Source organism: Cajanus cajan, chromosome 5 (genome assembly GCF_000230855.2).
Source record: "Cajanus cajan strain Asha chromosome 5, NIPB_CcT2T_4, whole genome shotgun sequence".
NCBI lineage: Eukaryota > Viridiplantae > Streptophyta > Magnoliopsida > Fabales > Fabaceae > Cajanus > Cajanus cajan.
This window is the reverse complement of record NC_138521.1, coordinates 4370662-4432257: the sequence shown is the minus strand read 5'-3', so window position 1 is coordinate 4432257 and position 61596 is coordinate 4370662. Positions and strand designations below refer to the sequence as shown.

Sequence of the window (61596 nt, the reverse complement as noted above, 5' to 3'; positions counted from 1 at the left end):
CACCACCAACCTTCAATATAAGATTCGCTAGTGGAACTTATGAAGTAGTTATGTATCCACTTTTACTATTATTTGGTTTAATATTATTGTGAAATATATATATATATATATTTTGAAGGTTTAGGGTTTAGGATTTCTGCTTATATATATAAGCAGAAATTCATTTATTTTTAAAAAAAATTAATTAAACTAATTTTATTTAATAATTTATATTTTATGTTAGATTGAATTATTAAATTAAATTAATATATAAATTAAATTTATAAAAATTTAAAAATTATTTAATATTTTATTTTATTAATTTAAATCAATATATAAAAATATTTTTATAATTATTTATAAATTTAAATTAATGAAATAAAATATTATTTATTTTTAATATTTTAAAAGAAAATAACATAATTAATTTACATACTAATTTTTTTTAATTTCATTATTGAATGATTGAAATTTGATTTCAACCGTTATTATTTACATTCATCTTTTATATATATATAAATTCCACCATGGACATGGTGTTGGTGAATCATTGCCAGTATAAACTGAAAAGAAGGACAAGCATTAAGGTATTAAATATTTAATGATCAGTCTTTTACTTTATAGCCAATATTTATGGCTCTCTCTCTCTCAATCAAGCACACACATTCACACATGTTCAACCCCACAAACTCTTACGGAATAGTGACTGTGCTTTTCCTGCTTAAAGTGTAGTGGGGTTGTGCTTTTTGGTTCCATCTGCTGTTAGATTTTTCTGAACAACAATGAAAACAGTTGCATCACAACTCTCATGTCTGCAAGCCATAGAGCTTTAGTTCTGAAAAATAGATAAAAGGTGGAAACACGAGTGTCTTCCACCAAGATCATTCATTCTTGCGCCATTTCATAGCTGTCTTAATGCTTCGGTTGACATTATTGAGGCTATGCTTTAATTGCAGAGTTTATCATGCTTGTCCTTGGATGTGACAAGCAAGTTCTGCTTCCACCAAATTCTCTTCAATTTTGCTCTCCATCATGGGTTGTTGGTGAAAGCTGAAAATCTTCAGAGTTGATCTAGTTTTCCTAGAGGAGAAAATGGGGCTAAAGCTGATTTTTCTGCTGTTTAAGCTGCATTTAGTTGTCAGCACTCAGCAGTTGCATGAACATGCAGGTATGAGCATAATTCAGGTTTTCTAAGATGGTTTTTGAATGTTGGATCAAATTGGGCAGATGATAAATTAATCCTAAACTTAATGTTTGAGTGTTGTATTTGCTTATGCGTGTGGTTTAAAAGCAGTTACAATTGGTATATTCTATGTATTCGGATGTCTATAATCTTTGCTGATATGGGTTTCTTTGATGATTCTCCCCTTAAGATTGTTGATCATAAAAATAAGCTTAATGTAAGTTCCTAGTTGTGCAGTTCATGTGTCAAAGTTTGGCCTACCAGTACCTATCCCGTATGCTAGATTCTCCTTAGTTCAGGTTCACTGTTCACTACTCGCAATGGAAAAATGTTTTTTTTTTTTTTTAAATCATGATCAAACCTCTAATTTTACTGCAGTCCAATTCTCTTCAAAAGAAACTCAGATACCATTCTTTTCACATGGGATCAAGATCGGTATAGCTAAAAAAACTTTGTGGTAATAGCCTTAGATTTCAGTATTTACATTTTAGGCATGGCAATCGTTTTGGTTAGTGTATTTGATAGTGATTGTGCAACCATTGGTTGGACAGCAAGCTTTGGATTTTATGAGCACCAAGCAGGTTGCTCACTTTTTGTGGGGGACAGTGGCAATAATTTAGTAACTTGATAATCAGTGCAAGTAATACGCTGAAAAATCAGCAACGAAATTTGTTTTTGCTATTGCTATGAATGTTTTAGCTTCGCATAGATCTGTGATATCACCGTATGAGTGGCATTGGTTGCCATTACTTGCTGCATGAACAATTTACTTCTACATCAAATTTTGTGTCTAGTCATCTCATTGGTATTTCTTTAGGATAATCCAGATACTAATTCAAATTTCATGTATTTGATAAATATTATGAATAACATGAAACACCAATAATAAAACAAATGTTCTTACTGCTTTGATCTTGAATGCTTACTGACATGGAGGGCAAGCGTGCAACCAGAGTCAAACACTGGAGAACTCAGTGATAATATCAATTTTCAAATCAATGTTTTGTTATGTGTTTCAGTATTAAACTTTTTCCTGGTTACTCTGTAACAAGGTTGATATGAAATCCCAACAGGCCATGGCTGTAGTATAAAATCAATGAGGATATGTAAAGTTCCGGTTAATTAAACAAAGCAGTTACTCTGAGGAATTTAGCTTTCTAAGGAACTAGCTATACCCTCAGAACATGTTGAAGATCATGAAAAAGGTATAGACAATTAATGAAATAGATTTTATGGATCTTTTAGAACAAGGAGCACAAGCCATCTCTCCACCATAATTTCTTTCTACATAGGCCCTCACCTCCCCAAACTATCCATAAATCTATTTACAATTGGATCCAGTAAGGAAATTTTACATTAATTTATTTTATAGCTGATAACCGCCTCTATAGGAAGTTTCATGCCCATAATTATCCTAAATTAAAACTTATCTTTCCATCTGTAGCCACCAAGCTACTACATTCCAGTGACAGAAGCCATTTTAAAATTGCAATCCCACCATCAAAGTCATCTTCTGAAGTTCATTCAAGTATTGCACAACCACCATCTGAGTCATCTTCTGGTGTACCTGCAAGTATTGCATTTTCACCTTCCAAATCAATTCACAAAGCTCCTACAGTTATATGGACACATGGTTCTGTGGATTCTCCTGTATCACATCATAAGCATCACCATTCCAAAAGAAAGTTCCGCAATCCAACTCCAGCACCAACCTACCCAGTTCAGGCTCCTACATACAGTCATCAAGGTTAGATTCTCTGATTGGAAGATCTTGAATAATTTTTTAACACATTTTTGCATTTATTGACACTAGAGTGTTAAAATTAATTTCATTCTTCTGTAAACTTCTATTGAATAGGTCCTTCAAACTTATCACAGCCTCCTTTCTCTTCATCAAATATAAAGGATATTCGTGCCCCTGCACCTGCACCATCACCAACAGATCTGCCCGACCACGTGGATGGTATAAAATCATATTTATGTCATTCCTTTTACAATTCACTTTTGTTCTTAACTTCTTATATTTTGTTAAATAGAACCTGACTGTTTTTTATATCTTTTTTGGATCAGTACCCTCTTCTTCACCTAGAATTTCTCCTCTAGGTTCATCATTGAAGAAGGAAAAGGCTCCACCTCCAGCATATGCATTGGTTCTGCCACCTCCACCTCCTAATAAAGGTATTCAGTATTCTTATATTAATCCTGTAACTCTATTAACTTAGAGTCTTGTTAAAATTACACCAGTTCTTCGATTCTTCCTTTTCAATCATCTCAAGAAAGCTATCTGATGTTCATCCTACATGTAGATTGCTTGTCGCTGACTTGCTCAGAGCCCTTAACATATACACCTCCTGGATCACCTTGTGGTTGTGTATGGCCACTTCAAGTTAAACTCCATATCAACATTGCAATATACAAGTTTTTTCCTTTGGTTTCACAGCTAGCCAAGGAAATTGCAGCAAGTGTTCTGCTGAACCATACCCAGGTTCGCATTGTGGGAGCTGATGCAGCTAGTCAGCAACTAGAGAAAACCACTGTTCTGATAGACTTAGTACCCAAAGGAGTAAAATTTGATGATACCACCGCATTTTTAATATATAAGAAATTCTGGCACAGGGAGATTCTGATAGATGCTTCAGTCTTTGGTGCTTATGAAGTACTCTATGTTCATTACCCAGGTTATACATTGATGACTTTGTTAGGACTTCTCTTTTTTATAAAGTATATTATACGTTATGTTTGGTTTCATTAGTTGATATCTCCCTCTACATTCATACTTTTGGATAACAAATGCAGGTCTTCCACCATCTCCACCTTCAACACCCTCAGATGCCTCTAGTATAGATGATGGGCCAAATCCTGGACATGACAACAATGGAATGATGTTGAAACCTTTAGGAGTAGATGTCTCAAAGAAGAAAAAAGAAGGGAGCAATGGAAGAATAATTCTTATAATTGTGTTGTCATCCATTACTGCTTTAGTTTTATTCATTGGTCTTGCTTGGCTTTGTCTGCTGAAATGTCGTGCCTATGTTCATGAACATGAATCAGCTCCGGATGGTTTAATTTCCTCCTCTTCAAAACAATCAAGTAAGTGCTATTAATGACTCTGTCAAAACTTTGTTGCCAGTTTAGAGACTGTACAACAACGAAAGTTCTTTTCTATAATGATTAGTGTCATAAAACATTTCTTTGACTGTATTTGGAATTCACTGTAAATATCTACAACTAAATTTACTATTAGCAGGGCCTGCTGGGTCATTGGCTCATGGGACCAGGCCAAGTTCTGGATCACGGTCCTTCAACTTTGGAACAATAACATATACAGGGTCTGCTAAGATTTTTACTTTGAATGACTTAGAGAAGGCAACAAATAACTTTGATTCTTCAAGAATATTAGGAGAAGGTGGCTTTGGAGTTGTTTACAAAGGCATTCTAAATGATGGGAGGGATGTAGCTGTGAAGATCCTCAAAAGAGATGATCATCGCGGTGGCCGTGAATTCTTGGCAGAAGTTGAGATGCTTAGCCGCCTACACCATAGAAATTTAGTTAAATTGATAGGTATATGCATTGAGAAACAGACTCGCTGCTTAGTTTATGAGCTTGTCCCTAATGGAAGTGTGGAATCCCACTTACATGGTAAACATGAACACCGTTCAAGAATTTCATCAATACTTTTGGAAGTAAAAAATCATCATTCTTTTTTCGGAAACTGACTTTAAGTACCCTCTATTTCCCAGGAGCTGACAAGGAAACTGATCCACTGGATTGGAATTCCCGGATGAAGATTGCTCTTGGTGCAGCTCGGGGATTGGCCTATTTGCATGAAGATTCAAATCCATGTGTCATACATCGAGACTTCAAGGCCAGCAACATCTTGTTGGAGTGTGATTTTACACCCAAAGTCTCAGATTTTGGATTGGCTAGAACAGCACTGGATGAGAAAAACAAGCACATCTCCACACATGTTATGGGAACATTTGGGTAATAATCCCTTGCTAGCCATATCATGTTGATGCTTTGATGAATGTGATAGTTAAACATGCATGCAATGTACTCCTTTTATAGAGTTCTTTTATGTTTAGCATACCACTGAATTTTTATTGTATAGGTACTTTACCTTATCTATGCATTCCTATCATAAACCAACTCTCCAAAAAACTTAAGCTACTTGATGAAGGAACATGGTCTTATTATAACCTATTTAGCAGACCCCATGGGACTTGAAGCACGAACAATGTGCAAGCCCACCTTATCTACTCTTGAAATTCAACTTTTTGGTCATAATTTCATAAACTATATCATGAACCAACTTTTCCCAAAACTTAAGTGGTTAGGTGATGGCATGTAATAAATTTTATTTCAGATCTTAAACCATTCCTTAATATGGAAACTGAATTCATCTCATTGACATGTTTTGCAGCTACTTAGCTCCTGAATATGCAATGACTGGCCATCTTCTGGTCAAGAGTGATGTTTACAGTTATGGAGTTGTACTCCTTGAGCTCCTAACCGGAAGAAAGCCTGTGGATTTGTCACAACCACCAGGTCAAGAAAATCTTGTTACTTGGGCTCGTCCACTTCTCACAAGTAAGGAGGGTTTGCAGATGATAATAGACCCATTTGTAAAGCCTAACATTTCTGTTGATACTGTGGTAAAAGTTGCTGCAATTGCATCCATGTGTGTGCAACCAGAAGTCTCTCAACGTCCTTTCATGGGAGAAGTTGTTCAGGCCTTGAAGCTAGTATGCAGTGAGTTTGAAGAAACAGACTATATAAGATCAAAGAGTTTTCAAGAAGAGGGTCTTCTAACTGATGTGGAAGGAAGGTTTTCTGAAGCTTCAGGTGAAAGAGTGGAATTTTCGGAGTATCAAAAAACTCTCTCTGGCTATCAATCTGGTGAAGAAAAGGTAACATTATCTGCATCAGAGTTGCTTGGTACTTCAGGTCAGGAATTTGAGTCATTCAGGAGGTATTCTCGTTCGGGACCTCTAACTATTGGGAAGAAAAGACAGTTCTGGCAGAAGTTGAGAAGTTTGTCTCGAGGTAGCTCCAGTGAACATGGATTTTCAACTAAACTATGGCCTGGATCCCATTAAGCTTTCAATATTTTTGTGTTTTGCATACCGAAATCATCGTTCCACGAATCACATGTTAGATTCGCTTGAAAGAAAATGTTGTGATAATAATGTAAAAAGACAATCTACAACTACTTATCAATGTATAAACTACGTAATCATGTTTTTTTTTCTAGGTAACTATGTCTGAACAATTGGTACTATAGAGAATAGTAACAAGTGGTACATGTCCATAATAACAGTTGTCTGACCTTCTTTAAAATGAACTAATTGGTTGAAAGGAGTTAAGTGACACATGCAGATATGTTATATATATAAAATAGGGAGGGAAAGCAACAACTTTTGCTTTAACACAGATTGCGTTAATAGGACACTACCATTTTCTTTTTTTCCCTCTATCCAATATTTTCCTCAAGTTTCTAAAAATCCAGAATAACATCTTTTTGCCTGGAAATAGAAAAACTTAAAACAAATCATCACAGTAACTTTTTCGTCCCAAAAAAGCCATGACTTTCTTGACTAATAATAAATTAACCTTTACTAGAAATTACAACAGATTACATTCATTTCCAGTCCTACTACTAACTTTTTTTTTCTTGATGTGCAACAGTGCTTCTCTTATCTTCATTCTACACACCTTTTCAAGATTTGATATGAATATGGACTTCACACAAGATGAATCCTTATTATATACCAGCTAATTTCCCCAACCTATCTCTCAAAATCTTCAGTCCCATGTACCTGTCACAAACATAGATAGATTATTGACATGCTAATGCAAGTGTTAACTTTGGTAATAAAATTTTATTCAGTTTCATGATCCCAGAGTGCATACCTGCCCATCATCATGACAGTGGCTTGAGGATTTGTTCCTGGTGATTCATTAAATGTTGAGCCATCTACCACACGGAGTCTGTCAACACCGAGAACCTTATAGTCAGGGCTGACAACCTTCCCCACGTGGCAACCTCCATGGTAGTGCCAAATTGTGATCACAGTGTCTTTGCAGAACTGCTCAATTGACTTAGTGTCATTGGGATGCTTGGGTATTAAGTTGACATTAGCCTTGACAGTGAGGTTGAGCAGTTTCTCTCTGGTTTTTCTGTCACTCAAAGTGTAGTTTGTGAAGTATGGTGACTGGACTACCTTAATGGCCATGCGGATCCCCTTAACGCAGCGCTGAAGATCATATGGATGGCTGAAGTAGTTGAAGGTAACAGCAGGGTTGTCATTCACATTGGTGTTGATCAGCCTGAGCTCACCTACCGACCAAGGGTTGGCAACTTTTGACAGAATAAAGCCTCCCTTGAATGCTTCAACCGGTATGTCTCGCTTGTTCTTGATATAGGCTTGAATAGCTTCTTGTGATCTTTGCTTAGGAGGAATTGTTGACAGCTGCCCAATCTGGTGCGTATCATATCAAAAATGAAAATGACTAGTCATAGAATTTATTGCTAACCTACAATGCAGACATTATCACATACCATTCTAATACATTAAGAGCGTGTTTCAAATTTGGATTCACCTCAATTTTGATTAGATGTGGATCGGTGGAAGCAACAATTAGTTAATTTTGCATCAATTTTGATGTGATTCTTGTCTAAACATGGATCGTGGATGTGGAACTAAACATGCCCTAAATACTATGTGGAATTTGGACTCTAATGTTGCAAGATTGGTGATTTGAACTCTAAGATTAAGGAAATCCTATATTATTCAAGAGGGATGACTATAGGGCTAAATGATCCTTTTTTTATGTGTTTTAGTATTTTATCTTGAAAGATGAATAATTATTAAACATTAGGTCAGAAGGGCAAAGTTAGGAAAATATCATAAATACTTTTCTGGTATTGTAAAATTGACAGATAATTTGAAACAAAAATAATTGTTAAAACAACACTAGTTTCAAAATGGAGGAAGTAATTGTCAAGGAAACCAATGTGGTCCATATTATTTATGCCCACAATCTGTAAATTTAGTGAAACGTTGCATACCTCAGCTGACATGATACCATGGTGGCAGTGAATGCTTTCATTGGACTGACCAAACCCACTGCTAGCCTCAATGTACACACCCATATTAGTGATACCAACTGTTTCTATGAGTGACTGATTAATTGGTCTATTAGAAGGAACATACATTGTATTCATGGGATTGTCTACCATTCCTTTCCCAACAAATCGGTTGTTAAGGACCACTGAGATGTTCAACTTCTGGAGTTCTTCTTTTGGCCCAATTCCACTAAGCATTAGCAATTGAGGAGTCCCAATTGCCCCACTAGACATTATAACTTCACTATGCCCATCATTTGTCAGAGTAGCCTCATGCTGTTTCCCATTTTCATCCTGGAAAATAACCCCCACAGCCTTTCGCCTCTTTCCTGCAACAGAAGCATTCATTTTAGTCATTTAAGTTACTTGCAAAGCCATAAACTTAAGTATACATCTTTGACTTTGGGCCTGTATGAGTAAACTTTCTCTGGAAGCACTTCCAAGAGAGAAAAATATGAACTAAAAATAAAATAAGTTTCTTCTGTAAACTAAAACTAATTTGTAGAAGTTCTCTAATACAGACTTTTCTATAATTTTATTATGGAGAAACTTATTTTGATTTTTCTTTTCATTTTTTTCTCTTAAAAATGCTCTTGGAGAAGTTTATGCACACATACTCTATGTATATGTTATATGTACCTCTTGTATCAAACACAATCTTTTGGACAGTGGCATAGATCAAAACAGTTAGCTTGTCACGGTTCCCTGAGGCAAGCAGTTCAGCAGCCGTGTGGCGGCGGCCGAATCTGTCAAAAATGGTTCCACCAACCTTTGTTCCATAGACATGATCGTAGGTGAAGCCATTAAAAGGCGACACGCCAGTATCTAGAAGACTGTCCCTCACTGCTCTCTGATAAGCTGAAAACGTTGGACGGTGAACAATTTGCTTCTCAACCCAAGGGTATGACTGGTTTACTAGGTTCGCATCCCAACCCACCTTCTTTATAAACCTGCATTCCATTAAAAATAACACATTTGAGACCAAGATAAATGTGCTTAGAGAGCATGATTATTATCATCAAAAATGTTAACAACACACTCTATCTCTTCCTACTCTTTTAAATCACTCTTTTTATTTGTCAAAATTTATTAGAAAACACAAAATTTAACATATTGAAAGGAGACTGTTAGAGTATGTTGCGGAAACTCCTTTTATTACTGTATTGATTGATGCCTCAACCAAGTCAAATTTATAAGCTGGTGTTTGTATTAGAAGTTACTATGCTAAATCATTGTTCAGGAAGATGACATGATCAAACCGCTAATGTTTGCCCGTATAGGAATCAGATTAACAAATTTTTACATCTAAAAACTAAATTAGAATATAAAATGTTTAAGAACTAAATTATATATTTAACTTCTAAAAAAATGTTTATATTTTTCTAACTCATAACCTAGCATTTTGTTTAAAAGAAACTATTTTAATTCCTGAACAGTGATTTACAAATGTCAAAGATAGACTTGGAAATAACATAACTCACATGTTTATTTAGTAAAGTCAGCCTATCAAATTCCTTAACCGATTTTCTTTTAACATTTTATATAAATTTTCGCGTATTTAGTTAAAGATGTTTTTGATAAGAAAACGTAGGTTATGAATTGGAGAAACCTGTGTATGTAAGAAAGAGAAAATTTAAATACAAAGTATGGTAAGGGGTTGTTTGTTCCAAAGATGGAGCATCTTAAAAGAGATGCACCGAAAGAAAGTTTCTTCGTTGTAACAATGAATGTCTCTCATTTTTTCATTTCCCATAGATCTGACACTTGCACGTAATCACTTCTAAATTCTAATGGCATAAAATAGTGTAACAAAGGACCACAAGCAGCATTTAATTGTTGAAAATAATCCCATCATGCCAATTAATGTCGTGAATATGAGGATACTCACTTTCAACTATTTTCTCTTGCTAGCTTTGACCAATCAATTCCAAGGGTTCTAACCACTTTTTTATGTCATTTTCTCTAAACTTTTTCTTCCTTTTTGTTCTTAATTGTGCATGCTTCTAACATCGGCTCATAACTACGTTTTATTACTATATTAATTAACTATGTATTATTGAACATTTAAACTATTAGGATTAGACCCCTCAACGAAAAGACTGAAAACCTTATGTACATAATAATTCATTTGATTACCTATATATTATTTTTTTAATTTTACATAAGTAATATATAATTATAATTCAAGATTAATAAAAATATTGATGATATAATAATTAATGTAAAGCGAAAGTTATACAAGTTTAATTTAATCTCTCCTCTGTATCGACAGAGACACAATAATTCAACAGCAAAAAGGGAAGAAAAAAAAAAGTAATTATGATATGACATTATCTAAGCTTGAGATGGAATATTCATGAACAATGTGAAAAATAAGCAAACAAATGCATATGTAAAATTGGATAATCTTGTAGGAGATTTTCATAAAATCATTAATTAAACTTGAATTTGATACGATGAAATTTTTAAATATATGGGATAACTCAGGTCAACCCGATTTATTAATGTAATAAATCATTATTAATATTATATATAGATAAACAAAAAATAAATAAAACTTAAATTAAGATATATTATATATTTTAAAATAATATTTATTAGACTTAAATAAGTAACATATATTAATATAATATCATGTTATTTAAAATAATATTTATTAGATTTAAATATTTTTTAATTCATATTAAATGAATGAGTTTTGACTTTGGTTTTTGTAAAATAAATTTCTTTATATTTCATCTTTCTAAAATTTATAAACATCATTTTTAGTTCTTCTAAAATATTTTTTGTTCTTGTAAAATGAATAGATTTTGATTTTGATTTCAATAAAATATTTTTCTTTTGATTTTATCCCTCTAAAATCTAAAATTATTCCTTTTGTTCTCTCACATTGATTTTTAGATAGATAAATAATGTTTATTTCAAAAATTTATAAAAAAAATTTAGTGATGTGACAAATTGATATAATATTATTAACAATTATAAGTAATATTTAAAATAACTATTTAATTTTATAACAAACAAAAGAGTGACTAAAAATGATTATATAATAACAAAGGCTAAATTTGATAAATCTAAATTTTATAGAAATGAAAAAAAAAATACAATAACCAAAATTAAAACTTACTCATTTTACATAAACTAAAAATTTATTTATTAAATCAAAAGTTTTATTGTTATACCCAATTGTTAAAAAAAACATATTTTTTTTTTAAAAATGTAAGACCCAATATGAAGTTGGAATGACCAAAACATGTTTTAACATCTTTTTAAAATTAATCAACTTTTATATATTAAATACAAATTTTTATTTTTTTATTTTAAATTTTTTTTCAACGAGAGAATTTGTAAAAAAATTAAATTTTTATTTATTATAATTATTTATTAATATTTTAAAATAAATTATTAATAAATAAAAAAAAATTTGTTATAATATAAATTATTTATCATAAATATAAAATATAATATATTTATAAAAATATTTATATATACTAATTTAAAATATAATTCATATGTTCAAACGTAATATTTAATTATATATAATTTATTATAAATTTTAATTATATATAATAAACATCTTATATTTCACAGTCTAGTTTCTAAAACGTGAAAATCAATAACAAGTCGAACCAAATTAATAGTACGGGAAGAATAATGCACACTCCTAGTATGTTTTCTAATTAATTAATAGTATAATTTGTACAAAAAAGTGCACATCTGATAAACCCTTAAATAATTTACATTAATTTTGTATAAAATTTTATACATTCATATTTCAATAATTATTCACTAAAAGTGCAGATAGTGTAGGGTCCTCTTATATATTAACCAGACAAATTGAATAAATTGAACATCTTCTTTATTGATTGGATTAATTATCTTATTTATTAAAAGTGAAATATTACAATTATTTAATTATAGTATTAATAAATAGTTTTAAAGCTTGAAAATTCAAGAGATTAACGTATTCATTGATAATTAATAGTTTCAGAAAAATACCAACAACATATATATTATACTAAAGACACTCTAATCTCAATTATTAATTTAAATTAGTCGGCATAATGTAATATAAGTTGAAATAGAATACAAAATATTAAATTTAAACTTGTCATTATAATTTTGATAGATAAAAAATTATTAATTTAAATTTATTATAAATTTATAAATAGAACCAATATTAAATAAGAAGTGGCATTTACCAAATTTTATATTTTTTAATAATTTATAATCAATAATAAAGAATATATGTGTGGGCTTTTATAATCAAGATATGTGTGTTTAAAAGAATGTTACTACACTTCTGACATTAGATTAAAATTCCCATAGACCCATAAATTTCTACGCACATCAACATAGTAAATCAGTGATTGTTATACATAATAATATTTTACAAAATATGACATAGGTGGTGGATTAGTTTAAAGTATGAACCACTTAACTGATTTAATCAATCATTAAATGAAAATTCATATTTATAATGTCGCTTAAATCTAGATAGTAAAATATAAATCCCAAAAAATGAACAAAGTATTTATTTATTTATTTATTATTTTTATTACTTTATTTACAAATCCCGAAAAATATAAACGAAAATAAAAAAGTTTGTTTTTATAACTATTTATGAAGACAAAAAATGAAGAAAAAAAAATCAAACAAGTCCTTAATTAACACAAATATTAAAGTCTTAAAAATTATGAATAATGATAATATTGAGAAAAAAAATTTCATTTCCTCTCCTGAATTTTATATGCGGAAAACATATGCATTGGATCTCTTGCATAAATAAAAAATATATATACATTGGATGTTTATGTATAATTTATATTTGGTATTAGCTAACATATTCGTTTGGATAAATTTTTAGAAAAACACTTATAAAAAGAAGGAAATGTAAAGAAAAAAAATTAACTTTTTTATAAGTTAAAATGATCTTATGCATAAATTAAAAAAAATCAAAAAAATTTATAAATTAACTTATAATTTATTTTATTTTTCTATAAATATTATCCAAAACAAAATATAAAATTTAATTATTTAAGAGTTTAACAACAGACCCAAAGTTTTATTTTCTTCGGTTGAAAAATAAGGTGTTTCTTTTTTAACAGACAACGAAAAAGTAGTTGAACTTTATTAACATCCATCGGCAGCAAATTCATTACTAGGTTGGTCCACCTTAATAAAGTAAACAAATGAAAATGACAGCAGTAAGTAAATTTTTTTAAAAAAAAGTAAAAATACAATTCACATTTAATTATTAAATATTATGTATTATGTCTCCGTTAAAATGTGTGGTTAGGATCACTCAGAAAACATTTAATAATAACCAAAAATATAAAATATTATGTGCTGTGTATTTTTTGATATTGAAGTTTGACCTCCAAAGAACAGGACAAATAATTAATAGGGTCTGATGATATAGTACATAGCACAACTATATCTCATAGAAAAGAATAATAAAAGTGAATGGCATATGATATGTTAATTCTAATCCAAAAAAAGTTTGAAAAAAAGAATGCAAATGAGGAAATGAAGAAGTTAATTACCCTGGATTTGCTCTAGAGTAGAAGCCAGCATTGATGGAACTGCCACCTCCCAAGACCCTTGCCCTTGAATTGTAGACTCCATCAGTTGAAATGAAGTATTGAGAAGCTGAAGTTGGAGAAATATCTGCCAAGGTAATGTGGAAGTTTTCTAGAAATGAGACATTGGGGTTGGTGAAAGGAACACCCCCTCTTTCAAGCACCAGAACACTGAAGTTCTGAGATAGGGTTGCAGCCAAAGGACACCCTGCTGTGCCACCTCCCACTATAATATAGTCATAAGCATTATTGGTGGAGGTAGTTGAAATTGATGGTGATGAGAATGAGCTTGCATTTCTGATAAAAGGGTATCTGTTTTCATGCCACTTCTGCTTTCCTGCATTCAAATTTCCTAGCCAGTCTCATCATCTCTATTATAATAATTTCATTTTCAGTTCAATCTAGAGTTAAGCCATCCTCCACAAAAAGTTTAAACAAATTTGAGAAATGATATTCTAGTATATGGTTAAACAAGGTGGCTAATGCCTAGAAACTCTTTCTTGATTGAAATGTGTATACATACATACAAATAATATACATTTTTATTTTTTTATAAACTATAAGTTTGTTCCACAGGAGACAACCATGTTCATAACCAGTGCTTAAACTGAAACAACATCATACCACATGATTTATTGGTTTACTAATAATATACATATACATACATACTAGTGATATAACCATAATGAAGAAATCAGATTAAAGTGTATATGTTCAAAGAGAACTAGAAAATTAAACATTTGTCTGTGATCTAGACTTATATAAGCTCTTGAAATGAAACTCCAAACGTAGAAGAAACTAGGACCAGTGGCTACATATTTGACCAGATTCCTTGAGATAGATTGATGCCACAAACTACATTCACAAATTCCCATCTATCTGCTAGAAACCCAGATGCCATTATGTAACGAAAAAAAGAGATGCAAAAGTACACCAAAGAAAAAGAATTTTAGCCTTGAAAAAATGAGAACTCCTATGTATCTTGAATGGAAAATATTTCCAAGAGATTAATGTTGAAAATACAAGCTGAAGGTGTGGTTAGATAACCAACCTTGACAAGGAGGTAGAGAGTTGCAGAGCCATAAAACTAAACACAGCAAGAATTTGATTGCACAAACTGAAGCCATGAAATTACAGCGGGACAGAAAAAGCACTCTCTGAAGAAAGTTCTTCTTCCCAAACTATAAGTGCCTGCCTCTCATTGGCCTTGTTTTGTGTGCACGAACCTATATATACCGTGTCATTAAGATAATATTATTATAAAATAATCTATTATAATTATATAATCATTATATCAATATAACTAGTTGTACTAGTTAAATTTATTGATTTTATAATAAAATCATGATGTATTAATATTATCTTTCATATTTATCAATAAATTGTCACGAGAAAAGTACAAATAATCTTTAATTTTTAAATTTATACATTAATACTAATAAAATTAATAAATGATATGGTAACAAAAAAAGTTAAGAGATGAGAAAAAAATTGTATTTCTCATATTTTTCTTCTCATTAATAAGAACAAAGGATAAATAAAATTAATATTTTGTAAAAAAATATAAAACAAGTAATATCATTCCCTTGTGAATTAGGATGGAAATAGAAATTAAAACATAGTTTTAGAAACAGCGGAAAAGATTAGTGAATGAGGCATTAAATGTGGAAATGAATGCCACAGTTAGAGTGAAGAGTCTGTGGTCGTTGGATTAGACATTGTATTTTGAGATCACGTTCATGAGTTTGTACAAAGACAGCTCACTCACCAGCCTACACACTAAGGAGTAAAGCTCCATATTTAATATTCCACCAAAAAATTTGTGAATTATTTTCATTTTTTTTCCCCTTTATCATGGATGATTAGATTAGGGGGCACTTCCTGGATTTTGTCCCTTCAACTAACCCTTGCACTAGACTTGGTAGTGATTAATACTAACATTCACTTAGCACCTATAAAATGCAAAAAAAATGGAAATTAGAAAAATATATTGTATTTTGGGCTATTAATGGGAACAGAAATTTCTGCTTTGCATTTGCTTTATTCTGGACATGATATTCTGGGGTGATGGTCTGCATCACTGCTGGTATTGTTTGGTGATTCTATTCATCACATTGAATGGATATATCATATCATGGCAATAGAAGTCAAGGAAAGTGTAAAGGGTACAATTAACGATCCATTAATTATTTTGGTTAACGTATTTGAATCAAATATAAGAAAATACTAACCCCTTTTGACTAATTATGTGTTTAATTTTGATGTCATTGGACCAACCCCTAACTTGTGCATATTCTGCGCTGTGGGGCAAGAGCCATTGGAAAGGGCAGGGTCCATCCTAACATGGAAGCTTGTTGAGAAAGGCACAAATTCAAGATGGATCAAATAATATTATCATTATTGTTTAATATTATTATTTTGTTTGCTTCTTTATGACTTGGACTAGACCACTCTAATACTGAAAGAAGAACTAATGAGTATGAACAAAATGATGAATGACACAAATTCAAGAGGAGAAAATTCATTTATTTAATTTAATATTACGTTGCAAAGAATGACTTGCTTGGATCTCATGACAACGCATGCATGATGCATGTATGACAAAAGTATTCAAAGGCAAAATGGAAGATCAACTTTAACTTAAAGTATTTAAGCTAATAAGTTATGGTGTGTGGAAGGCAAAAATTTAAAATTGAGGCATTGTGCTGCTTAGATGGTGCTACAAAGTCTGCACTTACTTTATAGTGATATGTTGATCCGTAGGGCAAAAATAGAAGGGAAAGGGTGGGGCCCACGCCAGCCTCAAATAAATGATATATAGGTTGGTTGTTCCAAGCTTCCCATGCTGAGCTGTAATGTCTATGCCAATTGTTCCAAATTCCCAATCTATCATTATACTTGTGCTTCCACCTCTCTCTAAGGGAAAGTTGGGCAAAAACAATATGAACCCTTAATTCCCTTTGAAATTGTATAGGTGGGTAACTACACATTTTACCATTTTATTTAAAACCATTCCCATAACTTTTCTCTTTCAAGGCCTAAAGTTTATGAGTTTGGTTCAACTTTCACGAGCATTCAACTGAATCAATTTTATTTGCTAATTGTTGATCGAGTCTGGTCGTTATCGTTACAAGTCTGTTTAAGATTTATTGGAAGAATCAAGAATGAAGTTGTGGATGATTGTTACTCAAACTTTGGCATTCACTTAATATTAGATAAATATGGAAAAATTTAAAATTTATTTAATGAGAAGTTTACACAGAACTTTTTTCTATTCATTTATTATTTTTGAAAAGTTTTTACAACAAAAATTATCATTAATTATATTTGAATTTTTTAGAAGCCTTGACATTTCGAACAACATTCATGCTTGTTAATAGATTAGAGTTATATTGGGAGAAGAGGTTCTCTCATGTCAAATGTCAATTACATTATCTTTATTTGGTTCAGTTTGCTTAAGAGAAAACCAATCCTCAACATCATTATGCAAATGAAATTACATTCATCCGAGAGATGTTGAGTAGACCATAGAGTTGCTCCTTTACTCATGTATTTCGGAGAGGAAATTCATGTACAGATTGGTTGGCAAAGAGGGGTTCGACGTCAGATACTCTCTTAGTGATCATTGAAAAAACAAAGACTATTATTCAATTGTTATTAGTTGTAGATGCATTAAGAACTCCCTACCCCCACTTGTAGGGTTGGATTGTTTTGTTTAGGATTCTTTTAGTTTGATCTTCCTTAGTTTTTTTTCTTTACATTTATCACCAAAAAAATAAACTATCATTAATTATATATATGGATAATATATGGTGTACCTTTTTATTTTATTATTAATTTTTCTTATGCATGTTATTTATATTTATTGAAAAAATATTTTTAATTTTTAAATTTAGATTTTTAAGACACTATTTAAATTTTTAAAAATATTATTTCTCTTTTAGGATATTGATTAAAATTAAAATATATTATATTTATTTTATAAATTTATTTTCGCTTTTGAAATTAAGATGTTAGGTTAATAAATAAATGTTCTTAAAATGAGAAAAAAAAATACTCAATCTATAAAGAAATTCATATGGAGGAAAATTTAACAAGTTTCTTCATAAAACTTGTGGTAAGAGTTTTTCAGTTGCATAAAAAAAAATCTGTAACTAAGTGTTTATACAATTTTACTAGAAAATTTGTAAAGGAAAGTTTGTCAAGTTTCGTTGGAAAACTTATCTAGAGGGTTTTCAAATTTCATCAACATAACTAATGAGGAAGGATTCCAAGTTACATCGATAAAATTTGTGAGAAGAGGTTTTCAAGTTTTATCTGTAACACTTGAAGGAAAAATCTTCATAAACATATGTAATACATTTGAGATAATTAATATTTTTATGAATGTTGGTATGAAGGTCGAACCATATTAAATAATTTTTGTGCAATTTTTTCAACTTCATATCTAATTTAGTTTTTATTTAATTGTAATTATTAATAAATTAAATTTTAATATTTAAAAAATTATCAATAAATAAATATAAAATTAAATATATTTTTATTCCTTATATAATGAACGAATTTTGATCTTGGTCCTTGTAATTTTTTTTGTTTGTCATCCTTTTAAAGTTTATAAACAATGTTTTTTATCCTTGCAAAATAAATAAATCTTAAATCTTGATTTTGATCCCTATAAAATTTGTTTTTATTTTTATCTCTCTAAAATTTAAAATCGTTATTTTTTGTTCCAATGATATTCTAAAGTATATATATAACTATTTTTAAAATTTTATTAAAAATAAATTAGATAATGCAGATAAAGTATCACAAATAGTTGTGAGTACAACTTGAAATAGTCGCAGCACTCTAATGAACACATGTAATTAAAAAAAATCACATAATAGTATAAACTAAAATAATAGTTTCAAATTTTAAAGGATGAAAAAAAAAATAAAAGATTTTATAGGGACCAAAATTAAAACATGTTCATTTTGTAAGGACAAAAAAACATATTTAAACCATAAAATAATTTGATGATGCAATATGAATAATTTATCATAAATTTAAAATATAAGTATATATTTAAAATATCTATTTATTATAATTTTAAATATAATTTATATATTCAACCATAATATTTATTTATATGCATAATTTATTTTAAATTTTCTTAATTGTATATAATAAACATTTAACACGTACATTGCACATGCTAAAATACTTCATATAAATTATTTTTGTTAAATATAATGAAAAATAATAATTGATTTTATCAATTCATATTTCAAAATTACAATAACAATTGAATTTAAGTGGAATATTAAATTATATATAATACATTTAATCATTTTAACATCTAATAGTAATAAGAAAGTAATTTAAAACATTATATTATTTACTATATTTAAAAAATATGAAATGATAAAATAATTCACTATATTTTAAGTAAAAATATATTAAATTTTATGACATTTAAAGTTAATGAACAATATTTTGAATAATATAAAAAATAATTAAATTAAACTCAAACTGTCAAAGTTAAAATATTTCAAAAAATAATTATTATTTCGATAGAAAATTTATAATTATTATTTCGATAAACAATTTATACTTCATAATGAGTTATATTTTATTAAATGCAATATATCTTACATAAATATAAAGTATTTTTTTTACATTAAAATTATAATGACAGAAATATGGTTCTAAATATAAATTATCTAATAGATAATTAAAGTACTAATTTATTTTAAGTAATATTTAATTTTAATACTAGTTTGCATCTAATTTAATTAATTTTGTATTTTGAAGTATTTAAAATATTGTTCATAAATTTTAAATTTATTGATGCTAATAAAAAAACTACTCACAATATAATTATAAAATAATTAAATTACTTTATTATTTCTTGCATATAAAATACAAAATCATTTAAAAACATAATTTCAATTTTAAACATTAAATTTTCAGATAAAAAAATATGAGTTCATAATTAAATATACGTTTCGTGCATACATAGATTAAACCCTAGTGAAAAAAGAAAAAAAAAATAATATATATATATATATATATATATATATATATATATATATATATATAAAGTAACGCATCTTTTCATGATAACGATGTAGTGATGTTTATAATGACGTGTTTAGTAGTTTAACGTTGTCACGTATCCTGTTTGGTTAGAGGATTAGCAAGGATTGTGTATTATTAGGTGTCATGTCACTTCAATATTGTATGACACAATTTTTTTTTTAAATGGTGTACATTTGCTAATTTCTCCTTGTTTTATTTACTTTTCTTGATTTAGCTTCTCTCGACATAAGTTACATTTTCTTTAAATTATCTTGATTAGATATTATCCCCACATTGCTCGGATCTATAAATAAATACATGGTATAATTTAAATAAATTATAAATATTTAAACGAAGAAGTGTTATGTTATTATTGTAAAATAGTTGTTGAATTTATACATAAAAATATACATTTGTAAATATTATATTATTATATTTTTCAAAATTAATATAAGATTATATTAAATTATGAAAATAAATCATTATAAAATATTTGTTGAAATCATATATATTTTCAAAATTATAACTAATAAGTTGTTGGTTCGAATAGTATTAAATTCTATCTTTTAAGTAAAATCTTGAGTTTAAATTTTATATATAGGAAAAATATATTATTAGGATGAGAAATTCTACTAAAAGTTATCGGTCAAGTTCTCTAATAAAAATTAATCATTAGTCATTGACAAATTTAGTAGATACTTTATATCAATAACATGATCATAAATTTATTTTTCCAAAGTTATATTAATTAAATAAATTATTTGTAAATTAATATTTATGAAAAAATTAATTTTTTTGTAAACTATACGTAGAAAACATACATCTATCGGATTTTAGGAGAATGAAATTATTATAACAATGTGGATGAGGTGAATGTAAGTGTAATTAATATGATTGTTGAGCATATATATATATATAAGGATAAAAGTAAACATTAACATTATTTATTTTAATGAAGAATTGTTGAATAGCAATTGAATTTCAGTCAAACCTGTTGTAAAGTGCTGAAACTGATCAAGTATAGAAATATAAATTTGTGCAACCATCGTTTTCACTGATTTACAGCTATTCAACACCGGTGGCACATCACGCAGAGCTTCATCATCACCTTGTCACAGTTATTACTATGTAACTATGCAATATGCATCACATAACTTAAAAGTTTGGCACGTGTCACCAGATTTATGGTACTCACGTTCTCCTATATCCACCAAAGTCACAATAACAACATTAATGCATACCCATCCAAGGTTCGTGAATTCCGTAACTTTAGATCACCAACACGATTATTCTGTTGAATTGATTCGTTATCAAATTCATGTGCTTTTGTTGCAAGATAGTACTATATATCATGCAAAGATAGGTTAATTAAGGCAAAATATGTGTCTATATACGTATTGGCATGCATGTATTATTGGCAAAATATGCGCATTTAAAGGGCTTGTGAAAAGGAAAAATGATTCATTTTCACCTAAAAAAATTCTAATCCAAATATGCAATAACTCTTGCCAAGTGCAAAACTCTAGAAGCTTGTAGATATCAAAGATAAATATGGCCATAGCAATTCAAATGGAGCTTAATATGTTAATAAATTCATTTGTTCTACTGAAAATGAAAAACAGTTATATTATGCTTAGTCCATGTGGTTGTTTTAAATTTTAATTAATTTGATCCTTAATCAGTTTCGTGCACATTAAATTCAGTGATACTTGTGGTTGTTATAGCTAGACACATCATAATCACAATTACAATGCCTCTAGACACAAAAAAACTACTTGTTGATACTTTACTCTCCAGAGATTTGAAGTTTAGTAACCACTCTGGAAAACTTACACTTGTACAAAATTCAAATAGTATTACATCAAATTTAATTAATTGGCATAAATAGTATTACAACAAGAATCTTACACTCAAATTATACCGTTGAAATTATATCATCACATATAATAATACACTACACAATAAAACAAACACACAATAATTTTAAAAGACTTTTCGAGTAACAGTTTAAGGTGTACGTTTCATTTTAGATAAATCAAAACTTTAAATTGAACGTAGATTAAATGAGAACACTGAGTTTTGGTTGCTTGGGAACAATATAAATAAAGGGTAATAAAATATTACTAAAGCTTTTAAAATAAAAAGCACACAGGCAGTGGATTTTTTCTTTCACTTTCGGTTGAGTCAAAAAAACGGATTTATCGGTACTAATGAAATCTTTGTTGTGTTTTTAAAATTATTTGTATCCAAATAAGGAAAGATTAGTGTTGTACGTGATGAAACAATGTTTGTTTATGAGAGGGACCAAAGCACAGCATTGAATGCCATATTTTCCAATAGAAAAGCATAACTAAGAAAGCTAGGACCAGTCCAATACCTATGTGACGAGGTACAAATTCTGGACCACCAATTTTAATTCAATTTGCCCCAATCACACTCATCATTTTGGAATTTTATTTCAATTTTTGTGGAGCCAAACTTGATTTAAGAACGTTTATTACTTTTTACTATATTGGTTCAAGATTCAATCTCATTCTTAAGTTTTTCTTCTTTTTTTCTTTTTAAAGTCCATGTCTCTTTTCCTTTCATTCCTTTTCTTTTTTGATTCCTCCCTATTTTCTGATAAGATTTGACAATAATTTGGCTCTTATACAGTAACCGATTCTCGTCCCAAAAATAAGTGAAATTTAAAATGAATTTTGGAGAAATTTTTTTAATGTGAGAAAAATATATATTAGGTCTTTTACCGATATACGGGACCTTTTTTTTATTAATACGTGACTTTTTTGACTCTAACTCTACAGCCATTTTTTTTAGGGAACAACCATCTTTGAAAGGAAAAAGAAATAAGAACTAGTGCGTAATAAAAGAACTCACAGAATAACCATTGATTAAACTAGTTTGAGAAATAGATAAAATTAAGGTGTTGTATGATTTGTCCTTTTTTTTTATAAATAAAAACGGAAAATATAAGTAAAAGTATGTTTGGTTAGAAATTTGAAAAAGAAAAAGTTCCAAAATTCAAAATTGCACTTACTCATGACCACCTTGTTTAGTATCAATGAAATGGATAAGAAATAAGAGAAGAATGGAAGCTGGTGCGGTGAAAATAAGTCTGTATTTAGTATCAATGAATTAAAATGAAGAGAAATAAGAAGGTGATGAGTACTACTATTATTTATTTTTGCATTATTAATCATGGAAATAGATGAGATATATTGAGCATAGCAAAAAGGATTGAATTTGTCTGGGTTAAGAATTTAAATCAATCTTATAAAATTATCTTGTAAGTTGAGAGTTGATCCCCACATAAATATATTATTATGGTTGTATTTATAATTGATGATAGATTTCTAACACATCCTCTCACATTAAGAATTGGATATTTCGAGCATAAAATTTGCATAACTTGACATTTGCAGATGATTCGATAATAACTTGATAGTAGGTAGTTTGATAAGACAACTAACAATCAATAATTATTAGTATATAGGCTCTAATATGTTCTATATCATCTTAGAATATGGATTAAGAGTCTAACTCAACTCTACAAAACTGTCTTACAGGTAAGAGTTATTTTCCACTTAAAAATACATTATTATGATCTTATTTTTAGTCAATGTAAGATCTTCAACATATTATTTTAAAAAAGGATACTATTAGGCGCTTATTTAATTAATTACAGTACAAGTTTAATAAGTTAAAAATTGCATTATATCGATTACCATGATTATTATATTATTGTGTGTATATTATATCTTTTTTATGCATAAAAAGTCTATAGAACAACCTAAGGGAGGAAACTATGGCCTAACAAACAAAGTACCCATAGCATCAACTAGAACAAAAGGAATGAGAGCCGCTGGACATATAGTTATAAGATTAAACTCAAGCAAATTTAACTCCCTCTTTTGCTAACCAATCTGCTACAAAGTTATTGTCTTGCCTTAGAATGTGCTTGAAGGAGAGGTCCTAAGAGAAGTCCACAGGAGATTGTATATCAATAATGATGCTAGCATGTAGATGATAAACACCAATTTCATTGAAGATGAAGGTGAGCAAAAGTGTTGAGTTCGTCTCACGTATGATACACATGTATCCAATTTCTTTAGCTACTTTTCAGAGCAAAATATATGGCATAAAGCTCAACAATGACAATAGTTGAGAAACTATAACTGGCCGAATAACCACAAATCCAATCTCCCAAAGAATCATGACGACTACCTCCAAACATAGTTGAACCTAGATTCTTAAAGAAACTTCCATTAGTATTAATCTTAATAACTTCATTGGGAGGTGCATCCACTGAATAAGAGTTGAAGTCTTCAATTGAGGTTAAACTTTGAATGTCTCCTATAGTAACTAAATCAATGACATGATTTAGTTGCAAATGTACCAAGACAATCAAGTATTTCTATTGAAAATAATAACTTCATTACGAGCATGTCAAATCATCCAACAAGTTATATCAAGATAAATGTAATATTTATCCTGCAGTGTTAAAGTTAAGTATTTATATTATGTCTATATCAATATAATATAAAAAAAAATGCGAAACTTTAGTATTCATTCTTGAATAGTCAATTTTACTTTTTAATATCAAAGCCATCTTCAATTACTCTATTTATTTAAGTGAATGAATGATCTTTAATTAAAATTTGATTTTCACTTATACATATCATCATAAATCAACAATTACGACTCTTCCTATAATAACAAATAATTACTATTTTAATATTCTTTTTATTTTACTTTTGATTGAATTTCAACCTCAAACAATTATTTATAATTGAATGTGTGTAAATGTATATAAGGTGTATTTATTCCATTCAAATAACATAACGTGAACACAAGCAATGGAAACACGAAACATTGAATCTCTTCCGCAATTGGCTGTTTCAAAGTCCACGTCATGTATGTGTACCAAATAAGCTGAACTCTAATGGGCAATTTCAGTACTTTAGGGATAACGTAGGGGACAAGACAACGGTGTATTAATTTTGGTACATCCAAACAATTAATTGTTGTTGTGGCAAAACCAACTTCTCTCTGCACATACGTACCAATCATCTATACTTAAACAACATTATTCCAATGTAATTTACTATTTCACGGAGCTAAAGGTATTATTTCAAGAATGAGAGAGTACACGTATACTTCTTTTAAATGCAATATTTATTAGCTTTACAATTTGTACATCACCGGTCTACTTAATTAAATATACTTTAATAAGGGGATTATTTATTTATTTATATATATATATATATATATATATATATACATATATAAATAAAAGATTATTCAAACATATCGGTATATCTTTTATTAATTATTATATCATTCAATAATTTTATATTAAACATGAATTTTATCGATTCAATTATTGAATTATGATTTAATATGACCTTGTATATTTATATTAAATTTTGTTATAATTGAATAATAATTTAAAGGTAATTAAAGAATTCATATTTTAATATATTTTGAAATGTATATTGTGACATCTTCTATCTCGCATGTCATAATATAATATAAAACTGAATAACCTCAATATAATAAATAAACTCAAATTTCACATAGATAAAGAGAATCACATTTTAACATAAACTAGACTTAGTAAAAATATTAAATTACGAAGGAATTAAAATTAAACTACTTAAAGTAAATAACATAAATCAAATCCTAACTAGTCCTAACTAATTCCCTGTGGTCACGTGTTTATCATAACAAAATTCAAAGTTGAGAATTAAGCCTCATCACAAACATCCTTAGCACCATGCTGATGATTACATGCAAAAATCACAAGAAAACAATACAAAAAGAAAAGGGAGTGAGAAACATCTCACTCTAGCTCATGGTGCAAGAATGTAAATCAACTTGCCAAACACAAACAATACATACAAGGTGATATAACATACTACTATGGTCTGATTGAGATAGGTAAGCAGCGTAAGATACATCTCATGCTTACGAGAGTAGGACTAGGACTTCCAAACTAAGTCATGCCCAAGGTTGGTTCCCAAGTTTTTACACAAAGGACCTTCCTTGATGGTGTATTCCATATCGTACCCTTTAAAAACATTTTATGCATATGATGTATGTCAAACAGACTCTATGCACTATATTCACATGGTCTTATACCATAACAGATCACACATCTTATCATATCATATCATAGTTAAACTTGCTTAGACTTCTCATCATATGACCCTCATAAGATCCATACACATTAAATCCAATTGATAAACACTCATTATAGGTTACGTTATACTTTTAAAAGACGTAATTTATACATATAACTACATACCCGATTAATATCATCATAAAATCACTAAATGCATTCCCTTAGGGTTTCCTAAAAAATTCATAAAGATCTCAAATCATACAATTACAATCTCAAAATAAAGAACTTTCAATCTAACAGTTGGATGAGCGATATAATACTTATTAAAAGTTACACTAATGTTATTATAACCTTCCTCATATATATATATATATATATATATATATATATGAGTTGTAAAATATTTGTTGTTGGTATGATAAAAAAAATCATAAATTATCTGATTACTCATAATTATATAAATTCAAACATTTTAAGTTCCTGTGTAATTTTATAAAGTATTTATTAAAAAAATTATTATTTAAAACTTATTTTAAGCTTTTATGTAAAGACTATTTTATAAATTTTTAGTTTATTTAAAATGAATAAATAAGTCCAACATACTTTCAATATTTTTTTTTCTTAAAACAAAAAATGGAATATCAAAACAAACATAACTTTAAATATTAAGAATACAAACTAGAACTAATTATAAAAAATATAATACTTCATTATATAAATTCAAATCATCGTATAAAATATTTTTATGATTATTCATTAATTTAAATTAATGTAGAGAAGTATCAAATAGTTTTTAAATATTTTTTTAAAATTTGTAGACTTACTATATACATTAGAAACTTTTCATTTAACAATTGAATCATTGAAAATCAACATACACAGTAAGTTATTGAGTGAAGTAATTTTACCAAGAGTTACTCTTGGAGTCATTTGATCTCTCATATATGAGGAGAAATTCACTTACTCCAAAAATAAGTCTAACTAGACTTATTTTACTTAATAACTCATATTTTACATCAAATTTTAAAAATCTAATTATTAAATTAAAATTATTAATGTTGCAAATTTTTTAAAAAAAAATTGAAAACTACTTGATATTTCATTTATCAATTCAAATCAATGTATAAAATACATTTATGTTTATCTATCAATTTGAATTAATGAAATGGAGTGTCAAATTATTTTCAATTTTTTTAAGTATTTGTAGAGTTGATTTATGCTATAAGAACTTTTAATTCAATATTTAGATTGTTAAAATTTGATATAGAACATGATTTATTGAATGAAGTAAGTCTGTCTAGACTTATTCTTGGAATATATATGAGGAGTGAGTAGGGATCCACTTATTCTAAGGGTAAGTTTACCTAGAGTAAGTAGTAAATAATTTTAACAAGAGTTACTTTTTGAGTCATTTAGTTCCTCATCTTAGACACACACCCACCCACACGCACAAGCGCATGTTTACACGAGTACCCACCCATGCAAAATTCATCTTGTTTTATTGACACTCTATAGATCCAAGAATATTCTTCTTACTATGTGCAACCCAATAAAGTGTAAAGACAATTTAGTCTATTTACATAATATTATAAGATATTATAAAATTCAATAATTTCAATATTAGTAATTAATAACCTATTGCAATAATTTGGCAAACGAGATTTTACTTGTCAAGTTTTGCGATCATATTACAAATATCAAGATTATTAGAAAAATATAAAATCTTATAATATTATGTAAACAGATAGTAAATAGTCATAATACTTAGCTAGATTGCAGGGAGAAATACACATACAGAAGCTAAATATTTCTTAAATTTTCTAAAAATCATAAATATTAAGGACTTGTTTGTTTCATGTTCATAATTAATTTTTCTCATTTGTACAATTTTTTTTTAAACATGTACAAGTAGGAAAAATTAATCATGTTCTAAAATTTATAACAAATTAATTCGAGTATATTTCTCAATTTTTGTCAATACTTTAAAGTTAATTTTATCAAAAAATAATAATTCTATTTAAACTTAAAATAAAGGAACAATAAGTTATTGCTATTTATATTACCCAACCCCCCTCTCAAAAAAAAAAAATCACCGTAAAGTAGTGGATTATATCATTTGTGAATCATTTTCACATATCAACACATTTATTTTAAGATTTGTAAAATTATTCTTATAACGCTAATTTAAAAATATAGGAAAAAAATTAATTTTAAAATAATGTTTTTATTTTTAATTATACTAATACTAACTCATTTTTATTTTTATAGAATATCTCCACTAAATTTATACTAACTTTCAGAAACGTAAAATAAAACAAAAACTAGTTAATATTTTTGTAATTAAACCTAAAGCAATAACATAAAAATATTTTCTCAGCTCAAACAGGCTATTACTTTCATGTTTGCATTATTTATTCCTTCGTAATGACATCCGTGTCAACAAAACATGTAATGAGTAATGACCACTGTTCGTGTATCACCACAAAACACGGTTTTGTTATTCAATTTTTTTTTTCCAGATGTTATTCATTGATAAAGAATGGATAAACAAAAATGGTTAAATTATATATTGTTTAGTCTTTTATTAAGTTCAATTTGATTCTTTAATTTTCATAGAATATTTACTTAATATTATCTTTTTTATCTAAAATGATATTAACAGCATTAATAAAATTATATTTAAAAAATTAAACATATAAAAAATTAAAAGATTAAATTAAACATTTTTCAAAATAGTGAAATAAAATTAAATAAAAATTTATCTAATAATTTTTATCTAAATAAATTTAAATTTTCTACTACTTTTATTAATACAATCATAAATAACAACAAATTATATACTGGAAACGAAAAAGGATATTTAATAAAATAAATTATTAAGTAGGTAAAAAAAAATCAAATTTAATATATTAATCAAAAACATTTTCCCAGAAATAGAATAGAATATGAATATCCCATGTTCCAGCACCACGTTACACGTGAAACAATAGTTTGCATTACAAGCAAGGAGCACGATGGGCTCTAGTATTTCATTAGAAAAAATCTAATATAAACACACGAATCCAATTAATAAATTTTCCAGAAAAAACACTCGGTGAAGTGATAAAGTTACAAACAAAATTGATTGCATAACCATGAAAGAGCTTGAAAAATAAGCTATAACTTGTCCTACTTACATAACACCTAAATTGGAAAAGAGAACTATCTTAAGGGGGACTACCTGGCAACAAAACACTGCCCCCACTGTATATGGCACTTGCACAAAAAAACCAATGCCTTTCAATGCTCACAAGTCATGAATGTTGTGGACAACATGATGCCACCAGCACACCACCATCTTCTAACGGTAAGATCAGTTTCTTCACCTAGTCATCTTTCAATGGACTCTCCTGCTCAGCACCGTTGTCCAATGAGGTCAGGTTAGATGATGCGCTAGATGGCGCAGCTCGACGACCGTCATTGTAACTGTTTTTTGATGGGGTTCTCTGAGGATTGTTAACTGTAGTGTTCTGTCCCTCCTCTGCTAGTTTTTTCATAATGTTCATGATAGTTGGAAGAAACTTGCTAGACAAGGATATGATTCCAGGAAGCTGAAGAAAAAATAAGGTAAGAAATAAGGCTACTATAAACTTGACCGGTTGACAACAAACACCTGAACCCTATGCAATGCCTAGTAGCTAGTTAGCTGAACTTCCTACTGATGTTCATATACATTGCAACTAAATTCAAACAGACAAGACTCTAAAAGTGTTTTTGGGAGTCTCTCTACCAGAAAAAAGTTCTTTATTTTCATTAGACAAGTTCTTAAAAACTCTTCTAACCTTGTATCCAATAGACACACATTATCAATACAGGGATTGAACAAGAAATTATAAAGATCACAATGTATTATACTCACAGCTCCATTGCGGAATTCGCCCGAAACATCAAGCTGCACCCATAGGGCTTTAATGAGAAGATAGCCAACAAAGATGACACCCAAATACAAGGGATTTCTGCCACGGAAAATATTAAACTTGATCAATTAAATAGTATAATAAAAGTGAAGAGTTTTCTTTAATTTTGTGTTTTAAGTAACATTATTATGTTACTAGAATGGTCATCAAATACTCAAACAGTTAACCTCCAACACAAAGTATACTCTTATTTTACAATCACTAAATAGTTAAAAGCAAGTGAAACAAAAGGAAAGCTGGAAAATATACAGCAGATGAGCTCAGTTGACACAAACCTTAGAAGTGTCATAAATTCATTAAATCCAAGGACAACCAGAGCAACTATTGCCCATGGGGGAGGTAACCAATTGTTGTTGCGCTTGCTGGCCTCCTGAAAATACAAAGAATGTTACATCAGTAAGAAAAAAATAGTAAAATGTTTTCCAACAAGAAGAATAAAATTCAAATGTCTAGATAATTTATGCATCCATGATTTTTATCAAACTAATTATATCAGCTAGTTAGCAAATCATTATGCATTTTTTACAAATGGAACCTAAACAATACCACAAAATAGCAAAATCCTTTGGACCATGCCAGCAACTTTATATGTACAGACAACATCCGAAGTGAAAATATAAGAGCATAAACTTGCCTCATTTCCTTAACACAATTAAACTAAATGGCTTTACAAGTTCAAAAAGATAATATCCAAAAGAAAAGCATAGGATTTAGATAAATATTAATATTAATTTTCCCATAATCATAATAGAAATAGATTTTCCATTTTTCCTATACATAAAGGAACATTTAAAAACTTTTAACAAATATGAAACATCATACCTGTGCAGAAATGGCCTGAGACACACTGTACTCTGTCTCTGTCTTGAACTGCCTCCACAAAGACTTGCACTGGACAGGTGTAATCAGTGTTTTAGAGGATGAAACCTGCATGGAAATTTCACAAACAACAGATCAGTGCCCATGATAAAAAAAATGCTCTGAAAATGAACAAGAGAAACCAAAATAGAGCATTTTGCAGCCTTATATATATATATATATATATATATATATATATATATATATATATATATATATATATATATATATATATATATATATATATATATATCAATCAATTAACAAGTCATGTACCAAAATAGGTACAGAATCAGTACTTCATCATATAGAACTAGCAACAATTAAAATGCACCTGTTCCCAGCTGCTAGAAGCTAGTGGATCAACCATTGTGATGCTCTTTGTAGCAGCACTGCCTGATGGTGAATCCACCAATGCAACTGATAATACTTTTTCAATATTGTCAGTGTCATCATCATCCAAACGAACTGCAGCCATAACAGCTAGCAACTTCAAAGACTGCAAAATGTTAAATATGGTTAAAAGGGGGGGAAATACGATATAAATTCAATAACAAATAATTGATGATTATCATGTCATACAGCAGAGCGAGCAGTCTTGGTGATGGCTCGAATATCTTCCTTTCCCGTCCAAACACGAGGCATTGAATCAGAATCATGGCTAAACAACGTCGTAAACCTGCTTTCAAAGTTAAGGTAAGTGCATCTAAAGTAAGACTCAAAGGGAAAGGTAAAAGTCAACTTAGAAGTTGCAAAAGATTCATACCTGTCCTTCATGCGGATTAGAACTCTTCCAGCTTCTTCCTTGGCCTTTCCTTCTACTAGACCCCTTGCATGATCCTCTAAACTCAAAATCATTTTCTGCCGTGTTTCTTCGTCCATATCAAACCCATCAAGAGCAGCAGAGAACTCTGAAACAGCTGATTGAGCCTCACGTCTAAGAAGGTTCCTTATTGATGGCCAAGTTTCACTATTAGCTCCATCCAAAAGAGCTTCGACAGGTCCAGACAAAGCTGTTTTAAGTTTTTCCTGCAATAGTATTAGTGCTACTATCAGAAAACTTCCCAAGAGGTTAGTCCTCCAAATCAAGAAGCAAACCAATCGGAACAACTACGAAAATTTCCTAAACTACTTGCCTAAATCACTGCAGTCACTAAGCATGAGAAGTATCTTATACTTTTGACTGGTCATTATTAAAGGAAAAAGTATTGACGACATTCATTGTATCAATGAATCCCTTACTAGGATTACTGTATAGCTAGTGGACACTCTTGCTAAGTTCTCATCCCATATTACCACTAAATATTTCAAAATCGTTTTTTTGGCACAACTACTTACTATATTGTATATGCAATATGACATCTTACTATCTTAGTGTCATTAGTGTGCTCGGCTTTTAAAGATTGATGAGACATGAATGATCAAAACTAGAGACGTACCTCATATTTTGAAGTAAGTTCAGAAATCATGGTTGCACGTACAGTTGCAACATGTGCATCAACATCACGCCGCAGTTTTTCTCGTACTTTAGTGGTATCCCAGTTTGTTTGTTCAATAACAACATCTGCAACAATAATATTATATATCAGTTCTTTTTGTAAGTCAGTTTAGAGTAAGATGTGTGCTTGCAACCAATATTATGAAGTTTTAACTTCTTGGACAGTAGACATTGAAATGAACTGAACCCTAGCAATTCTGCACCCAACACCAAATTAATCATTGTACACAATCACCTTCCTGTTTATCCATATTCTCATTTTTCCCTTTCTAAATGCTCATTATATGCTTTGGCCTTCAACAAAAACTTATTGTTTATTAATAAACAGAATAAAAAAATTATTTATTACCTGCACAAGCTTCATCAAATTGAGCCATACAAGACTCAATGCAATTATTAGCAGCCACAGAAAACCCTTCCCCTCTATTCAAAGCCTTGTCAAATGCCTCCTTGAATTTATCCAAAGTTCCAGATCTTACATGTCCCAGCGCAGATTGGAATGCTGGTTGGACAAGCTAACCAATTGAAAAGGCGTTAAGCACCACTATAAACCTCACAATTCATCATCATATTCAATAAAAGCTAGTAAAGAGAAAGAAGTAAAGGCAGATAATCCAGTATATAAAATAGTAACTATTGATTCAAAAAATTATTCGTTTCTCTTTCAATAATTATAAATTAATTTATGTTTATGAAGAAGGGAAAAGGTTGAGCCCAGTTGAGAAGGATTACTTGGAACAATTTTTCTTGTAGTTGCTTTTGTTTGGATGATCTCACACCTTCATCAAAATAGGTGGCTTCAGCATCATACCTATATTAAAAGAAAACACAATAGCTCAATATACCTTCACATTATTCTTGCATGATGCAACAGCATACAATAAGACTAAACTTCTAAGATACAATTTCAAGCTACAGTTTACTTGGAGATTACACACAAAATCACAGCAATAAAACTGGTCTTTAATATCCAAAATAATGTGGTACAGGAAGAGAAACCAGAAAGCATTAGATGGCATTTACTTTCTGCACATGTAACTACCAAATTTAAGACTACAGTATAAAATAAAAATAAATAAACTAAAAACGGCATTCCTATAAAAATTCCATTCAATAATGAATGCCCATCCTTTTTCTACCACCTTGAACAATCAAAACCATTAACTTCTGTTGAATCTGGTAGAGGAATCTGTTCAGGTTCATAGGAGCTATAGGAAGAATATATCTGAATCACATCAATTCAGATATGTTTAGAAAATTCTGTATCTTTATGGTTTATTTCCTCATTTCTCTCCTGATTTGTTTGTTTATTTCCCTATTTACAGCAGAATTACTCATTTGACTTTGTATCATGACAACGAGAAATAAAATATTTTCGGTTTCTCTAAAGCTACAACTTCACTCATGACACCTAATTCAGTCAAACTTTGACATCAAAATATGAAAAAATATTAAAACGGAGCATGGGGGTGAGGAAATCCTGTTGCTCTGCTCTACTCAACAGAACTGAAATTAAATATTGCAAAAAGCTAACATAGTTATTCAAAAAGCTAATAACATACTATAAAGTAATGTGGTATTCAATAACTGAGCCACTGCAAATACAGATGCTACATAAATTGAACTATACTCACTCCGATAAATAAGTATCAAGGAGTGAATTGAGCTTTTTCCCAAATCCAGGAATAGGGCCAGATTGCACAGCCTCTTCCAATTGACACCAATCCTGAGTGGTAATTGAAAGCAATTTTCCCAGCATTAGTAATTCGGAATGTCAAAATATGTAAGAGGATTGCACCATAATAAATGTCAATACCTCATTTGCAACAAAAGAGGCATATTTCTCATTGGCAATTTCTTCACAACGTACAGTAGCAACCATAACCTACAAGTAGGTTGAGCCTTAAATCATTAACAAAATCAAGGTTACATTAAAAATTTAGTCCCTATACCTGACATTGCTTTTCATTTTAGTTCCTGCATAAAAAAATATTTAAAAAAAAAACACTACATTTGGGTCCTACATGAAAAAGTGTTTACAAAACAGTCCTTGCCACCGTTTTACAACATTACAACGGTATTAGATTCAGTTCCTATACTTGACAGTATTTTTCATTGAAGTCCCTATATGAAACAAATTTACATTTTGTTTGGTCCCCTCCAAGAAAAAATATCTACAAATTGGTCCCTACACCTAACACACATTTTTCCAATTTAGTCCCTACAAAAATAATACTGACACTGTTATAATGACAATAAACAATGGGACTATTTTGTAAAAGTGGCATCATCATAGCATGTATATCACATTAAAATAGAAGTGCCATCATCATAGCATGTATATTACCTTATGTGCAGGAAGGTCGAGATCTTTGTTCTCCTTAATGACTTTCCATATTTGCTCAGAGCTAAAAGAAAAGCCAGAAGCAGGAACTACTCCACGCCGATCCCCTGCAAGCCCACCAGGAGCAATAGAATGATGGAATCGTTGTCGCAAGCTAGCAACCTACATTCAAAATAAACCAGAACAGAATATATAGGAAAATTAGACAGACAGTAAACCAGAAAAGGGAAATAAAAAAAGTCTAATTCCCGCTAAGAAAGCCAAATTAGTACAATAATTTATGCACATGGATTGAGACACAAGGGCACATAGTCACTGATGCAGATATGGAGATACAAACAACAACAAAAATCTTATAATGTGTCCTTTAATACCATTAGCAAGTAAACCCAAAGAACTGGTGCACATTCATACCTGCTCTCTAAATTGCTCTTCCTTTTCTTCAAAACTAGAAAGAGCAACAACTTCAACCTGTTCATTTGATGTCAAGTGCAAACAATTACTATAAATTTCAAATAAAATCCTGCTATACAGAACATCAGTAAGATTAGCGATACCAAACAAATGAAGAACTTACGTTGAAAAATTCACTTAGTGGGGTTTCCTTGTGGGCCTGAGGTTTAGGAACAGAGTCCCATATCTGCAGAGGAAAAAAGTAAAAGCAAGAAAGGTAAGTAAAAAGCCCATAACAATTCAATAACATTATATGGAGATGAAAGCCCTGCATTACCTTCTGAATATCTTCTCGCAAAACAGGTTCTAAATTTTCAAGTGGTGTCTATAAAAGGGAAAAAAGGTTGATCACATTAACAAATCAAAAAATATTAAAATTAAAAATATATAACAAACAAATAATTACAAAAAATGAATAAACAGCTATTACACACCCTTGTTTTATCACGTATGACAAACAACAATGTTGTTTTTCGTGGACTAAACAATCTCATCATGACCTGAAAGCAAAATCAACCAAGAAATTAGATAAATGAAAATTGACAAGTTTTAAGTTTCAAGATAATTACTTGTTGCCAATAGGCCAACAACACATACCTGAAAGACAGTTTTCAAAAGTGGCTTATTTGCAGCTTGCTCACGGCCAATGTCATGGCACCACCTTTACAAGCATTGCAGAGGGGCGAATTAGTTTCACAAAGAAAAAAGATTCAACTGAAAAAACATTAAAACAAGAAGTACAAGAAGCTACAGACTTGAAACTTTCTAAAATTAGTCACTATTAAATATGTATCAAGGATGAGAACTGAAGAGGGGGAAAAACTCACATGTTTATTAGCACTATATCCGAGACAGCAAGAGCAAATAGAGCACTCTGCTTTTCAAAAGCAGTGTCATCCTGAGAAAAAGACAATTTCAGTATACTGGGAGAACGAAATGGGGAACTATCCATTTCTCATAGCTTATTCTACATTTTGTAAATGGAAGAGAATAGCACCACTAAATAGAGTTCTAACTATTAGTAACTATTCCTAAACCATCACAGTGCTAACACAGATTAAAATTGTTATGGAACTCTTTCTTCTGGTCCCAATTTGATAACACAAATAAAATTCAGAGAGATAGAGAGGGAGAGAAACTGTTGAGATAATTGAACCTCTAATTTATCATTTTCCATAAAAAGAAAATTAAAAAATGCTATTTTGCAAGTGTAAAAAAAGGGGGAAAAGAATGTAAGTTACAAGTAAATCTTGAACAACAGGAGTTTATGAGCTCCACAATTTTTATAATAAACATCATATGCTCCACAGGGGCCAGAAACAAACTGGTTTATTTGCATTCCCAATTAAAAAACAAATGCAAATGGCAATTGGATATTGGCAACACACTGAATTGTGACCTCTGTTATTATCAAAGTTAATCTATGACCAAAAAATAAAAAATAAATTAAAAAAACCTCGCCACGTTCTCTTCCATCTGTACCCTCTAAATCCATCACAAGTGTACAAGGCTCTATGCCATTACATCTAGCCATCCAGATTCCTTTGGTTGTTTGAGACCTGAAAACAAGCATACATATCAGCTCACCACCCTGTTGGTTGAGCAAGTTTTGTGTGACATGTTAGAATTGCCATAACATACCTTCCCTTAAAAGCATCCATCTCTCTGAAGTTGGTGCCAAACAAATTATTTAATAGCGTGCTCTTGCCTGCCCAGAACAAAGAAAATAAAAAACTAGATAAGAGATAGATCCTTTTATTGAGAATAGTACACATCTTGTTATACCAAGTTAAAACAAATATAAAAGATAAAATCAAACAGGAGAAATAAATTTAAAAAATAAAATAAAATTCTCATAAGAATTAAAAGGGACGAGAGATTAAACCTAATAGTCAGAAATCCCCATTTTATATCGATAGCCATAAATCTAACCACTATGATCGGGCTAGTGGTGAGAGCAGTTTGGCTAATTTGCATTAGGTTCTAACCTCACTGCTACTCATGTAATAAAATATCATAAATTTATCAAATTCAACTACAAGGAAGCAATTATTCATTACTTCATAAGCCAGAAACTTCTTTTAACCTTTCCATGAATCTCAAATACCAATCACCTCCACCATTCAGTGTCAAGTAAAATGTCTTAAATTATCTAAAGATCCTCAGATGCAAAGACAGTTGAAAGCAATCAAAAAATTCAATTAGCTGAGAAGGCAAGGGAAGAAAATAAGGTTAAGGAGCCAAGATAGCATACCACTACTTTGAGGACCCATTATAGAAACTACAGCGTATGAAAGCCCGCATTCAGCCAATTTCACCTCCTTCATGAATTTTTCAATCCCAGAAACATTGAATGTACCATCCCCATCGATAAGCTGAGTTGAACAACAACTATCACTATTTGCTGGATAAGAAGAAACTCCACGTTAGTAGGGAGGAAAAAATGCTGCAAAATACTTGAAACAAATTTCAAGCATAGCACTAATTGAGATCCACAAGCAAAACCAGAATCCTAGGTGCGATTGCATTGCAGCATTGCACTGTAACATATAAACAGCTAGAAACACATTTAATCAGGAAAAGGAAATTCAGCTTGATCATGCATCCGTGGTAAGAACATTGCTTTTCATTCTCAGTACCCAAAAATAAATAAATAAATCTTTACACTTGTTTGCTGGTTCCACACTCCATCAATTCAAGCCCAATACTTCCACTAGCATTAAAAGACAAAACTAGGGATACTAATCTCCATTACATTAAATTAAATTAACCAACCTTACTCTCTTCTCAACTTCTCTTCTCCCCTTTAACAATTAAAGACATGGCAACAAGCTAAACCTTGCCCCGGATCCAACCAATTAACCACACAAAACAAAATTATGGATCAAATTGTCAAAATCAATCACATCACAGAAACTGAAAAAATAAAATTAAAACAACAATAAAGTTACACAACAGTTGTAAAAAAAAAAATAAAAATAAAAAAAAAGCCCAAAACAAAAAAACGCATGCAAGTGCCGTTAACACCCAACAACCGTCATCTATAAAAGATTGAAACTTTGATGCGAGTTAGAATTGGGAAAGCAAACAGAAATCAAAAAGTGGAGAATAAAGGTTTGATCAGAATGAGAAAGAAGAAAAAAAAAAGCATGAATCAGATCGACGATGAAGACGTACCCATCAGCGTGGGATTGGAAACGATGGTTTGGGAAATGCGATAGGGAAGATCGAAAGAGAGAAAAGGAAGAGGGCGATCTCAGACCCACAGGAGCATTACCATTGCCATGCCATCACCATAACTACGCACACATATACTTGATTCCAAATTATGCTTCTATTTTTCTTTTCTTTTCTTTTCTTTTCTTTTTTTTTTAACTTTTTTTTCTCATGGGTCGCCCACACTCATAATTGAATTAATTCATTATTGAAAAATTGGAAATAGTTTTTTCATTCTATTATTGTTTCTGATTTTGGATGTATTCAATTAAAAAAAATCAAATTGATTTCTTGTTTTTTTTATAGATTTTTACCTTAAATTTAGGTTGAAAATTTCTTTGCACACTCTTATTTGTATTTTTTTTATTGAAAAATTATATCCACTTACCTAGAAAATGGGTCAGAGTTAATGAAAATTAAGGCAAATGGAAAAATTTTCCAAAGATGTCGTGTACAAGATAGTATCTGACCAATTGGTGTGTTTTTATTTGTGGCACGATGCATTGTATGAATAAGCAACACTTGCTAACATGATCTAAGAAATATTTTTAGAGAGATGGATCATAATACATTTTAAAATAGTTATTTTTAACATTTTATTATTAGGTTTAATATAATGTTAATTTTTTTATAAAAAAAAAATAGTATGATGTTCATGGTTTTGTTCAATGAGTATTTTTTTTTCAAGGATATTTATATTTTAATTATTTAAAAAATATTATTTTTAATTTTATTTTTTCATCTAAATTTTAGTGCATGAATAAAATAAGAGTAAATAGTATATGTGTTTTTTTATGTTATTATTTAATCACAAATTATTATGTATAATTAATTTATTAACTTTTATTATAATGTAAAAAGTTAATTAATATTTTTAGGAAAATCGATTAAAAAATTAAAATTATTTTTTTTAATTAAGAAGTGTAACAACATATGTTCTCATGTAATTTTAATGTGGCAAAAGTTGTTAGGCACCTTGTGTCTTAATCAAGGTTATGATTTCATACCTATCCTAAATATGAAAACACAATTAGAGATATATTTTATCTCTAAAATAAGTTAACTTGATAACAATTAGTTGTACAAAACAAAAGTTATAACAGAAAAAACATGATGAAAAGGGGAAAGAGGGGAGAATCACAAAAAATAATCAATCAAACCGATAAATTAGTTATTATAAGCTCATACCAATATATTATTATCCATAAATAAAAAAAAGAGTGTAACTTAAGCAATTTTTAATAAAAAAAAACGTTCTATATTAATTTTTAACTAATAACTAAATGCGTCTTAACAAGACTTTACAATAACTATTTTAAAAGTTATTTAATGATAATTTTTCATTCGTTAATAGTAGTACACAATTATTATTATTTTTTTGAATAAAAATTATTACCGATCAATAGTGGAAGATTGAATTTATTTAACAATATTTTCTCCAAAAAAAAAATATTATGCTTAGACCAAAAAATTAAATATTTGTCAACATAAATAAACTCACTGTTTAATAATTGTGTTGGATCTATAAATATGTTGGTATACATAATAGTTTTATATTGATTATACATAAAAATGAAATTCTTAAGTAAAACATTTTATCATTCAAAATATAATTAGTGATAAATAATAAATTATGAAAAGTTGTAAAAGAAAGTCATTGCTGAAGATGAAATTAAAAAGTTATAATAAATTATAATTTGAGTATAAATATAAAATAATGAAGTAGCAAAGTATTAGTTGAAAATGCTCTAAATTGAGGGAAAGGGTCGGTGAAGAATGGGACCCAATTGCCGCCCTTTGTTCTTGCTTTCGGCAAACGTGGAAATGCAACTTTTTTTTTTTTCTGAGAGCGTGCATCCCACACACTCTCTTCTTCCTTATTCACTGTTCAAAACCATTTTAATATTAAAAAAAATTAATTATTTATACACATACACAGTTAGTATAAAAAAAATTATATTAATAATTAATCATATCTTTTAAATTATTTTATTTTATTTTTATTTAATTAAATAAATAAATGACATAACATTATTAAAAGATATAATTGATTATCAGTATAAAAAAACTTTACATTAGTAGTATACGGGTGATTAACCTGTTAAAGCTTCACTAATATTAAAGAAACCCTTATTTATTTAAGCTAATCATATAAAACAAAAGGAAGAAATAAATAATCACAATGTTTGAAGGTACGTGTAGTATAAAGTGTTCTATTCATAATAATAATAACTGGATTTGAGGTCATTACTAGATATTGTGCATGTTTGGTTCTTATATGTTGACAAGAATAGATCCGTGCTAAGGCAACAATTCATTGTTTTGCTTGTGCATTTTCCCTCGTTATTGATATGAAAAATTTGCTAGACACACATACAAGCAATTAGTATTAAAAAAAAAATAAAGATTTAGCCTTCATTGATTTTTCAACCCAATCAAGAGCCCAAAATCAATCCAACAATAATTAATTCGAAGAAAATAATAAACTCGTAATGAAGCTTCTCAAACCAAATGAAAATGAACTTAGATCGACAAGCAAGATCCAAATAAATGATTCAAAAGAAACTGCATCAGTATTCTAATGAGAAAGTTTGGTTATATAGCCCATGAGAAGAAAAAAAAACAAATGAGAAAAAAAAGGATGAAAGAGAAACTTTATCAAAATTCGTTGTATCATTGAGTGACTTTAATCTTTTAAGAGGGACTCCCTCATCCTTCAAAAATATTAGAATTTTCTTTTCCTTTAACAAAATATGGAATTGATCATTGCATGATGTCACCTAGCATTATTATGTAACACATTAAGTATGATTATAAACATTGCTTGCAAAGTCGACAATAATAATTAATAAACATTCAAGAAAAAGCCCATTTCAAAGGAGTAAATAAATGAAATAATCTGAATAATATAGTTCATAAGTGGACCTTTACAAGAAAAAAATTACTTAAACTTTTTAGATTTAATTATAAGTTAATTTTAACTAAGTTAATTTTATTTAATATTTTTAATCTAAAAAATACTCCTAAGGTAATAGATAAGAGCATTATCTACAATAATATTATTGAAGATGTAACATTGTTATTTCATAATCATGTTGTTTGACTTGATAGTTGTTGTTGAGAGCTGTGAGGTCAAAAAATCTTGAGAGCACGTTGATTTCTGGAAGGTCCGACCAAAAGATTAGTAAAGTCAGTTCAAGAAAGGTATAAAGGCAAATTTTTCAAAAAGGAAGTTCATAACTCAAATTTTTCAAGAACCCTAAAGAGAAGTTATAAAGAGAATCCTTCTCTTTTCTTCCTTCTTCATTTTCACTTAGAACCTTCCTTATCTCCATTCCTTGGTTGACTCTAGTGAAGGTGGTGAAGAAATCCAAGCTTCAAGGTCAAAACTTCAAGTTCGTGGTGTGCGAGATTGCTCTTCTTCTTCTCCTCATACGAATTAATTCTCTAAGAGGTAAGGAAAGTTATAAATTCAAATTTGGGTGTATTTCATGGTTATGATGATTGGAATGAGTTGGTTGAAGGTGTTGAGTGATAAAATGATGAAGTTGAAAGGGTTTTGTGGCCTTGGAGAGAAGTATTAGAAATTGAATCTTGATTGGTAATTGTTGCATGTTGTTTTTGATGATGGAATCATGTTGTATATGTTGTATATATGTTGTATATATGTTGTTTATTGGATTGCATGTTGTTGGGGTTGCTGAATTTCAAGTAGATTGGGCAAAATCGAGTTTTGTAGAAGTGCAAAACCTGATATCGCAGTGGGTGCGCCTTTAGAGCATCGAGTGTGGCTCTAAAAGAGATCTATGTCTCACTTATGTCATGTGCAGGATCGATGGCGTCGAACGTAAGGAAAGAGACTTATCTCAAGTTGGAATCACATTGGACGAAGGTTGAATGACATCGGGTGTGAGATAAAAGATTGGTCTCTATTTGGATTCAGATCGGGTGTTAGTAGAGTGGCACCAGACGTGAGTCAAGCAAAGAGTTCTCTACTTAATTGGGCTCGGGTGTGGGGGTTGTCATGCTAGGCACGAGAGTATGGGACACTCTTTGCCTCAATTACGCGAGGTGTGAGTGGTGCGACACTAAACGTGGCCGAGACAAAGAGCTCCCTCCATGGCGTCAGGCATCCAAGAAGTGGCGTCGAGTGCAAAGTTGCATAATATAAATTTTTTATTTAGTTGTATGATGTAAAGTTGATTGTTAAAGTTGTCTAAACAGTTGATTTATGATGACATAGTTGTATGAATGATGATGTAAGATGTTATGTGTGTTGATATGTAGTACGTTGAATACATTATGAATTTGTATGTTGTTTTAAGTTGCTTAAGTTAATTCTCGATGATGTTCTACCAAGTTGTAAATGTTGAAAAGATGTATGTGGGTTAAGTGAATATGTTGTAAAGTTGAAAGTAAAATGTTGTATAAGTTGCATGTTGATAAAGTTGTTAAGTTCTAGATATATGGTTAGGTACATCTTTGAGTTACGATGCATAAAAAAATTAGAGGGTAGTAAAGTTATTTTTGAAAGTTGAATATCTCATTGTGTGAATATACATTGTAATGTTCTAAGAGCTTAATTGAAACCTTTCAGTAGGTAAGTTGGTCTCTGAGTGGGTAAGTTGTTTTTTTTTTTTTTCAGTTGTCTCCTCTAGGTTGTTTGTGGTATTCGTGTTTGGGCAAGATCGAGATACACATGTATGAAACAACCAACCGAGTAAAGTACCGAGTCAAAAACTTAATCTCTAACCTAGTATTGAAGGGTAGTTGGTGAGCAAATTTCATAAGTGGCTTAGTGTTACTGACTAATGTTGTGGTAGGTCTATACACAAACTGTTCTACCTTGACATAGTACCATACTTCCTAATTTAACTGAAAAAACCTAAAAAATCAATCTAACTTATGTTAGTCATTATTTCTAACCTAGTATTAGCCATTGTTTTTTACTTTAGTGTTAGACGTTGTTTTTGGTTTTACACTAGTCATTATAATTCGGTATGGTCAAGCCACTTAAATTACTCATCATAAGATGTAGGAGATCTTCATAGTTGATATGCATGATAACGCATTAGATGTAATTATATGTGTTGAAATGTTGAACATGCTGAAGTTGATTAAGTTGTTATGTTGAAATTGTTGTTATGTTGTGAGTTGTGGTATGTTAATTTCCTATTGATTATGTGGTAGCTGCTAAAAGGTGATTATTGCTAATTATATGTTAAATTATTTTTACAAGCTTATCCTGTATTTCCTTATTGTTGGAACTACGATGATTATACTTAATATGGGAGGAGAATAGGATTATCAAGATGGCTTGCACAGTTGGAAGATCATCACGCTAGAGGTGGCTAATTTTGTTGTTGTTGGCTACTTTTATGTAGTCGAGTTTTGTATAGATGTTGACCGACATTTAGGTTTATATTGCAATTGGTATTATATTTTGTATATAATATGTATATATTTGATACTAGTTATTAGTCATATTATAGATTCTAGTTATGATCTACATTGCTTAATCTTCTGTTACACAGTAGTTATTTAATAGTAAGTGTGTGTAATGATATGTCAGATCATTACAAGAGATATTTAACTAAATATAATATATATTTTATATGAAATTATGAAAATTATATATATTTAACTATCTTTCTTTCTTAATCTATATGAAATTAGTTGTCCAAAGGATTTTTTATTTTTTTTATTTTTGATTTTTTTTACACATACATGTAAATTTGAGTTCCGAAATGAAATTGCGAACTCTATTATTGATTGGTTGGTGGTCATGTGGAGACCATAATAGGGAACGAGATCTCGCATGAACAATAAGCATTGGAAATGGGACACAAAGTGACAAACACAAAGGGGAGTTAAGGAATCGGAAGCATAAGCATGAATGTCAAGCCATTAACAACACCAAATGCTGGAAAATTATGTGTCTTTGTGTGCCTTTGTCCTTCCAAGACTTGTGTTGCTTCTTTCAATGGACACCTCTTCGTTTCATTTCCTCCATCCTAAAATGAGTGAAAAGCCTTTATTTTTTCCCACTAATAGTAATATTTTTCAATCGATAATCGGAAGCTATTTTTTTTTTTTAACAAAGCACTTTTCACATAAGTGGTTATAAATCAAACTCTTAAAAGCATACTTAAGAAATATATTGGTTAAAACTTTTTTTTTTCTGTATTTTCCCTAATATCTCTCTCTATTTGTTTTTTTTTTTTTTGGATTGATTGAACTTGACTGGGCTCAATTAATAAAGGTGCAACTTTGTCATAACATTTTTATAATTCGAGGGACATTAGTTGTACTTTTGTGTTGGAAAACCTAGTTTGGGGTTTTAGGAATTTTTACAAATGTTAATTTAATCCTTAAAATTAATAATTAAATTGATTATTTTCTCCTATTAAGAAAATCTCCGCAAATAACAACTGGAATTTAACCTCTTCGCCCCCCCCCCCCCCCCTTTTGCAAGTGATAATATTTCAATATAAAAATCATATAAAGTTTGCATTTAGTGACGAGGTTGTTCACCGAATTTAAGCGCATTTGATTTTTGCCTAGTATATTATTAAGTGTGTGTTCATGAAATTCTTATGAATGTGAAAGTATATGTATCATGTATGAAAGACATTTTGGAGGGGTATTATTTCTCTTATCTCATACTTAAACATTAATTCATAGAGACTAAGATCTATTTTTCAACAATACTTTTCATAGATACACTAATAATTAAATTCATGATTACATAATTAAAAATTAAAGTTATCTATACCGAACATGTCACACTTTATACTTTGTTGATATTCTAAATAAAGCGTTAAAAGCGAATGATGAAAATATTTTGAAATAGCTATTATAAATTAAAATATGTATGGTACAACTAGATTTGGGTATTTAAACTAATTGAAAATGAGATAAATGGTTTGGGTATCAAAACATTGTAAAATTTGAAAAAGAGAGATGGTGATTCATCAACTACATAATTAAAGAGGGAGAGAGAGTATCATTTCATCGATCTTCTTCACTTTATATATTTCTTTTTCTAAATCAGTCTTATATATTTCTAAAGTGAATGAAAATTTTATTTAATTGAGATGTATCATCAAATTAAAAAAAAAAACACTTTAAAAGTAAAGCAATATGTATATAAATAATTTTAAATATCATTAAAAAAAAAGTGGAACCTAAGAAGAATTGAGAAGCTGATGAAGTCATTACTTTGGTAGAGATTTCCTTTGCAATCGTGTTACAGTATGTTGTGACTAATATAATGAGCATTCAATAATACGTAATTAAAAAAACTTAATTTACAAAGGGAATTACTTTATTTGATATTTTGATTTATACATTATTTACATTATTTTAGAAAATTTTGTTTAAATAAATATTTCAAACTACTTTTTATTCCTCGATGGCTTTTTCAAAAACTATCTTTATAACTATAATAACTAAGTTGTTTTTACAAAGTTAAAAATTTAAAGTTTATAATTATTTTTTAATAATTTCCTTTAAAATTAATTTATTACATAAAAACTAATTTTATAATTATACCCACATAAAATTAAACATTCTTGAAGTTACATTGCAGCAAATTTATTCAAATAATTTTTTTATTATAATGGATTAAGTATGGCAATAATCTATCATTCATATAATTAGTTATTAAAATTATTTAATTTTTACGATTTTACGAAGCACTCTGCAAGACATTTATTCTCATCTGGTATTTAGGGGTTGGGGAAAAAAAAGCGAACTAAATTGATGATGAACAAACTATGAAAATTAAATTCAACTTAAAAAAAATAAATTAATTGAAGTGTTTGAAAATTAAACTAAATTATAAAAATTAAAATATTTTTATATAAAAAAAATAAAAAAAATGCTTAGAATTTAAGATTTAAGATCTAGAATAAAAAAATAATTTATTTCGATATACTGACTTAAAGACTCAATAACCAAAACTCTTAAAAAAAAAGTAATCCAAAAATTTATTGTGTCAATTTAGTTAAACTTAATAAATCTATTGAAAAAAGTTAAGCATTAACTTTTAGGGTTTGAAGCCATGTCTATTTGACTCTTTTTTTATATTTTCTTTTTTAAAGCTTAAATAAAATAGAAAATTAAATAAATTAGATGAATATGGCATATCTTAAAAAACTAACGGACTAAAATAGTTTTATTCAAAGTATCGAAATAATTTAATCCACAAAGTACAATTGAATTTAATAAAACAAAAAAATTTAAAATTTAGTTTGTCTAAACTAATATATAATTTTATTCAATATACACAATTTTTTTAATTTAGTGTAATTTTTATCAATTCAGTTCATTTTACTCATTCTTATAGTGAACTCATGTATGTCATTGTGGATTGGCACAAATGGTACATGATCTGATCTAAGTTTATAGTTCTCATGATGCGAGTTCAACATCCCTTAAAACCATAAAATCTTGCTTTGGTGCGCATATATATCTACTCAATAAAATCTCTTGGCACCAAAGATGAAATTTCTTTGGTGGGCTAATTTGGCAAATAAGGTCTTAGATCAAATTAGAGACTGTTGAGCTTTGACTAAACACTAAGTGGACAATGGTGTTTGGTCTGAGAATCTTTAACATGTCATTGACTCTTTACCCGATAGTTATGGAAATATCATCCATTATCTACCATTTTAATTATAAAAAAAGTAGTGAACTCATGTCTTATCAAGAATTTTTAAGATTCATTTTGAGTGGTCAACTAGTGTGTATTCTCTTTGTTTTTATTGTGGAAGAGAGATACACACAAATTTTTTGAATGTTTAAATTGTTTTGAACACTTATCATTGCTTTTATGTGTATCTCTATTGGAAATTTTTCTATATAAGTAAATCCACATTCAACATGTAACACTGTAAGTTTTCGTTAATTGTTATCTTTTAGCAATAATTATGTGTTGAGGTATTTTGAGGTGTAGTGTTTAGAGACTCTAGGAGTTGAGGAACTTTTGAAGAGTCTTTAGGTGTTTTAGAGGATTTTTTTCGGTAGAGGTCCAATTTAATCTTGAAAGGAGGGTATATAGGTTTTCTTTTGAGATTTGAGCCTCATAAACTCATTTCTTAAAAAATATAGAGAGATAAAGTAGAGAAAAGGACTTTAGAACCTTGGTTCTTCCTTTCTTCTTTATATACTCCATGAAGGCATAAAAGATCATTGTTGATTAGAAAAGTTGTGATTCAAAGTTGTTGAAGCTAAAGATCAATGTTGGTGCGAAGCTTGTCTTTCAGTTTGGCCTCAAAGTAAGGAAAGTTAGATCTTTCGCTCTTATTGAATTGTTAGGTTACTAGTGGGCTGATTTCATGACTTGGATGTTAAATAGTTGCAATTATATTATTGAATTGCATGATTCTAAATGTGTAGTTGAACTTGGTGTTTTTGGGTTTCAAGGAGAAAAACTTGGTGATTTTGAGAATTGTGGTTGCATGTTAGAATTCTTATGCGAAATGAATTGTTGTTGTGGAGAAAAGAAAAAATACTAGAAGAAAGGTTGAATAATTTTAGTCAAAAGCTCATCACTTTTTTTGAAATAGTGAGGTAGTTACAAAGTGATGGAAGTACTTGGAAAGGATTGATATTCTTCCAAGCTTTCCATGCAAGGACCGAAATGCTCCATGAGGTTGAACTCCTTGAAGGTGGCGGAATCACCTTGGAGGATTCTCCAATGGTGGAGAAGCACCTAAGAGAGGTTCGGTTACCTCTTGAAGAAGTGAAGAAGCTTGAGAAACCAAGCTTCTAGGAGAAGGAACCTTGAGAGAGAACCTAAGAGAGGTTTCTCACGAATTTTGACTCTTGAAAATGAGAGAGAATTCTGAATTCTTTTTCTCATAAATGTCCAAAAGTGATTACAAGAGAGGGTTTTACAAATATATAGGGAAGGTAGCTTCTAGGAGAAGCTAACCTTAACCATGGTTCACTAGGAACCATGGTAAGGTGTAGCTAACCATCCATGGTTTCTAAAACTTGTAGGAGAAGCTATCCTTGACCATGGTTCACTTAAGAACCATGGTAAGGTCAGTCTAACTAACAATGGTTTAGAAACTTGGAGGAGAAGCTTCAAAAACTAGAAGGAAAACTAGTAATTTTCGGCCATGAACAAGAGAGAATGCTAGGCGGCCTTGGCTCCAAATTGCTCCAAGATTTATTTCAAAAATATTTGATTTGGTTTAGTTAGGTTCATCATATGATGATGAGACCTAGCTAAATCAAATCTATGAAAAATTAGGAGCAAAATGAGTCCAATATGCAAAATTTTACCTAGGCCCAGTTTTGGCCCAATTACTAGTCACACCCTCAAGTATTGCTAAATGTCACCCCCCTTTTCTCTACTGAAAAAATACAAAATGAATGTATCAACTAGGGAGGTTAAATGGAGTTAAACTCTCCAAGTAGCCTACCTTAAAATCAATATACAAACACTAGAAAAAGCAAGTAAAGTGCCTCACAAATACAAAGACAAAAATAACCTATACAAAAGAGCTACTATATGTACAAACATAAGAAAAAGGTCTTTAAGATCATCCCATTCCTCTTGGTTCTTTTAGTATATCACCTCTTGGATTCCTTGGCCATGGCCATAGTCTATCACAAAGTCTCACGAGTGTAGGCAACAAGTTAAGAAAAAAGAACAAACAGTATTTTTATATTGGTTCGTCTCAACCATCGAGACTACTACTGTTCTTGATCAACCTAATTAAATTCTATTATCTTTTACAAATATACAAATATTCTTTCACAAGTAACTTTTGGCTCAAGTTAAGTGTTTTTTGATTTGCTTTTTGAAGCAATTACCTTAATATTCTTTAAACACAAAACCTCTCTCGGCTTTAATAACCAAATATTCTTTTATAATCAAATCTCTTAAAGTTCCAATAATTAAGTATTCTTTTATAGTTAAGTCTCTTCGTGCTCAAAATAATAACACAAAATTAAAGCTAGGAAATCACTTTGTTGTTTCGTCTTCTTATCAAGATGCAACACAACCAATTTAGTATAAAACTTTTTATAGAAAAAAATGTATAAAAGTTTTACAATTGTTCTCTCTATATGTTTCTTTATATGAGTGTTTATATTCGATTGAATCTTCAAGTTTTTTTTTATATTGTTGTTTCACGAAGATGATCGTTACAAATCCTTGAACATCTCCCACAAGTTTTGTTTCGTTTGTCTTCATCTTTGTTCCTTGCAAAAAAAGTGTTTGTTGATGCAATAAATGTGTTTCACCAAATTGTCATTTCTAATTATCTGAACATGGATATGTTAGATGAATTTATTGCATGTTGTGTGTTGCTAAGTGTGGTTGAGTGTATATATAAATGTTTGTGTATGTTTATATATATATATTTATTTATTTATTTATTTGTCATAATATATGTAGATGGTTGTATGGTTTAGTTGGTGAGGCGCAATTTTGTTGCAAATTGATTGGTGTTGTTAGATCTATATTCATTACCCTAGGGTAATGCCTATGGATGAATATTATTGAGGTGTGATGCTGAAAATGTTATAGGCCTTTAGGCATGTTGATTGACTTAGGACTAGAGAAGAAAGTGGTTTTGAAAGTTAGATATCTCATTGTGTGGATATTGGCATAGTGCTCTAAGTCCAGTTATTAAAAAACTCTCTTTGAGTAGGTGTTATCTCTTGAAGTGGATTGTTGAGTCTCCTCTAAATCTTTAGTTAATGTTGGAGCAATGTATAAAGTTGGTAGTTGCACCCTTAATTGATTATTGGAGAAATTTGTGGCATCGTAAGGATAATTAGCTAAGCTATAATTTGTAAGGGACTTAATTAATGCATGTTAATGTTGAGGTAAATCCATACCCAAACTATGTTATACTTGACAGTGGTACTGGACATTCTTAGTTTAAGTAGCAATACTTAAGATAATGTTGTAGGAATTGGTATCCCATTTGGTTGTTAACTTAACATGTGTAAAAAGGTGATGTTCATTCAATAGAATTAAACCACATAAATTGCTCATCTTGCTATAGGAGATTTTCATAGGTGAATGCGTGACAACACATCACTTGAGGTGTATACATATGATGTGGTGTGATTTTGTGTTGTTCATATGCATGGGTGGTTACCTTATTAAATGACATGTTGTGGTGTAAGTTTGATACACTTGAATTGTTTGTCTTTCAAACTTGTTGATGCCATGATTGAGTTGTTATGGTGTTTTAGTCCATGAGGTGATATGACATGATTTACATGTTGATATTTATAATATACTTGCATTCCTTCGGTAGTTGATATATGTTTATTCTTTTAAAATCTAACTTACCTTGCATTTCTTTTTTGTAGTTAGACAACAATGATTATGTTTACATGGGAGCAAAGTAGGAATAAGTTTGAGGAGTTAGGAAGGTACAAAGCCATGTTGTTGGATAACGATGTAGCCGGAAACTACTCTTTTAGTTTTTTTGGCAAAGTTGCTTGACTAGCAACCTAGGGTCATATGTATAATTTTTGGAGTTTGTATAGTTGATTAGTTGTTTTTGCAAAAACTTTATTGCATATATATGTATAAATTATTTGGGTGTTATTTGCAAAGTTTTTTTTTCATAATTATCTAACAGAAAACTAATGAAATACTAATTTTTTTTACACGAAACACACATTTTGAATAGATATATCTATTAAAAAATAATTTCAAAAACATGAATTCAAACTAAATCCTAGACTATTTAGGTCTGTCATCCCACAAATATTTATTAAAAAAGTTTATACATTAATAATGTATAAAATTGTAAATTATATATGGTAAGTTTTTAAACTTGTATACTATTTTTATAGTTGATATTGGCAGATTGCATGACATTAAACTCTTTTCTTATTAGTTTATTATTATTAAATTAAGAAAAAAAAGAAGGTTTATTACAAGTATCTGGGTGTGTATTGAGTTAGGAGGAGTAGCCTAGCCCAGTTAACAGTGACACCTCATTGGTTTTCTCCATATCTATCTATATATCATCTCTGCATCTTTCTTTCTCTCACCTCACCAAACCAATGAAGAAGAAGATGATGGCAACCACCGCCATCTCCCTCCTCTTCTCCGCTCTCTTCCTCATCTCCTCCGTCCACGCCTTCTACCTCCCCGGCGTCGCTCCTCGCGATTTCCAAATTGTACGTTTTCCCTTTCTCCTCTCCTTTACTTTTCCGCTCTTCTTCCAATTTCCTCGCGATATGCTTCTTTCCTTTCGAGATCACCTTTACTCACTCCTACGGCTGCTCGGATCTAGGGTTTTAGCTCTGATCTGCGTCCAATCGCTCTTTAATCCGCTTTCCGCTGTGTTCGTGAAAGCACTGATTTATCGTTGCGTGATTTGTTTGACTTTAGAATGTTGTGTGTTATTATGGAATCGTTATTAGTTTTTTCCGTAGAATGATAGTCGTGTTCGTGTTGCTAATTCTGAAGACGGAATATCGGGAGATCTTTTGTGTTTTCGGTTTCGAGCTCTTTCGTCGCTGGTGACGAGTGATGAAACTGGGTTGTGTTTTTATAGGTGAACGTGAAAAACTCTTTCTGTAATTGGCTCTTTATGTTTATTTTGTGTTAGGAAATGAAAAATGTAGTGTGTCATTTGCGAATTGTAACTGTAGATTTGAGAAAAATTGGTTGAGGTTAGAGTGTTTTGATGTTTCAATATGTTGTTATTGTTGGTTGCTGATTGTTTGTGCTTGGAGAATGAAGATATTGAGTTATTGTTTCATGTGTGGGATCAGGGTGACCCCCTCTATGTCAAAGTGAACAAATTGTCGTCTACGAAGACTCAGCTTCCATATGACTACTACTACTTGAACTATTGCAAGCCCAAGAAGATATTGAACAGTGCGGAAAATTTGGGAGAGGTTCTTAGAGGTGATCGCATTGAGAATTCAGTATATACAGTGAGCATCTGTTACCTCATCCTTTAACACTTGGATAACATGGCAGCATAAATTCAGTGACCATTGTTTCCTTGTTTTGTTCTGGCAACCTAAAGGATTTGTTTTTTGTTTCCAGTTTCATATGAGGAAGGAACAGTCTTGTACTGTTGTTTGTCATATAACTTTGGATGCTGATTCTGCGAAGAATTTTAAAGAAAAAATTGATGATGAATATCGAGTGAACATGTAAGTGGTAAATGTGGAGCTAGTGCTTAGTTTTGTAGCATGAGTTCATTTAATTAGTTTGATAAGATTCATTGGCCTGTTGGGTGCTTGTCTATAGTTTTCTGCTTTGTATTATCTTGACCCTTTGAATCTCTGAATTGAACGTGCAGGATTTTGGATAACCTTCCAGTTGCTGTTCTTAGACAAAGGAGGGATGGAAGTCAATCAACAACATATGAACATGGTTTTCGTGTTGGATTCAAAGGAAACTATCAAGGGGTATAACTTAGTTTTAATTTTGTTTTGAAGTTTCATATATCATTTTTGTTGCAACATATCATAACAAATTTTCTATTTTCTTACAGAGTAAGGAGGAGAAATATTTTATCAATAACCACTTGAGCTTTAGAGTCATGTATCACAAGGATCCTGAAACTGGTGCTGCACGTATTGTTGGATTTGAGGTCACACCAAACAGGTCTTGTTCTTTTCTCCACTATCTCTCTCTCTCTCTCTCTCTCTCTCTCTGGGTGTGTGTGTGTTAAGGGGGTGTTGCATTCTTATGTCGGCTTAACATGGTTGATCTTTGTTGGGTTTTATATTTTGTATTTGGAATAGGATGTTGTTTGTAAGAAAGAAAACTGAAAAATATTAGTTGGACGATACTCTAATAGATCTTACCTTCTTTGTGATGTTGCATTTGTTTGAAGATAAATAATATTTTGGCATTAGATATCTTATAAATGGGCTCTGAGATGTTCCGTACTTCTTTCTTGGTAAGTGTCATGACTCATAACTTCTGTATTTATGTATGTGTTGAATTTATATCTCTAAAATTAAGCACGGAGATGTGTTCATGGAGATGTTTTCAAATTTATATCTAACTTTTGTGTTTCTGTATGTTTGATTGCTTTCTTGTTTGATTTCAATTCACTGCATAGTGTGTCTTTCTTATATGAACTCTGTAACTGTAAACAGTATAAATCATGAATTCAAGGAGTGGAATGACAAGAATCCACAGGTAACAACATGCAATAAAGATACCAAGAATTTGATGCAAGGTAGTACTGTCCCACAAGAAGTTGATACAAAAAAGGATATCGTGTTCACATATGATGTTTCCTTCAAGGTATTGCTGATTAAAATCTTGGCTGCTCAACAACTTTCACCTCATTCACTATATGATACGATAAACCAGTTTGTTGGTATTTTTTTAGGAAAGTGAGATCAAATGGGCATCACGGTGGGACACATATCTTTTAATGAATGACGATCAGATCCACTGGTTCTCTATCATTAACTCTCTGATGATTGTTCTTTTCCTGTCTGGAATGGTGGCCATGATCATGATGAGAACTCTTTACAGAGACATTGCCAATTATAATCAACTAGAAACCCAAGATGAGGCCCAAGAAGAAACAGGGTGGAAGCTTGTTCACGGAGATGTTTTCAGGCCACCAGTCAATTCAAATTTGCTGTGTGTTTACGTCGGTACTGGTGTTCAGCTCTTTGCAATGACACTTGTGACAATGATATTTGCTTTGCTAGGGTTCTTGTCTCCATCTAATCGGGGAGGTCTCATGACTGCGATGGTTCTATTGTGGGTTTTTATGGGCTTATTTGCTGGGTACGCCTCAGCACGTTTGTACAAGATGTTCAAGGGCACAGAATGGAAAAGGAATACCTTGAAAACTGCATTTATGTTTCCAGGCATTCTTTTTGCTGTCTTCTTTGTGCTGAATGCCTTAATCTGGGGGGAGCAGTCCTCTGGGGCAGTCCCTTTTGGAACAATGTTTGCTCTGGTCTGCTTATGGTTTGGTATATCGGTACCCTTGGTTTTTGTGGGCAGTTACTTAGGTTTTAAAAAACCAGCAATTGAAGATCCAGTGAAGACTAATAAAATTCCTAGGCAGGTACCTGAGCAGGCATGGTATATGAAACCTGTCTTCTCGATTCTTATTGGAGGCATTCTTCCATTTGGTGCAGTGTTTATCGAGCTCTTCTTTATCCTGACATCAATATGGCTGAACCAGTTCTACTACATCTTTGGCTTCCTTTTCATAGTTTTTGTTATTCTGCTAATCACCTGCGCAGAGATTACTATTGTGCTTTGCTACTTCCAATTGTGCAGTGAGGATTACAATTGGTGGTGGAGATCTTACCTCACTGCTGGGTCCTCGGCTCTGTACCTTTTCCTCTACTCAATTTTCTACTTCTTTACCAAGTTGGAAATTTCAAAGCTGGTCTCAGGAATCCTTTACTTTGGATATATGATCATTGTTTCATATGCCTTCTTTGTGTTGACGGGAACTATTGGCTTCTATGCATGCTTCTGGTTTGTTCGCAAGATCTACTCTTCGGTGAAGATTGATTGATTTCAGATATCATATAGGTGATGATTCCAGCGGAACCTGAGAGAGAGAGAGGCTGTAACAATGTGAGGACATAGTTACCTTTCCCCCACCCTTGAAAACCCTTTTTGTTTATTGTTAGAGTAGCGGACAGATGGATTGTTAATTTGTTACACTGTTTTCAAATATTGTTGTGGTAGTTTCTGAAGTAATGATATATGTCTGCATATCTCTACGTGACAACCAAAGCAAATCATGGGATATTGATTGAATCAGCAATTGGCATGAGGATGTTTTACATTTAAAAATTATATATATATATATATATATATATATATATATAGGAAACATATCAAGTGAGAGAGAATTTATTATGAGAGATGATAGGGTTAAAATATAATTCTTAGATTAATCAAGTGAGAGAAAATTTGATTAATCTCAAGGTTATATTTTAATCCTTTCATCTCTCATAATAATTTTTTTTTTATTTGATATGTTTTATATATATATATATATATATATATATATATATATATATATATATATATATATATATATATATATATAAAAGAGAGAGAGCATGGTATACCTTAAAATTCCCAAAATAATTTGCAATATATTGGTTCACTAAAAAATTTGAGGTCACTGGTTTGGCTAGAAAACGGACCAGGTTACACTCTTTTGATATGACTGCGATGAGTTGGTAGTGACTAGTGAGGACATAAGCAAACTATTTAATTTAAGGTTAAAAACTTATTTTGGTCCTTTATAATCTTTTTTTGTTTCAATTTAGTCTCTCATTAATTTTTGGTCTCAATTTGGTCCCAAACTAATTAATTGATTTCAATTTAGTCCCAGATTAATTAATTAGTTTCAATGTGGGACTTTTCGTCCAAATTACTTTAACGGTGTTAACTTTTGGCCACATGGATGTCACATAGATGCATACGTGGTATTCACGTGGATGAGAATTTTTTTGGAAACTCCTGGACCGGAACGGCCCGTTCTAAAATCGGAACGGGCCGTTCTGGTTGCAAAATTAAAACACCACCAGTGAAGCAGAACGGGTAAACCAGAACGGCCCATTCTGCTTTCAGAACCGGCCGTTCTAGATTCAGAACGGCCTGTTCCAAAACTGTGAATAAAATATTCTTTACTTAATTGTGTTTTTGATATTATAATTATGCAATTTTGATCTCTAAGGTTTTAGTTGAGTAATTTCAGTCCTTAAAAGATTATAGTTGTGTAATTTTAGTCTCACAATTTTTAATTGAACAATTTTAATTTCTCAAATATCATAATTGTGCAATTTTAGTCTTTCTCATTAAAAATTTAATAATTTTAAAATTTTAATATATATATATATATATAATGTTTTAAAACTATATAATTGTTTGTTTATTTAAATTAACATATATTATTTTTTTAATGTATCAAATGATATATATTTATTATTACTAAATAAATAAAATTTATATATTATTAGTATTTTAATATTACTGATAAATTAATACCAATAATATTTTTACTATATTTATAAATAAATTAATAATTTGATAAATATAACTTAATATATATTAATATACTTTTACAAAAATATAAATATATAAGATCAGATATATATTTCTAATTAATATACTTATATTTTTGTAAAAGTATATTAATATATAACAAGTTATATTTATCAAATTATTAGTTTATCTATAAATATATTAATAATATTATTGATATAATATCAAAAATTATAATATATGTTAATTTGAATAGATAAATAATTATTTCATTTTAAAAAATTATATATATATATTAAAATTATTAATTTTTAATAGGAGAAACAAAAGTCATACTATTATGATATTCGAGGGACTAAAATTGTTCAATTAAAAATTGAAGGACCAAAATCGCGCAATTGTAATTCTTTAAGGACTAAAATTATGCAATTAAAATCTTGGAGATCACAAAACTGCACAATTGTAACATTTAAGAGATAAAAAATGCAATTAAACCAATATTCTTGATTAATTTTATTAAAAAATATAATAATTTTAAAAAATATTTTTTTATGGTAAAAATATTTAAATATTACTTTATAATTTTTTGCAACTTATTTAAGATTAAAAGAATAAAATGATAAAAATTAATAAAATAATCATAATAAAATAAAATATAAAAAAATATTAATATATTTATTTTATTAGATATAATAACATAATTAAAATATAATTATTAATATATATTTTATAAAATTATTAATATTTTATATATTAAAAAAATAAAATAAAACTGGAACGGCCCGTTCTGAAACCAGAATGGGCCGTTCTGGTTGCATTTTCGGTGTGTTAATTTTGCACATGGAACGGGGCGTTCCGGATGCAAAATCAACAGACCAAAAGTGCACCCAGAACGGCCCGTTCCGGTTTCAGAACTGGTCGTTCTGGGTCTAGGTGTTTTCAAAAAATTTCTCATCCACGTAGCATTCACGTATGCATCTACATGGCGTCCACGTGGCCAAAAATTAACACTGTTAAAGCAATTTGGACGGAAAGTCCCACATTGAAACTAATTAATTAATCTAGGACTAAATTGAAACCAATTAATTAGTTTGGGACCAAATTGAGACAAAAAATTAATGAGAGACTAAATTGAAACAAAAAAAGATTATAAGGGACCAAAATAAGTTTTTAGCCTTAATTTAATTTTAGGATTTTTTTTAAAATTTTTTAAATTTTTTTTTCCGTTTCTTTCTCGTGTCTGTCTGTAAATGATATAAAAGTAATTATACTAAAATATATCATCGTTCGCGTAGAGTTTAATAAATTCATTTTTATATATTTCTTATGAGAAAATTTAAAACCATAAATTTATAACGTTTAAACGTTGACAAGTGAAATGTAAAGAGCATTTAGATGTAAATCTTTTTTTTTACAGAGAAAATACATCTCCATATAATTTTAGTATATAGGCAAAACATAAATCAAATTTAACTACCAAAAAAAAACATAAATCAAATTTATTATATTTTTTCTATAAGATTTCAAATTAAACAATATGAAAGTATTTTATATTCAAAAATATGTTTTTACTAAGCGTTAATTTATGTTAAAAGTTTAATAATAAAAAATATATTTGAATTTTACCCTTAGTCCAAGCTCTTGTGTTTTACATATGGCACTTATTCCATAGCAATGATGATATTTAATTCTCTGTCAGTTGCCCTAAAATTTCACGTCCATGATTGCACGTGTAGTAAGATATGAAAAAGTTGAATGCACAGTACTTTATTAACATCCAAGCCGTCTTAGCTCAGTGGTAGAGCGCGTGGCTTTTAACCACGTGGTCGTGGGTTCGATCCCCACAGACGGCGTTTAATATTTTATTTTAGCTGCTTTGAAAATATAATTACATAAAATGTTAAAAATAAAAATTCTAATTAATTTTTAAAAATATTTAATACTTCCTTTTATAATTAATGTTTTCAAAGAATTAGCAAATACAATTTTACATTGTATGAATATTTTTCTATTAAGATAAAAATATAAAATTAAAAGATATTTAAATAATATAAGTGAAATGTTAAATATATAAATCAAAAGGAAAATATTAAAAAAAACATAAAATGTAGATGATTAAACATTTTTAATTTTAATTTTGTTTTATTAAAATTTAATAATTTAAAAATTATAATGTAATTATCCACCTTGACCCCTATATTATACGGCACAATTATTAGCAATAGAAAACTTCTAACTTTAGACTATAGACATATAAATACCAAAAAAATGTATTATACTACATGCATAAAATCAATTAAATAAATAAGAGCAACATAAATACAATGATTCAATAAAGTAAACTATACATTCTAAATTGTTGGTCAAGCAACTACAATTGTCTATACAAATCTACCATTGTCGAGTAATCAACAAAACATGCTCTCACTCCTATGCTACTAAGTGGCTTCCATAGCAACACTTCAGTCCTATTCTTGTCTTATTGTCATACCACATATACTCATCGCAGTCTAAACCATTATGAAATATGTAAGGATAAATTAGAGTAAAAATAAATGACATAAATATAACACAAAAACCATGACATCATCTCATTTTTAACAACACAACAACAAGACAACACAATATATAGCACAGATCAACATAACAACAACTTTAAATTCATCATAGCAACATTTTCATCACAGTTTAGCACAACATATGAACAACACAATCAACTTAACACATCATATATTCAACACAACAACTATACGCGTCATCACGCATTTCAACTAGGAGATCTCCTACAATACGAGGTGAGCAATTCAAATGATTTGACCTTATCAAATCGACAACACAAGGTGATCTTTTTAGGCTTGCTAGATCAACAACAAATTAGATATAAATCCACAATATAACAACTTGATTTCTCGGACGTTGCCACTTAAACAAGGAAGTATTTTACTACTATCAAGGTAGAACAATTGGGTATGAGACTACCATGATATTAGCTAGCTTAACCAAGTCTCCTATGAGATTATCCCATTGACTAGCCTCCAAATACTACAACCTTATAATCTTAGTTAGGAACTAAATTCTCAACTTCATACTTTATTCGATTAGTCACTTGAAATCAGTATAGCTCAACTCGATCCCTATATTATGGTCGTTTCGTACATGTGTGTCTCGACCTTATCCATACATGATACTAACAAAGTCCTAGACAGGAAACAACACAACATCCACTTCAAGGTCAACATCCCAATAAAGGTTTTCAACAACACAATCATCATATACTACGTCATTTAATAACTTAAATTAACAAGAAATCAACACTTCATCAACCATATAATTTTTTTCTTCAACAACTAATGCCCGATGCTCCTCACCTTACACCCAGCGCCATCTAGGTAGTTAGCCTCTACCACCCCTTCCATGCCCGACGCTACACAACCCGCACTCGACATGGCTAAGGTAGAGGCCCCTAAGATCTTGCACCTTCTCAAGCATAAAGTCCCTACCCAAGTCTTGATTGACGTCACCACCTTAACACTCAACAAAATCTAGACAAAAAGCTTTTGGCTTGGTCACATTGGGTGCCACACAACTTTGGGTATGATATCACTAAGTTAGAGAACTCTCAAGGCTTCCATGACCCATGCCATTCCAATCGAAGACGAGTCCCTATCCTCATGCCCAGGGCCATTAACCCTACGCCCAACATGATCAAGATAAAGAGCCTCAAGTTAGAATAGTGATCGACACCTTAAAGGCGCACCCAGTGTGACATTAGATTTCTACATATGCAAAACCTGATTTTAAACCACAACCTGAAATCCAACAAAGGTTCAACACATGGAACATCAAACATCAAGTATATACATCAAAATCAACTAAAACATGTACTCAAATCTAACATGCAACCAAGATTTTTGCAAATAATCAATTTTGGCTAACAACTCGAAAACCTCATTTTCAACTTGTTTTCCTCTTTAAATTCATCAACACAACCACACATAATGCGACTCCACACTACAAAAAACTCAAAAATGGTTTCCCAACCCTCAATTCGTACAAAACCCCATAAATTTCAAACTTTCCTTGGGTAGCTTGGTTCCGAGGTAGAAGAAGAAGAACGATTGGTGCTCCGCATGAGTCAACGAGATGATTGAAGGTTTCCACTACATGAATCACAAACAAAACAACTTAGAAAGGATTGGAAAAAGAAGAGAAAAAGATTGAGAGAAAATAGCTCACGGATCATAAACCTTCTCTCTAGAATCCTCTCTCTAGAAAGCTCAGGGAAATGAGTTGATGAGACTCTGTTCAAAATATAAACCTTATATACTCTTCTCTTTAGGGTCCAACTGGGTTTCTACTTAGAAAATCTCCTCTCAACACCACTGAAGCTATAAAGGATTCTCAAACCCTTGAACCTCTTAACACTGATAACTCAACTAAATAACATAAAACAACTAGAGGTAATATAATACTATCGCAACTTATATTGTCATACAATATTTTTAAAATTATACAATTATTGTCCAATTTATATTACATATATTGTAATTTTTTATTTATATATCAAATAATATATATTTATTATCATTAAAAGAATAAAATATTTATATATTATTATAATTATAATATTATTGATAAATTAATAGTACTAATATTACTAGTATAACTATAGATAAATTAAAATTTTCATAAATAAATTACTCTTACAAAAATACAAATATATTAGATAAAATAAATATTTTAAAATTAATTAAAAATAATGATATATCATATCATCCGTCAGTGACTCATAAAAAAAGTAATTAGATTTTTAATAGAACAGACTAAAATCATACAAATGCAACACTTGAGATTCTAAAATTATTGAATTAAAAACTAAGTGATCCAAATCAGGGACGGATCTACATAGGAGATAGTGGGGGCACTTGTCCCCACTACCATTTTATGCATATTTTTTTTATCTAAAAAATAATATATTTTAAAAAATAAAATTTATATTCTAATAATATATATATATATTATGGCTAGATCTAAGTTTACTTTTAATATTAAAATCATGTTATAAGGCTATTGTGTTCTGGATCTATGAATTTTGGTTTACCTTTTATTGCTTTATTTAATTTCTGTTTTATAAATTTTGTGAACTTTTATTTGGATCTGAAGATGGTCCATGGTGTTTCTGGAATGGGGCGCGATGCAGTAAGGCCTATGGAAA

General features: G+C 30.0%; 4 protein-coding genes and 1 non-coding gene across 7 annotated transcripts; 3 read left to right on the top strand and 2 right to left on the bottom strand.

Moving 5' to 3' along the window:
* The first annotated feature begins 619 nt into the window (after positions 1-619).
* Positions 620-6416, top strand: LOC109808576 (receptor-like serine/threonine-protein kinase ALE2). 3 transcript variants are annotated; one of them, XM_083074774.1, is made up of 10 exons: positions 620-832; positions 936-1147; positions 2607-2909; positions 3021-3125; positions 3233-3340; positions 3469-3840; positions 3959-4252; positions 4407-4802; positions 4904-5147; positions 5587-6416. In XM_083074774.1, exons 2-10 carry the CDS (start codon positions 1072-1074, stop codon positions 6260-6262), a joined length of 2574 nt encoding a protein of 857 aa, XP_082930900.1. In that variant the 5' UTR covers positions 620-832; positions 936-1071; the 3' UTR covers positions 6263-6416. The 3 variants fall into 3 exon arrangements, with proteins under 3 accessions (XP_082930900.1, XP_082930899.1, XP_082930901.1); XM_083074773.1 differs by having other exon boundaries at positions 620-1147; XM_083074775.1 differs by having other exon boundaries at positions 621-1147; positions 4410-4802.
* A 109-nt stretch (positions 6417-6525) lies between these two features.
* Positions 6526-15088, bottom strand: LOC109808577 (protein HOTHEAD). The gene is made up of 6 exons (XM_020371629.3): positions 14926-15088; positions 13839-14211; positions 8932-9242; positions 8236-8621; positions 7077-7645; positions 6526-6982 (listed from the first exon to the last, which is right to left on the bottom strand). Exons 1-6 carry the CDS (start codon positions 14999-15001, stop codon positions 6928-6930), a joined length of 1770 nt encoding a protein of 589 aa, XP_020227218.2. The 5' UTR covers positions 15002-15088; the 3' UTR covers positions 6526-6927.
* A 13966-nt stretch (positions 15089-29054) lies between these two features.
* Positions 29055-38504, bottom strand: RHD3 (Root hair defective 3 GTP-binding protein (RHD3)). Its single transcript, XM_020370898.3, has 23 exons — positions 38345-38504; positions 37422-37571; positions 36809-36875; positions 36624-36726; positions 35995-36065; positions 35765-35828; positions 35602-35667; positions 35445-35492; positions 35292-35354; positions 35129-35185; positions 34718-34876; positions 34187-34255; positions 34005-34096; positions 33103-33181; positions 32720-32885; positions 32312-32436; positions 31639-31901; positions 31455-31551; positions 31207-31371; positions 30837-30941; positions 30290-30384; positions 29957-30053; positions 29055-29648 (listed from the first exon to the last, which is right to left on the bottom strand). The coding sequence occupies exons 1-23, from the start codon at positions 38346-38348 to the stop codon at positions 29424-29426; spliced, it is 2430 nt and encodes an 809-aa protein (XP_020226487.1). The 5' UTR covers positions 38349-38504; the 3' UTR covers positions 29055-29423.
* Positions 38505-51333: 12829 nt separating this feature from the next.
* LOC109808044 (transmembrane 9 superfamily member 7) lies at positions 51334-55082 on the top strand. Its single transcript, XM_020370857.3, has 7 exons — positions 51334-51550; positions 52151-52315; positions 52431-52540; positions 52690-52798; positions 52885-52997; positions 53498-53648; positions 53737-55082. The coding sequence occupies exons 1-7, from the start codon at positions 51434-51436 to the stop codon at positions 54892-54894; spliced, it is 1923 nt and encodes a 640-aa protein (XP_020226446.1). The 5' UTR covers positions 51334-51433; the 3' UTR covers positions 54895-55082.
* A 3080-nt stretch (positions 55083-58162) lies between these two features.
* TRNAK-UUU (transfer RNA lysine (anticodon UUU)) lies at positions 58163-58234 on the top strand. The gene has a single exon. It is a non-coding gene; the product is annotated as a tRNA-Lys (tRNA).
* The last annotated feature ends 3362 nt before the right edge of the window (positions 58235-61596 follow it).

Bases quoted from the DNA above. Each gene is read 5' to 3' on its own strand.
- LOC109808576 (XM_083074774.1), top strand. From the start codon at position 1,072: ATGGGGCTAAAGCTGATTTTTCTGCTGTTTAAGCTGCATTTAGTTGTC. The intron at 2,910-3,020 runs GTTAGATTCTCT...TCTATTGAATAG, and splicing joins TCCTACATACAGTCATCAAG to GTCCTTCAAACTTATCACAG. The intron at 4,253-4,406 runs GTAAGTGCTATT...ATTTACTATTAG, and splicing joins CTCCTCTTCAAAACAATCAA to CAGGGCCTGCTGGGTCATTG.
- LOC109808577 (XM_020371629.3), bottom strand. From the start codon at position 15,001: ATGGCTTCAGTTTGTGCAATCAAATTCTTGCTGTGTTTAGTTTTATGG. The intron at 9,243-13,838 runs GTAATTAACTTC...AATGGAATGCAG, and splicing joins TACTCTAGAGCAAATCCAGG to GTTTATAAAGAAGGTGGGTT. The intron at 8,622-8,931 runs GTACATATAACA...CTTCTGTTGCAG, and splicing joins GATTGTGTTTGATACAAGAG to GAAAGAGGCGAAAGGCTGTG.
- RHD3 (XM_020370898.3), bottom strand. The intron at 35,829-35,994 runs GTGAGTTTTTCC...ATGCTTGTAAAG, and splicing joins GATATAGTGCTAATAAACAT to GTGGTGCCATGACATTGGCC. The intron at 34,256-34,717 runs GTAATATACATG...ACCTACTTGTAG, and splicing joins TCGACCTTCCTGCACATAAG to GTTATGGTTGCTACTGTACG.
- LOC109808044 (XM_020370857.3), top strand. From the start codon at position 51,434: ATGAAGAAGAAGATGATGGCAACCACCGCCATCTCCCTCCTCTTCTCC. The intron at 52,316-52,430 runs GTGAGCATCTGT...TTTTGTTTCCAG, and splicing joins TTGAGAATTCAGTATATACA to TTTCATATGAGGAAGGAACA. The intron at 52,799-52,884 runs GTATAACTTAGT...ATTTTCTTACAG, and splicing joins TCAAAGGAAACTATCAAGGG to AGTAAGGAGGAGAAATATTT.